General features: G+C 51.9%; 5 protein-coding genes and 1 long non-coding RNA gene across 7 annotated transcripts; 2 read left to right on the top strand and 4 right to left on the bottom strand.

Annotated features, from left to right (window-relative positions):
- Window positions 1–1,288: 1,288 nt before the first annotated feature.
- LOC309447799 (myeloperoxidase-like) lies at window positions 1,289–13,698 on the bottom strand (the record flags this gene model as incomplete). Its single annotated transcript, XM_082068777.1, has 12 exons — window positions 1,289–2,296; window positions 2,824–3,061; window positions 3,907–4,077; window positions 5,459–5,711; window positions 6,123–6,283; window positions 7,107–7,422; window positions 7,513–7,713; window positions 8,442–8,571; window positions 10,346–10,469; window positions 11,078–11,253; window positions 12,038–12,134; window positions 13,692–13,698. 12 exons carry the CDS (start codon window positions 13,696–13,698, stop codon window positions 2,056–2,058), a joined length of 2,115 nt encoding a protein of 704 aa, XP_081924903.1. The 3' UTR covers window positions 1,289–2,055.
- Window positions 13,699–24,488: 10,790 nt separating this feature from the next.
- LOC309447625 (C-C motif chemokine 5-like) lies at window positions 24,489–26,978 on the top strand. The gene is made up of 3 exons (XM_082068446.1): window positions 24,489–24,815; window positions 25,312–25,423; window positions 26,324–26,978. The coding sequence occupies exons 1-3, from the start codon at window positions 24,734–24,736 to the stop codon at window positions 26,409–26,411; spliced, it is 282 nt and encodes a 93-aa protein (XP_081924572.1). The 5' UTR covers window positions 24,489–24,733; the 3' UTR covers window positions 26,412–26,978.
- Window positions 26,979–32,577: 5,599 nt separating this feature from the next.
- Window positions 32,578–34,759, bottom strand: LOC309447615 (C-C motif chemokine 4-like). Its single transcript, XM_082068424.1, has 3 exons — window positions 34,613–34,759; window positions 33,984–34,095; window positions 32,578–33,149 (listed from the first exon to the last, which is right to left on the bottom strand). Exons 1-3 carry the CDS (start codon window positions 34,683–34,685, stop codon window positions 33,062–33,064), a joined length of 273 nt encoding a protein of 90 aa, XP_081924550.1. The 5' UTR covers window positions 34,686–34,759; the 3' UTR covers window positions 32,578–33,061.
- A 9,561-nt stretch (window positions 34,760–44,320) lies between these two features.
- On the top strand, window positions 44,321–45,672 carry LOC309447596 (C-C motif chemokine 4 homolog). The gene is made up of 3 exons (XM_082068382.1): window positions 44,321–44,549; window positions 44,872–44,986; window positions 45,274–45,672. Exons 1-3 carry the CDS (start codon window positions 44,480–44,482, stop codon window positions 45,359–45,361), a joined length of 273 nt encoding a protein of 90 aa, XP_081924508.1. The 5' UTR covers window positions 44,321–44,479; the 3' UTR covers window positions 45,362–45,672.
- A 5,935-nt stretch (window positions 45,673–51,607) lies between these two features.
- Window positions 51,608–56,993, bottom strand: LOC309447571 (E3 ubiquitin-protein ligase TRIM39-like). Of its 2 annotated transcripts, none has more exons than XM_082068329.1 (6): window positions 56,337–56,993; window positions 55,597–55,696; window positions 53,808–54,031; window positions 53,649–53,671; window positions 52,937–53,049; window positions 51,608–52,518 (listed from the first exon to the last, which is right to left on the bottom strand). In XM_082068329.1, the coding sequence occupies exons 1-6, from the start codon at window positions 56,766–56,768 to the stop codon at window positions 51,947–51,949; spliced, it is 1,464 nt and encodes a 487-aa protein (XP_081924455.1). In that variant the 5' UTR covers window positions 56,769–56,993; the 3' UTR covers window positions 51,608–51,946. The 2 variants fall into 2 exon arrangements, with proteins under 2 accessions (XP_081924455.1, XP_081924454.1); XM_082068328.1 differs by having other exon boundaries at window positions 53,808–54,038; window positions 55,601–55,696.
- Window positions 56,994–57,435: 442 nt separating this feature from the next.
- LOC309447576 lies at window positions 57,436–58,887 on the bottom strand. The gene is made up of 3 exons (XR_014185633.1): window positions 58,628–58,887; window positions 58,239–58,353; window positions 57,436–57,790 (listed from the first exon to the last, which is right to left on the bottom strand). It is a non-coding gene; the product is annotated as an uncharacterized lncRNA (long non-coding RNA).
- Between the last annotated feature and the right edge of the window lie 5,267 nt (window positions 58,888–64,154).

The following is a 64,154-nucleotide window of genomic DNA, read 5'->3' as shown; positions in this document are numbered from 1 at the left end:
ATGCTTGTGTTTTACATACCAGCCAGTCTATGGCTTTTTTATGCTGATATGTTTAGCTATGAATGATAGCCAAATAATGTTTTGGACAGATGTTTGACATACCAGAATTGATGCCAAATGCAGATGAGTGCATACAATGTATTTTATTAATGCCCAGCAGACCAAACACGTGTGCATTATAGGATTTAAAGAAAAGATGTCTCTAAGCTTCAAGGTGCAGCTGTCATTCTCTAGTGTCTTCAAAGACTAAAAAACTCAACGCTAACTAGAGACATCCCATACAGTTTATGCACTTGTGCAAAACAAGAAGGAGATAAGGAAAGTTTTGATAAAAAGTACACAAACTTGCTAATTTCTGAGCAAGTACAAAGGGTAAGGAATTTGATTTTGAACTGTAAGCACCTCAGCTTCCAGATTTGACACCACTTTGAGGACTGGAAGTAAAAAAAATTCTCTTGATTTTGCCTTTAGAGAGTCAGAAAGCATCCAGCACCTAACCAGGTCTTGCAAACCTCTGAATGTGACAATAACACGTCATCAACAAAGAGTTACATTAATGGAAACTTTTACAAATTAATGATATAAAAATCACAGTACAGCAAATAAAACAATAGATGGAGTCTTGAGCTCCTCTCTGGAAATCACATGCCGAGGTTCAGTCAGCTGAGCATGATGCGGTTTCCCAGAGCAGCTCAGTGCCACCCTTAGGAGTTTCCAACGCTGGTCTGATGGGCAGGATTGGAAACTGTCAATGAAGCAGAAAAAGCCACTGAGAGGCAGCAAGTTTTTCCTGGGCACAATATTTCTCCCCACATTTTTATTCAACTTCGTAGTTTACAATAGTCACTGGTTAATGAGTAACTGAGTACCAGGTCATCCCTGTATCCTTGTACCTCTGAGACACTGTGGTGCTTTCAGTCTTGCACCTCTGGTGACCTAACATCAGACAGCCCTTCGGATGAGCGCTTTGTGGGCGATTTCTTGGCACTTGAAAAGGTTACACTTTTAGCAGCAGCTTTTTAACACCCTGGGATGTCACTGTCTCCAGGCTTTGCAAACACAGTTCGGCTTCCTCTCAGACTGGTGATAAAAGAGCCACGGGAAGCAACTCAGCAAATTTTAATGACTGTAAGACTAAGTTAGTAAAAGAAATCAGGAAGCCTCTATTGCTTAGGGAGAAGGCAAGCATCAGCTGGACTCTGTTCCTAAAGAATGGGGTGAAATCACCATAATTTAGCCTTTATATCAAGTGTAAGTATATTTCTTAAACCACAGTTAATCAAACTCAAATCCAGCACAGGAACTGCTTGAAGATGCTTTGTCGTCTGTATCTTACAGAAGGACAGAGTGGGTGATTCACAAGTATTACGATCATCTATAAATGGGTTGCCAGAAGGAAAAATTCAATCCAGCCCATATTTCTCAGGGCATACCTGTCTTCTCTCTACATTATTGACAACTGGGAGAGCCCATGCCAAAAATATATCAGTAGAAGGACACAAATAGTTCCTCATGTCATATATGACACCGTTTTACTGTCTTTCAGGATGTGGCACATCGTAATTGCTGACTATGCCTATTAAACTACTGATGTGTCAGGGTACACAGTCTCAGAACTCCAGATATACCATAAAATGCTTCAAAGCTCTAGGGATGGCAAGGGGAGAGCAGGGGCTTGGACCTTCAAAGTAAGAATTTGGAGCAAGTTGGCTAATTCCGATTGTTTTCTTCATGCACACTCTTCCTGTGAAGGAACACTCCAGTTGTCCTGGGACAAGGTGCTTAGAGAAGGACGTGTTCACAAGGACAAGAACAGAATGGATTTTCAGGGATTTCCTGTCTAGTTGAGGAGGAAGCCACAGGCTACTAAGGGATGATGAAGGTGATGGATTGCAAGGAGAAGAGGCTAACAGTGCGTCTGCCTCCAGTGGTGTCTGACTGGGGCTGGGTGGATGGGCAAGGTCTTTATGGGGGCAGAGTCACTGTGACGACCTTAATTCTTTTATTTCTTTAGGTGCACAAAAGTCTGACCTTGTAGGAGATCTATTATTTTTGTCAGACCACAGACAACAACGTACCTTTTGTGCTACTCTCAGTCTCGTCTTTCCAGGGTGAGAGGTTGAGGGCTTCAATCTCCCGGCAGTCAACGAAGTCCTCAGGGTAACTGTTGACCTTGAACACATTTCTGGGTATCTTTTTGATGTGGGTATTGTCACAAACCACCCTCGACAGTGAGATTTTTCTCAGTGCACGCAGCTGCCGTGGAGTGAAAACTCCTGGGTTTTCCCACCAGAACCTGTAAAGACATTTTCAGAAGCTTATAGTCTTATAGTCTACTTGAAGGTGTGTCATGCTGGTTACTTGCCTAGATGGGAATCTGGCCAAGGTAAGTCTCTGCTCAGATTTGCCTTGATACCTCAGGTAGCAGGAACACCTCTTTGGAAAGAGGTTTCTCCAGGTGTGGCCAGGTCTGGATGCTGTGACTCATGTGCAGAGATCCTGCCTCTTCCACGCAGCATCGCCAGGCTGCGGGAGGCAGTGACTGATCCTCCCCTTCTGCACCCTGAGAGCAAACGTCACCTCAGGCAGCGACTACTGCAGATAACCCATGGCCTGGAGCTGGTGAACCCCTACCATATGGGTCTGTTGGAATGAGCTGAAAAAAAGAGCCCTTTGACAACTGGGGCTTAAATCAAGGTGTGAGCCTTGCTGGGAGCATTCACTGTCATGTTGGAGATGGCTGGATTAGTGTGCCACATGAAACATCAGCATATTTTTCCTTAATAAATGCCATGGGGAAGGTTTGCTCCCAGGTCTGCATACCTGTCCCCATCACGCAGGTTCCTGAACTGGGTGCCAATGATGCAGGCCAGGAGAGGTCCAACTCTGCCCTGGGCAACAAAGGGTTCTGAGATTGCCCCAATCCAGATGTCAATATTTTCTGGTGTCCCATACAACTCCATGAACTTCTTGGCCAGCTTGGAGTTGCCTAGCACCTTAGAGAATTCATCTTCATTTTGAGGCTGGGAGAGCCCACAGAAGCGCCTCCAGGCATTGTAACCTGCAAAAGCAGAAGGAGCACCTGATCAGGACCTGTGTCTCACCACCATCTGCCTGGGCTCAGGAGCTAAATAGACACCTTGGCCCATGAGCACCATCTGCTTCTTCTCATGGGATTAGAGGATCTGGGAGACATTATTGTCTAGGTAGAGGCAGTCACAACAAATGCCATGTTTTCCAAGATCTTTGTTGTATGCACCCATTAAACTAACAATTTGGGTTGTCTTCACATGTGACTTGAGGTTCATTGTATCCTGTTGGTTAGAGCTACCTAGTGTTGAAGGTGAATGCAGCGGTCCTTGCAGTTTTGGGAAGAAAAATTTATAGGATTAAAGTCCTAGAAAAGAACAACATTTGACTGTGGTTAACCCAAGAGCACCTGTTCTTCTCCAGCGCCTGAGGGCAGTCATATCTGTGGGTGCAGGACACTTCTGCCAGAGCTCTGGGTTGTCTGAAGGCACAAAATAAGCATTGATGGGCAAAGAGCAAAGCACAGATGGTCTGTCCAGCCCACGTGCAAGCTGAACCTGGTGTCCGTAGCTTCTGTTACAAACATGCCCTCTCTTTGCAATACACCTTCGTTTCTACTCCTCTTTAGTACATTATCCCAGCTATCATTTTTGCTTTCCAAGCCTTTCTCCTCATCTTAAATCCCTCAGAAAAAGCTCTTTATAATACAGAGACATTGTCTTCCCTGAGATCGACTGTCTGCCCATCCTTCCCCCTCCAATAAAGGTACTGTTTCTTCCCACTGGTATGGAAAAAGCTTAGTACCTTCATGGAACTACTATGAAGAGCAGAGAAAAAGAATATTGTTCACAGGGTGTGTGACTTGTGTCTTCTTACCTGGAAGGCCATGGTCTCTTCCCCGTTGCATGTTCAGGGCTGCTAGATCCAGACCCATTATCTCTGTCTGCTCAAAAAGGTGGTTCTGCAGCTCCTCAATGAGCACTTGATTCTGTTTCATCAGTTTTGCGTGATCCACCACCATGCCCCGTATCAGCGGGTCAATGCCACCTGCATTCATTGCAAACCAAGGAAAGACTTTTGGTATCACGTTGTAGCTATGATGGTCCTTTTTGTGCAGCTGAAACAGTGCTGCCTTAGATGTCTTTTCTACTCTGTGAGTGTGGAGTTCACCTATCTCCCTATTTCCATTTCAAGATACACTAGAGCATACGTCCATTTCTGCATATGCCAGTAGATGAGGCCTCCCTTTAAATTCCTCACCCCTCACCATCCCTCGGCCTTCCTGAAATCCACTTGTTGTCCACCAGGACCTCCAAGTCCCTTTCCATAGGACTGCTCCTTAGCCTGTCAGTCCGCAATATATACTGATACCCAGGGTTCTGTCCAAGGTGTTAGGTTTTGCAACAGATTTTGTTTATAATTAGCTATTAATTGACAAATATTTATTAAAACATTAAATGATAGAATCAATTCATGTCTGTTGTCTATATCTTTTTCATAGCCATGAAAAGGACAGTATTCGTAAAACACAGGAAAATTGGCTTCATGTGTGTCTTTCAGTGTGTTTTCCATCATTATTTGGATAACTCATTTTAGAAGAGACATTTCTCTTCGTTGGAAATATTAATGACTTCAGATAAGATAAGAGCAGGATCCCATAACTCCCTTTAGAGTCATTAAGAGAGACGCTGCCACTAGGAAGCAATTATGCTGCCTTAGCTCCGTTAGGCTGGATGCATCACCCTCTGGCAATGTCTCCTAATTACAGTGGGATATAATAACTCAGACTGACGTAAATTTTGGTTGACTGGTGTTTGTGAGTTTTGTGCCTCCTGGGACAGCACAAGCAGTGGCACTATGTGAGTGAACGTGCAATGCTCACACTGTTTGGTCTCACTGGGCTGAGATGTTTGACAACTTAAGTTACATATTCTGGTGATTTACTGGCATGTTCAGGATATGAATGCAATTACAGTGCAATTAATTGAGGAGGACAACACTGAAAATCTGTGTAAAAGAACCTACAGAACTGGATGTTCTGGTGCAAAATCCTGCTCCAAAGCAGCTGCTTCTGCAGGAGCTGGTGCTTGATAACATTCTATGGTCACAGTATAACAGCACATAATTTTCGGCAGGGCTCCTCTGCCTGGGTACAGTGCAGAACCAGTGTCAGGCTCTGTCTGGAGACAGTTCTGCAGCTCTGTCCTGCTGCCCCACGTTTAGCAGAACACCGATTTGTCTGCAGTCCCTTGGGTACACACATCATGAGCATCTCCCAAGCTGAATGGCACACTTTGTGTGAGGCCAGTTAAATAAATGGAACCAAAGCAGTTTTTTGGAGTCCAAGGCTCGTGTGTCTCACCAGCTGACCTCCACCTGTGTCTGCTTCAGGACCAGACCAGGACTGCTGGCTCTCCCACGTTCTTACCTTCCATTACAATCCTCCATGTAGCACAAAAGGTCAAATGAAGAGGGACATGGGAGAATGAACCCAAAGGCTGAAAACTGTCATTCAAACGGGATACAAAAGGCTGTACTGATGTATGACCGAATCGGAAAGCCAAGGTAAAAACATTTGAGATTCTAGGATCCACACTCTCATTGTAGCCCCTGTACAAAGGGATCCACTTGCTGGTCTCCTTCCCAAGCAGAACTGGAAGGTAATCTCGGTATGTTATTATCTGGAAAAACACAAAAACAGATCAAGTTGTCAGCAGCTGTAGCAGAAACACCACCAGAGTGCAGAGCATGAACCTCGACCTCAGCCCAGTGACAGAATTCACAGGATCTTCAGAAAAAAGAGCTGTACCAGTGGCATAAGTTTGGCATAACATATTAAAATTATTTAATATAATAAATAATGGATTAAAATGATAGATTACCAATTTATATAAATAATTGATAAATTGGTAAAATAATGGATAAAAAAGCTCTGGGTACCCATGCTATCTCATATGGATCATCCGTATTCAGAAGTTTTCAGCTCCCAGAAATAACTCCACTAGATCCGCAAAGCATTATTTTCTTCCTTTTCCTGGAGGAAAACGCATTTCTAAGCATGCAGGTAATAAATGGTCAGCAGTGATTAGTACCTGGTTTATGGCAGCTACAATCTTTCGAGTCTCTTGGTAAAGCTTTTCTCCATCCCAGTGAGGATTTAATTTGCTCAGCTCTCTGACCAGGCGGTTGTGTTCTCGCAGAAAGACGGTGTGCAGCGCAGAAAGTCCCAGGTTTTCAGTTACCCGTTTATCACCTACAAATGAAAATAATTTAGGGATTTTGTAAACTGCTTTTTATTTCAGCAGGTTCTCGTGTTAGGACAGATGAGTAACAACTGACAGTGTTCCCAGCAGTAGCGCTCATGGTTAAGCTTCCTACCGGTCATCATTTGTGCCAGAGATTTCTTACCAGCACAGACAAAACATTCTCTCTGTCCAAACCATTTAGCCAAAACCACTGGAGAAGGGGCTATTTGGCCAGTTAAAGTATATTGCACATGGTCGTGAAGCAGCTGTAAATGCCACATTCTGTGAAAATCCCGTGTCTGCCTTCCTTTCATCCCTCAAGGACACAGTCTTCTTCCTATTTTAAATATTTCTGTGTTTGATTTAGTTTGTTTAAATTGCAGACAAGCTTCTAGACTTTTCTTCTGATGTAGGTTGGGATATCTGAAGTATGAAAAATTTAGAATGTGGTGTCAGGGAGAGTTATTCACTGAATTGATTAAGAGCATTTAATTGTTAGTATTGATTTGGCTTAAAACCAAATGGTGAATTCTAGCCAGGAGGGGAAAAAGTCACTGAGAAGTTTTAAACACTGATGGTTATTCTATTGAAAATTTCTCCTACCTTTGTAAATACTTTTTAAAGGGAGGATGATTTGCTGTAACTCTTTTGGAAATTAAAATGAAATAATTTTCACATTTGATTAAACAATTATTATTCTTTTTTTCATTTGGAGGAGGGCCCTTCATGTCTTACAGCACCTCATAAAAATATGCAGGGACATCAGACACCTGACCATAATGATCCTCTTTGAATTCATGCACTGAAAACTGCCCCACAGATGCACCTTACCTGCTTTAAAACAGGGGATGTTCATGCTCTTGTTGGTGAGAACACAAACACTTTTTGTTGTGTTCTCAAAGGGCAATAATTCCAGCCCTTTGTCAGTAAAATTCTGGTTCACAGCCATCAAACCCATCTGGTTTGTCTGATTTCTAAGACTCTTTGCCATGGAGTCTTCGCTGCCGTACACGGTGCTGGCGTCGATGAAGGAGGTGATGGCGTTGATCTGCTCGCGGGTGAACGTCCCGGGGTTGCAGACGGACGCCGACTGGACGAATGGCATGCAGGAGTTTGACCTCAGCATCCGTGGGTCATCGGGGGGAAACTAGAGCAAGCAAACATACGTGAAGCCTCAGAAAATCATGCGGTTCTATTTTCACTGTCTTAGTGTGGGATGGAATGAAAGTCAAGGCACCTTAATGGGGAAGCAAGGGGAGTTGAAGGCACAGTCGGTCTCACAGTGGAGCACTGGGCTCGCTCCTGCGCCGCTGGCGGGGGACAAGTCGATGTCGTGGTCAATCCACTGGCCCCACTGCATGAAGACGAGAGAGAGCTCTTGATCTTGAGTGATGTTCTCGTTGGCTGTGAGAGCAATTTCGTTTGACACTTTTCGAACCTGCAGAAAATCAAAATGAAAACGCGTGTGACCATACCACAGTGGATTTACCTCTCAGTATAATCAGGCCCAAGATGAGGAAGAAATTTTTTACACTGCGGGTGGTGAGAGCCTGGCCCAGGTTGGCCAGAGAGGTGGTGGCTGAACCATCCCTGGAGACATCCCAGGCCAGGCTGGACGGGGCTCTGAGCAACCTGAGCTGGTGAAGATGTCCCTGCTCATGGCAAGGGTTGGACTAGACGAAGGTCCCTTCCAGCCCAAACTATTCTATGATTCTATGATAATATCCACTGTGAGATCATGCATAACATGATCTCATATAAGCTCAACAGCTAATTATGGCATTAAACAGACCCATGCTATTCCCCAGCTCTATCAAAGCAGATATGATAAGTAGCACCCTCTTGACTCCACAGTCATTCAGCCAAGCCCAGCTTCATGGAAATTTTTCTACAGCTGAAACTGCATCAGACCTTGGGATGCAAACTTCTGAAAAAATTATGCCATCTCACACTTTGCTTAGTGAAGTGTTCACAACATTTTTACTCATTTCTGTTTCCAACAAAAAATATCACCCCAAGCCCTAGATCTGTTGGAGAAAACAAACCTCAAATTAGAGGAAAAGATCGGGCAATTTACACTCTGGCTGTTGCCACAGTTTCGTTACTGATGGATGTGGCGAGGGCAGCGTCCACTACTGTTATCTGGACAAGAACAGCAGTTCTCACCAGGGGCAGTGGAAATCCATTGTACAGCTTTCCTTCTGTTGCTCCTCTGGGCACGGACACTCCATCCTCATACTCTGCTGGGAGCCAGCGAGCAAACGCGCGGTTCGAGGAGCCCAGGTGAGAACGCTTTCTGGAGCATCGCATGGAGGAGAGCAAACACAGGATCATTTCAGAAACGAGCAGGCTTGTAGAGGATAAAGTTTTACAGCCCTTCAATCCTTCACTAACAGAGCTGATAGCCAGAAAACACTGAGAAATAAATAATACCAATATTATTACTGTAGATAAATATGAACTTTTTTTTTTACCTTAAGAAAAGATTCCTCATGCCATTATATTAATTTTATTTAGTGTTTAAATCTATGTAGCACCTCTGCCTCCACTGCTGCTCCACACCCAACCACAGTCTCACGGCAGGGCCATCACCAGCTATCGGGGCGGCCTTGCCTTTGTCCAGCTGAGGGCTGGGAGCCTCCAAGAGTGAAGATCCTTCATCTCTGTGGAGACCTGTGCCAAGGCTGCACCTTCAGGAAGCTTTTCCTCGTATCCAACACAGAACCATTCAGCCTGCAGCTCTGGCCACTTATTGTCTTGACTCATACTGCTCAGAAGAATTTGAATCAGTAAACTCAGCAACACTCATTCAGAAGAACAAGAATGCGGGTTGAGCCAATGATATGTGGCCCTGGGGACACAGAGACACAGGTTATTTTGGGGAAACCAGTTTCTGAATATCAACTGGTGAACAGCAACTTTCTGCGCTTTAGCTCTTAAACCCACAAAACCTGGGTAGTAACCTGCCTGTACTGAGAAAGGGGTGGTACACCCGAAATTTACGACAGTGTGCTGTGAAATAAGAGCATGCCCTAGAGCAATTGCCGCATCATAGCTGAAGCAATTCCATCAAATTTTAAGAGCCCAGTTCCACCACAGCTCTTGTTTTAGCTGCTATTACTGTCCTTACAGGACAAGCGCCTCATTGTCTCACTGGCAGCCAAAGGATGACCGTACCCTCTCATCATGGACATTGCTGTCCTTGGGACGCTGAAGGCTCTGGGGTCTGTGGGTGAAGGTGCAGACTGACTGTAACACCAGCACCGTGAGCTCCCTGCATGTGTGCTATGTCTTCACATCTGGCACATCTGTTTCATGGCAGATGTGCATTGGATGTGAGTCCCACTCAGACCTGGGGGCTGGAGTCAGCACATTAGGCAGCAAATCTGCAGCAGGACAGGACAGAGAGCCTTGACTTCCCAGTATTAGGCTAGAAATTTTGCCATCTTCTGGTCAAAAATAAAAGAAAAGCTAACAAGGAAATAAATAAAGGTATGATCCCAAGTTTGACCCAGAGGGAAGCTGCATGCAAAAAGCTGAAGAGCTCATTTTTTTCAGATTATGGATATACAATACATGAAGATAGAAGAGCCAAGAATTGGTGTCTTATTTACTTCCCATCCTTATGCACCACAACAGTGGCCACACAGATATGTTGATAGCTGAATATTTTCATATGAACCAGCCTGGGGAAATCAGTATTACCTGTGCTACAGGAAAGTGGAGGGGTGGTTTCCTGGAGCCTCAAGCTGAGCAAGACACCATCTGTCATAGCCCCAAAATCTGCTTTCCTCAACCCTTCACTGCCCCCTGCCCCAAGATGTTCCTTCCTTCATCCAAAGCAGCACATGGAGCACATGGAGCTGGACCATGGGGTCCAGCCTGAAGTTTTCAAGAAATGACATATTTTTCCTGCCAGGCATGGATAGAAATGGAACATCTATTATAGGCACCACTAAAATGAGCATTTCACTCTTGTTGCCCTGTTGAGAGGTACTTACACAAAAGACCTTAAGCCATTTATCCTGAGTCAAAGTACAAGACTTTCCTCGTCCACATGCAAATCCTACCTGTTGTTGCACTCCCCAGTAATGGTCCGGTAAATGTCATCCTCTGGGCACTTAATGGAGTGAATCTGGTAGTCACAGCCGGTTTCTTTGGCAATTATCTCCTTCTGTTTTCTGTCTAGTAGGTCTGCAAGAGCAACCATACAAAATAATACCTGCTCTTAGTTTTATTCTATCTTCTCTGTATTCTAGGTCAACATTAGAGTCAGAGCTGTGGATATCTAACATCTGGATTTGAATTCCTAATTTGGTGCCCGAACCCTCTTGTGGATCAGCTCTCAGCTCTGGGCTATGGAAACTGGGTTGGCATGGAACGACTTTCCAGGGGAACATGGGGAATGTCATCACCAGCAATGTGGTTCCCTGGGCTGGGAACAAAACTGTGAGCACGCAGAGCAGTAGGACCTGGGCAGGTCCTGTGGGGACCAGGAGTGGAAGATGAGCTCATCTTCTCAGCGGTCTCTCCTGGCATTCAGCACGTTTTGTCCCAGGTTTATCACGCTCATTGTTAGGCTGGTTTTGTCAATGCAGATGAGAGACAGGCACTGCCAAGGAAACACCAGGTGGTCTGGTCTGCCTCTGAGCACGCTTGAAGTCTGTTCACCTGCGACTGCCGTGGGAAGGGTTTTATCACCAGTTGTTCGGATTATGGCACAGCTGCTCCCTGACAACCCCGCTGTGCTACATTTTCTGCTCTTAGCTGTTTGTAAGACATTTTGGTCTAAACCACATTACCTGTAACATTGAATCTGCAGTTCCCAGAGAGATGCAGCTTTTCTTTGAGGAGTTGCAAAGTAGTTTCCAAGTAATCAGCAGCACGGATTGCAGATCTGGTTCTTCCTACTGGATCCTTTAGGTGCTTCAGGAAATCCATTGGGTTGGCAAGCTTTTCCACTAGTTTTTTCTTTAAGCTGAACATAAAAAAGTCCCATGAAGTGCCTTCTCTGCAATCAGACCTCCTCTGTCATGGCTGGGTGTATTAGAACAGCACTGCTGGGTCCCAGGCAGGCTCTGCTCACCTAGGTCCAGCTGGCTGCTCGTCAGCTTTGCACACCATCTCAGACGGATTTTGGCAAAAAAAAATCATTGTGGTCCTCTATTTCAACTTTGCATTACATCCTTGTCACAATAATTTTGTTATATCATGTGAAAAGCCAAATCAGTGGAAAACTGAGTTGTTCAGTGACTGAATTAAATTTTACATTTAGTATGTCATGAGATATGTTCTGTGACCAGAGAGACAACCTTGGTCCTGTCGCTTCTCTTCCTGGCCCCATGGCTCTTGCTTGCACAATGAACCTCCTGTAGGGTGGGTGGAGAGACCCTCCTCCCCAAAGCACCCTGGAACCAGCCTTTTGGAACAACACACAGAGGGACACCTGGGTTCTGAATCCCACTGAAACTCATTTGTGGCAGGTGCTCATCTGCTTCATGCCTGTGGTCCCTCCAGACAGGGGCAGAACTTCAGCAGCCAGGAGAGGACTCAACATGTGTTCAGCGTGACCACTATGGACTTCTGAGAGTTGCCCATGGCAGCGCAGATGAGGAGACAATAGCTGCAGGTTCTCTCTAACTACAACAGGGAGAGTCCTTGAACAAAGACATCTCCATAATGCATTGGAAAACACAAGAAATACACATATATTTTGTCCTATTTCCTTGGAATGTTGGGGCTTTTATGCAAAAAGGTCTCACCTTTCTCGGGCATGTAAATACTCTGAGTCTACCAGCTGCCTGGCTTCACTGATGATGCTCAGAAGATATGAGTCTGGCAGCACCTTTGAGTCCTCTGCTAAACAAAAAAGAAGAAAAAGCAGAAATTGAGGATACTTTGCGATGTACACCAGGAGCTACACATCCCACCCCATTGCTGGGTGCTGAGGTGATTTACACACGGTTCCCACTGTGTTTGGTGCTACCTGGACACCTTTATCTCTGCTCCTCTTGCTCATCTGCTTCATCTGCTGAGGTCCTGAAAGTCACAGGACAAGAAGCGATTGTAAACTGGTAGTAGTTTATTATTATTATCCATTTCACAGGTGGCTGTGGGAGGCTTTTAGGGAGTTATTTTTCACCCTTATTTTTGAAGGTATTCTCCCCTGTAAGAAGGGACATGCACATAGGAGGCAGAATACATGACACAGGCTCCCTGTCATCAAATGATCCAGTGCCTGGACAACCTGTTGGTTCAATAGACAATTCAAGTTTCTTAGGTGTTGACTTCATTGTTTGTGGATAAATCTACAGGATATTTCAATTTTATGTTGGAGACATATCTAATTAGGAACTCAGGTTGAATTTTGACCCACACCCTTACACACAGTCGCAGCAGAATGAGAAACAGAAACTTACTAGTTATTGAGGAGTCCAATGCTCCCACTAAGCAGAGAGTGATGATGGATCCTAAGAGAGTAATTCTTGATTTTATGCCTAGAGAGAAATTCAACATAAATCTGCTGAATGGACAGGGCTTCACTGGGTCATCAGAAGAGATTGACAGGTTTAGTTTGAATATTTATTTTGGGATCTAGGGAAAAACAGAGCACCCCTCTGATCAGGCTGGCAGGTGTGACTCTGGCTGGGGAGGCCGGAGCTGCAGGTGTTGGCAGGACACAGGGACACAGAATCACAGAATCATTTTGGTTGGAAAAGCCCCTCAAGATCATTGAGCCCAACCATAACCCACCCCTGGCACTGCCCCATGTCCTGAGAACCTCATGTCCGTCTGTCCAACCCTCCAGGGATGGTGACTCCAGCACTGCCCTGGGCAGCCTGTTCCAATGCCCCACAGCCCTTTGGGGAAGAAATTGTTCCCCAGATCCAACCTCAGCCTCCCCTGGCGCAACTTGAGGCCGTTTCCTCTGCTCCTGGCGCTTGTTCCTGGGGAGCAGAGCCCGACCCCCCTGGCTCCAAGCTCCTTTCAGGCAGTTCAGAGCTCAGAAGGTCTCCCCTCAGCTCCTGTTCTCCAGCTGAACCCCCCTAGTTCATCCCTGTCTTGTGAGATGTTCAGTAAACTGGGCTGGGTAATTGTCAAGGAGGGAACAGCCAGGTATAGTCCAGGCTTAGGGGATGGAGACCATTTACAACCTGTGGAAATTCTTCAACCATCTTCTCAGGGACTGGGGGCTGCTTATTCTTTGCAATCTTGCAGGATATTGCTGCTTGAGGCAAGAAAGCTGTCTTTTCTCGCTTCGCATACAGGGGAAGAAGGAAGTACGAAGGACAACCAACTCCTAACGCTCTGTCCACTTATCTCCTTGGGCTCATCCATGGAATGCAATAATACCCATGCCAGAAATATCAAAACAGTCAAATACAGATATAAAATTTAAAAAGCCACTGATCTTACCTGCCATCTCCGCAGAGCTGGTAGGGCTGGGACACAAGCCAGTCCTTTATAGCATCCATGCCAGGGCAGAAATTAGCTGGGTCTGACCTGGGTGTGGCCAGAAAGGGAGAAACCAGGACCAGATTGTGCCAAGAGGAAATATCTGCTGGTTTGCTTCCCTGGATTAGGCAGAAAGGTGCACTCCATTCCTTCTGAGTAAATATTGACTTCCTTTTTGACAAGCCAGAATAAAGGCACAAGTTTGTTCTCTGCAAGTGAAAGGTATCAGCTTAATTTTATGATGGTAAAAGATGATAGGGAAATTTGGTTTCTTTTTCCCTGTTGGTTGGCACATCTGACGGTTTGAGAAGACAGAAATGGGTCATTTTGCCATCCTCCATTTGTGGAGTACACTGAGGTCCAAATACAGCACATCTGAATGGTGGCCCTGCCAAAATTTATATCCAGGAAAACCAAAGTTTTGTCCATTTGGTGTTTCTTAGTGAGATGGTTTGTGTAATTAAATACTAGGCAGATCATCAGTGATTTGGAAATGTATATAAAATAACTGCTGAGTATATAAAATAACTGCTGATCACTGTGGATGACAAGGGCTGGATGGAGAATGAGGCAGTTGCACCAAGCAAGTTCGAGCTGTCTCCAGTAAAATCATATTTGTAGTGATATGGACAGTCACAATGTTACATCTGTGCAAATAAGAACAGGCCAGAGGTACAAAATGGGAGACTGCAACCTGAAATATCCAGAAACGAGCAAAGTATTGGGTCAGCTGAGGACTTCAACATGGATTACAACAGTTATACACTCTGAAAAAGGGCTGTACTTTGGTGGACAAACAGGAAGGTAGCTATTTGAACATCTGTCAGTCTCATCACAAAAGACAATGCTGAGTTTTTACTTACAGTCAGTCATGTACATCTCAAAAGATTAGGTATCCAAACCTTCCTACTGTTTAAATATTTTCACAGTTCTTATTCAGACAAAATAAATAGAAAGAAATATGAGAAACTGCTAACAAACATCCATTATTTTAAATCATAAAAAAAAAAAAAGTGAAGATTGGGTTTTCAGAAGCTGAAAATGCAATGTCAGTATTTCTCCCCTAGAAAGAAACTCCAATCCAGGAGTAGAAGCTGTCTCCAGCATCAGAGGGACGCTGATCCCCCTGGCAGGCGCTCTGCCTTGTCCATCCAGCTTTCTGCCTACAAAATGCACATAAGCAGAAATCCAGGTACCCGAAAGGTGTTTTTTATGTTTCTTTTATATTTTTGACATGAACCATTGCAATCGCATTAGTGCCAGCCTGGGCAGTCCCGGTTGCCCTTGGTGCAGGGACACTGTCTGCATTAGGGGGTGAGCACCGTCCCCTGCGGGTGGCCCGATGCTGCTCCCAAGGTTGCAGCACCTGCCATGCAAACGTTGGGTTAACTTTACATGTGCCTACCAGTGACTGGGGCCTGGGTGTGAGTGCAGGACCCAGGGCTTCCATGTGTCCACAGGTAAGGTGTCCCATGTCCCCTCCAACTAGCATTTATGGTGGTTTTGCGCAATCTTTTGAGCTTCAAGAGAAACCAATGTATCCTGCCCTCTAAGGCTGATGTTCATTCAGCAGAGCCTTCAAGACATCTGGGCAGCCAGGGCATTAATTATCCATTAATTAGCCTCCAAGTAGCAGGTTCCTCCATCAGATCTGTTCCCTGTCCTGTTTAGGTGCTGCAGACTTCTCATTCAGGCTCTTGGCATTACTAACCTTACTTCTCGGTAATACTGCTATTACTCCTCGGTATTACTATTCAGGCTGCAGATCTTGACCTGTAAATCCCTGTGTAAATCTAGCAACCTGCAGCTATGTTACCATTGATGGTACTTGCTAAATATGTAATTAAGCATTAGGTGTATCAACAAGATCATTACACTTAAGTAAAGTAAAATTTAAAAAAGAAAAAAAAGAGCTCAGTATTACATTCCTTATTTCCCATCCTAAAGGCAAAAAGCAACATCCTCCCCTTCTCCATTTGACACACCTCTGATTTTCCCAAAAGCACTTTCAGTACTCATTTTCATGACAAAGACACATCTATACAAGTAAAACCCAGAGGTGAACCACAATGTCTCAAAGATAACAGTGACAGAGGACTTAATTTAGGTGCAGCCTCAAATATATGAAGTTCCTTCTTTCACCTGCCAGTGGCATATTTTTCCTATATTTCAAACTGTGGATTTATTTAGACACAACTGAGAGCCTACGGCCCATCCACACCAAGCCAGTCCTTGTCCAAGGCACAGTGGTGTGAAGAACCACTACAGGTTTACAAAACTGTTTCCAGTGCATCTTCTGCTCCAACCGATTAAAGGGAGAGCTTGTAGAGGGATGGAGCGAGCAGGATAAAAGAGAAAAAAGAGAGCAGTGATAGGGAGGAGCAGTTCCCAGCAGTTCAACATTTAATAAAACCACTTTTTCCAGTGTTAGAAATATAAATGCTGAAGGCCTAAAGTGGCTTTAACTGTTTATGGAGAAGACCGTCTGGTTCTATGCTCAAGGCCAGAAGCTGCACTGAAATGCAACCTCTGGACAGCAGAGGAGTTTCAGAAGATGGTACAAGGAGGAAAGCTGGTGATGAGAATAACCTATGTAGCTGATAGTCCAGCTTTCTGGAATAGCTCTTACGGACCCAAGGGTACCTCCAGGGTCTGGACACAGGCTCGTCACTGGATGCTCTCTGGGGAAGAGGTAAGGGGCCAACCCCATGGCAGCGATGTGGGTTGAAAGAAAGTGAATTAAAAACTGAAAAACTGTGGGCAAAGATATTATTTCCTCTTTATTTCATCAGACTATAGAGCTGTAGCTCTTTCACCCAGAGCACTTTCCTTCTGCCCATGGTTCAACCAACCTACCCCCATCACCCAGCAGCTCTGGAGAAGGGGAACTGGCACACCGGGGGGGTCTCTGTCTCCAGCCTGGGACGGTAACTGCCTGCATGGGTTCCGAGCAGTCACAGTCACGTGTAGCAGTCTCCTCTTGATCATCCTATGCCACCGTATTACAACCAGTGAGATGTTTAAGCACTTCTCTATGGTCAGGACAAAGTGTCTTAAACATTGCACCAGGCAATGGGACGCAGCAGTGAGCGCTGACCACTGCGTGCTGGGCCCAGCAAACCAGCGCTTCAGCAAGGCAGCCGCTATTTTCTGAAACCTGGAGGATCAAAGGGCAAAAACTTGCAAGTGGAACATTTCTCTGAAGAAGAATAAGGCCTGTCTCGTGACAGACCTTGTGGTTTTCTCTGTTGTGTAACACCGAGAAGTGTCATTTATTACAAGAGAAAAGCTGTCAGTTCTCTGTTGAACTCAGACTTTTCTATGAAAACATCCTGTTCGTTCCACCAGGCAAGACTGTTTTATCTGTAAATATCACAAGAGTTGTAGATGAAAATAGGTGTTCACTGCCAATGACACAAGATTAAATAAGAGAAAAAGTCAACAAAAGAAACCAGCTCTGAGAAATATTGTGGGAATTCTGGTCAGTGCAACAAAAGTCTGCGTCCAGCCAGGGTGCAAGAACCAAATGGGGACATGGTGTCCTCCAGACCCTTCTGTCTGGGTTTCAGAACTCTCCAGAGCACACCTTTTGCCCTCCTTAACTCCTCCAGACTTCTCTTTCAAGCTCCCGTCCCCTCCAAGCTCCTCTGTTCGGGTACCATACCCCTCCAGGTCCTCCTGCTCCCTTTCTGGTCCTCTCCAGGTCCCTCCATTGGGGTCTGGACCCCCCCATCCTTTCCACATGCACTGTGGACCCCTGCAGGCTCCTCTTTTTGTGTTTCAGAAATGTGCAGCTGTATGGACTCTGGTCTGGTCCCTTGAGGTTCCTCCATTTTCAATGTGAAGGATGCTTGAACCCTTACCCTGAAATGAAACCTCACCTCAACAGAGCTCTTCGGATACACAGTACTTCATCCTTAAAAGGAGTAAGGAGAAATAGCTCATTGCAGACCATAGACCTCATCTTCACCACTGTGCCCATCAAGATGTTAGTGGCTTTCCAGCGCTGAAGGGTCCCCACTCTTGTGGCACACGCTGACCTGAACCCCACAGGCACTTCAGGAGATCCAAGGTCTGTGTCTCCCAGCTCTGGATGTAGACATGGCACCTAGAAGAGGGGGAAGGAAACCTGGATAACTGAAAGGGTTTAATTTAAGCTTAACCTTTCTCCTGAGTCTCTCCATAATTGTCCAAGGACAGTATTCCCCCCTCCCATCATCCCTCTCTTTAGCTCTATTGCATTTGCTGGACTTGCTCTACTCACTATCTCCTGTGTCCAGTGACGGAGCTGGTTTGAGCATCTGGTTTCCAACACATCAATGCATCTGAGCAGGTGGTCACCCATGTCTGGGCATCCATCCGTGCCTGTGGGACTGTACCAAGCCCGACTCAGTGTCAGGTCTATGGTCGTCCCTGCCCGGTGGAGGAGGGAACTCAAACCAGCCAGTGAGGCAGATGCCAGGGAGGGTGGGAATGCAGACAGACCCTCTTTTGGGCCGGGAGCTGAGCATGGGGGAGCAGTTCCTACATGGTGAGGTTTCCATCCAAACAGCTGATAAAGCCCCATGGGAGAGGTGTGGAGTGGCAGTGACATAGCAAAGCACTTGCACAGCTCTTGGGCAGAACTCTGGGAACCCAAAGAGGCTTTTGGATATCTCAGGATGGGTTCCCAGAGCCAGCTTGCACTTAATCAGGGACAGGCAAGTGCTTAGGATCATACAATCATAGAATCATTTTGATTGGAAAAGATCTTCAAGATCATGGAGTCCAACCCCACCTCTGTCCCTGCCCCATGTCCTGAGAACCTCATGTCCGTCTGTCCAGCCCTCCAGGGATGGTGACTCCAGCACTGCCCTGGGCAGCCTGTTCCAATGCCCCACAGCCCTTTGGGGAAGAAATTGTTCTCCAGATCCAACCTCAGCCTCCCCTGGCGCAACTTGAGGCCGTTTCCTCTTGTCCAGCTTGTTCCTTGGGAGCAGAGCCCGACAACCTCTGTGCTCCAACCTCCTTTCAGGCAGCTGTAGAGAGCAAGAAAGCCTCCTCTGAAGACAGTTGCCACCACAACTGGTGGTGTGATTGGTGCCCAGTTCCCTTTCCCAGCATTGCTGGGATGCTGATTCCTGTATCTGTGCAGGGCAGTTGGCAGCAGCACCAGTAGTGCTTGTGCCCCCTGTCCAGGGTGGGATCAGTGGGATCAGGTCCTGTTGTGTCCCTGGGGCAGGTGGGCAGCCAAGGGCTCCTGTGGAGACCCCTCTGTGAAGGTGCTGTGATGGCCGAGCGGTGAAGGCGTTGGACTTGAAATCCAATGGGGTTTCCCCGCGCAGGTTCAAATCCTGCTCACAGCGGGAGCTTTTACTGGCAGCCCCTGTCCCCAGGGACAGGGGACACAGACCTGTCACCCCTCACCGAGGGACCCTGCATTCCCCTCCTGGCCCTGATGTCCCAGGGACACCTCACCTTTAGCAGAGGGTTAAGACATTCAGAGCCTGCACCTCTCCTTATCACAAAAAGAAATTGTGCAATAACATGTCCAGCCACACCACACAGCTGTGTCACCCAACTCCTTATAGCCTGTCACCCTGCTCCCCACAACCTGCCACCCAGCTCCCTATAACCATGTCACCCAGCTCCCTATAGCTGTGTCATCGAGCTCCCTACAGCCCATCACAGGCTCGTGGTTGCCCTGGTACCTCATGGCAGAATACGGACAGGAGGCTGCTGCCACCCCACAAAATTCATCCAACCCTGGCCTAGCCCCACGTGCTGGGTGTGGGAGCTCCTGAACCCCAGGCCAGACCCCAGGAGCTGCTCAAGCGCTGTGCAGCCACCCAGGAAAAGGCTGGGACCTGCGGTGGCTGCAGGGAACCCCTTCCCTGGCTGGGAATCGAACCCAGGCCGCGGCAGTGAGAGTGCCGAATCCTGACCACTAGACCACCAGGGACAAGGTGTTGATGGTGCTGGACCTGTTGGTGGCTGTCAACCAAGCCCTGAAGGGACAGGGACACTTGGGTCCCATAGCCCAAGGAGATGACCAGATGGGATGGACAACACAGCCTTTCTGGGGGACTTTGCATGGGTGTCTGCTCCTTTCTGAGAGATGTGGCATTCAGAAGACCCTCTGTGCAAGAGGACCCCATGTCTGCCAGGTGTGGGAAGTAGGAGCTGGTTATGCCAAGACTGATCACCGCTGAAGGCAGGTTTGGGGAAGGCAAGGATGGCCAATGGTTCAAGAAAAGACTTGGCAGTCCCTGGGGGGTTCACCATGGAGGTTCAGTCCTGCAGACGGTGAAGCAAGGACCCCTTTTGCGGGACACCCACCACACTAGGCCCGGGTGATCCAGCTTCATGGACACACCAACCCCAGCTCCCGGGGCACAGCCGGGGCTTCCCCATGGTCACCTCCGGAGAACAGAGCAGTGCAGGTGCAGAGTGGCTGCTGTCAGCAGAGCCCTCCCCGTGCGGGTCTGCGCACTGGTGCTGGTGGAGGGAGCGTGTCTGGAGTCCCCATTCCCACCGGTTCTACAGTAACACTTGCATCTTGTTTTTTAGGCAAAACCAGCCAGTTGGGGCCATCTTTTGAGACTTCGTCTGGAGCTGTAAAGAGCAGCAGATCCTGGTCTCTAGAGAGTTCTTCTGAGGGAGCAGACTTTTGCCTTCATTTACACGACAGAAGGAATAGAGCTTTCATTATCCAGTGTGCTCGGGCTGCTGGATGGCCCAGGTGGGGGTCACAGTGTCAGCAATGCACTGGCATTGCCGAGGCATCCTGCACCAGTGATGCTTGTGATCCCCCCACCCTTGTCCTGCATTCACATACAGCCTGTTTCCTTGGTCGCATACATTTAACTGAAGAAAATAAGGCTTAAGAATATATTTAAGAATATATTTTGCTTAAGAAAAAGAAAATTAAAATAAATTTTAAAAGTCTTAGGCTGGGACAAAAAGAAAAACAGACTTCTCCCTCATCACCTGCACTCAGCTCCTAGAAAAGAGGTTTTCTGATGAATAGGAAGGTGGAGAGGGGCTTGAAATGGGTCCCCCACTTACCAGGGCTCTGCAGAGCCCAAGGGAGAGCCCAGCTGCACTGTCACCTGTCCCTGCAGCATCCAGCACAGCGGGGTTCAGACTCGAGGGGAATGAGGGTGACACAGAGGGTGACACTGGGTGTGTCAGAGCTCCCCCAGCACTGGGGCAGCAGGAGGCAGCACTGCGGAGCTTCTCAGTAGCTGGATGAGCCCTAGACCTGATGGAGATGAATGAACAGGCTCCAGGAACATTTTCCGCAGCAGACGGCAGAGGGCCCGGTGCTCCTTAGATGTGTGGTTGGGAGGGGAAGTAAGTGGATGGAGAAAAATCTCTCTGACTTGTAGGAGTCAGTGCACGTAGGGAATTCTTGTGGCTTGGCTTGTCCCATGCAGCTCCCAAAAATGCCCAGGGCACCTCCCTTCTCCATCCAAGACAAAACCCCAACATGGTCCCCATGGTCCCCCCTGCAGCCTTCCGTGACATGGTCTGGGTTCGCAGAGGGACATGTGGCATCCATCCTCCCTGTCCCCATGGTACCCTGAGCTCTGCCCATGTTTCTCTGCAATGTCTGGTGGCTCCAAGCTGCTGGCTGCTGCCTCGGCCACCACCTTTCCCTGAGGAGCTGCATTGCAGAGAGCAGGAGAGGGTGAAGGGAGGCAGTGGGTGGCTTTGGAGTGCAGAGTAGCACAAGGAGGAGAGCAGGGAGGAATGCCACCTCCCACAACAGCTGACCTGGAACAAGGATGGAGCCATGATGAATGGTCTGGCATTTTTCCAACACTCTGCCTTCTCTGCCATGTCAGGGCTGCAGAACAGACCTCCAAAAACCCCCCGAGTGATGGGCAAGGCTGGGCTGTGTTGGAGGGTGTTGGTCTGCTCCCAAGGAACAAGCGCCAGGAGCAGAAGAAACGTCCTCAAGTTGCCCCGGGGGAGGTTGAGGTTGGATGTGGGGAACAATTTCTTCCCCAAAGGGCTGTGGGGCAGTGGAACAGGCTGCCCAGGGCAGTGCTGGAGTCACCATCCCTGGAGGGCTGGACAGACAGAGATGAGGTTCTCAGGACATGGAGCAGTGCTGGGGTCTGTTATGGCTGGACTCGGTGATCCTGAGCGTCTCTTCCAACCAAAAGGATTCTGACTCTATGTGCAATGATCATACGGGATTACGCCATCCCTTGGGTAGGGCAGAGGCAGCCGTGCAGGGCTGAGGCGCAGACACCCTGCGCTTTTGGAAAGATATGCAGATGTCATGGTTTCGGTTGTCTCTACGAGCTCCAGCAGAGCGTGAGCTCTGGCAGCTCTGCGGTCGGCGGAGCGTCAGTATCTGTCTGTGGTTTCTTAGATCTTTATTGAGACCTGTCAGATATTTTGCCATCGGCAGTAACAGTTCCTTCCTCTGCAGCAGAACTGGGCATATCAAAACACGCTGACTGGCACGTTCCACACCAAGACTGTCCCCATCTGTGATGGCAGAGGAAGGGGAGATAAGGGATCGTCACCCCACTGAGTGCAAGGAGGGAGCAATGCAACCCAGGATCTGCATGTTGAGTCCAGGAGTGTGCAGGGCTGTATGCTGAGGCAGGTGGTGAAGATGTAAGATTTGCTTCAAAAGTGAAGTCCCAGCCCCAGGATCAGCCTGGGGCAGCAGGGAGAAGTCAGCGCTCAGTACAAAATGCAATTGCTATTGTAGCAGGAGAGGAGGCTGAGACACATTGCCTTGCTCTACACCCCTCCATGGAGCTGGGGCATGAGCAATACATATATAAATTAACCAGAACAAAAGGCTAATTGCAATACTGAAATATATGCAATATGGGAATAGCAATAAATAATCCCTCTCCCCATCTTCAAGAGTGAGATGTCCCTTGGCAAATTCCAGAGGAGATTTTGGCCCTTGCAAATCCTGAGTAGCTGCTCAGGTGTTGCTGTGCTGCCCCAAAAAAGCCCCCATTGTGTGTTTGTGACAACCCTGTGGTGCCAGTCACTTGGTTCAGCTCCGCATCTTTCGCGTGCTTTTGAAGGCAGGAGACCAGAGGATCCACAGGACACCACCACGGCCAACCCTGCAGGGATGGCAGCTGGGGGCATGATCTAGAATCACAGAATTGTAGAATGTCCTGAGCTGGAAGGACCCACAAGGCTCATGGAGTCCAACTCCTGTCCCTGCACAGGACACCCCACAGGTCACCCCGTGTGTCTGAGGACGTTGTCCAGTCTCTTCTTGAACACTGTCAGGTTGGGGCCGTGACACCTCCCTGGGGAGCCTGTTCAGTGTCCAGCACCTCTGGGTGCAGAACCTTTTCCTCATGTCCCACTGACCCTCCCTGGCACATCTTCTGCCATTCCCTGGCGGTCTGTCACAGGTCACCAGAGATTAGGGAAAGCCATGGGCTTTTGCCCACCCCAGCAGGGTCCCTGACACAGCCCTGGGCTGGCAGAGCAAGTGGAGACCTTCTGCAGCACCGCTCCCCAGCTGTGGGGACATCGTGGTGAAGGGGACACTGCGGTGAAGGGGACACATGCACCCAGAGCTGTAGGGAGGGAAGGACAGCAGGAGCAGAGCAGCACTGTGCTGCAGGGGCTGTGGGAGGGCGAGGAAATCCCGGGGACATGAGCTTGTGGTGCCTCATGGACAGCAGTTGTCACCAGGACCAGAGAAAATACCCAGAGAAACCACAGACTCTGAACTGGTGGATTTGGTGCCTGTTGCAGAGAAGACGGAGGTGGAAAAAGGGGAAACACTCCCTGGGGCATCCCGGGGAACCCATCACCACATGGCAAGGGCAGCGCTGGGGGGCCCTGGGTGGACCTGGGACATCATGAGTCCTGTGACCATGAGCGTGCACGGGGGATGGGGATACACTTTCACATGGGAGCTGGTCCCTCCGTGCTCCCTGGACAAGGGAACCTCCTGCTCTGCCTTCTGCATCCCACCTTGTACCAAAACCACACTGGCATTTGTGTTTGCCCCGTGTCTTTGGGAGAAGATGGAGTTTGTAGAGTCAGACCATCCTGTGGGGATTCCCAGGCAAGCGCTGTCTGTCCTGGGTTCAAAGGCAACTTCAGTGGTCGTCCAGTGTCACCCCTGCCATGAGCAGGGACATCTTCACCAGCTCAGGTTGCTCAGAGCCCCGTCCAGCCTGGCCTGGGATGTCTCCAGGGATGGTTCAGCCACCACCTCTCTGGCCAACCTGGGCCAGGCTCTCACCACCCTCAGGGACAACAATTTGTTCTGTATGTCTAGTCCAAATCTCCCCTCTTGGAGTTTAAAATCATCAGCCCTTGCCCTATCACAACAGGCCCTGCTCAGAAGTTTGTCCCCATCTTTCTTATCGGCCCCTTTTAAGTTCAGAAAGACCACAGTAAGGTCTCCCTGGAGCTTCTCTTCTCCAGCTGAACACCCCAGCTCTATCAGCCTTTTCTCACAGCAGAGATGCTCCGGGTCAATGGCTCTATCTGCAGCCCTGGCCAATGCACCTTTTAACATCAATTAAAATACTATGCAGGTACCACTGAAAATACTTTAGTACATTATTTCACATTTTTACTGCAGCAACAGCCAAGGGAAGACAGGTTCCTCTTCTGCAACACACCATACCCACACTGGATGAGTACTGTTGTCGTGTTGGTGAATGTAAGTGTGAACCTGCTGCTGGAGGGTGATTTCATATCCTGTCTTGGTCAGTACAAGCCCTCATGCTGCTGCCGATTTACTCCGCCTTACCTCCCCTCACACAAAGGCTATTCTGGTATTTCCTAGATCTGTTGCTTCCCTTTTTATTTTCAGCATTTCTGAGGCACAGGCGCCATGACATCAGCTCTGTTACGTCTTGGAAACTCCAAGGGTTCACCTTGAAATCTGACCGAGAGATCTGTCCACCATACCTATAAAAACCCAAGACTGAGCAGCACCTCGCACCAGACACAGGAAGAATCTGCCCTGGTCCTGCCTTTGCCCTCGCAACTCATCTCCATCCATAATGAAGGTCTGTGCAGCATTCGTCTCCATCATCATCATCCTCCTCGCTGCTGCCCTCTTTCCTCAGGCTTCTCCTGCTCCAAGTGAGTACAGCATCTGTCTCTGCTCTGTGTGGTGCATTTTTGCTCTGACTGGCAGTAAATTTGAAGCAGAATAGGAAAAAAATTATCTGCAAAGGCTGGAAACCTGTGTTAATATCTTTCCCTACTTTCTTGGGACCAATCTTCCTTTCTAGCATCCTTGTATCCGAGGGATGAATTTTACTGAGAAGTATCCAAGTTTTCAGGTTTCATCACCTCTAATTTTGTTGCTGGGCTCCGAGAGTGGTCCCAGGGTGGCTGAAGGGATTTTTATCATTGGAAGTGAGTTCAAAACATTTAACAAGACATCCTAGCAATGATCTTAATTAAGCTGTGGTGTTCACAGCACTTTCCTGATGACTTGCTGGGGAAATAGGAGGAGAAGAAGGCTCCACAGCCAATTAAGGGGATGGTTGTCCATGGTCTCGGCTGGGTATTGTGCAGTTCATCTCCTTGCTGTGAGTGATAGACTCATGTCGACTTTCCCAATCTCTTCCAGTTGGTGCTGATACAACTGTGTGCTGCTTCAGCTACACCGCACGGAAGCTGCCCCAGAGTCATGTGAAGGACTATTTCTACACCAGCAGCAAGTGCTCGCAGCCAGCAGTTGTGTAAGTACCGGCTCCTGCTCTGGGCTCTGGGGAACGGCTCTGCCAGCCTTTGAGCTCTCTGCTTCACATCCAGTGGCACCAAGAACATAAAATCATAGAATCACAGAATAGTTTGGGTTGGAAGGCAACTTCAGAGCTCCCCCAGTGCCACCCCTGCCATGAGCAGGGACATCTGCACCAGCTCAGGGTGCTCAGAGCCCCGTCCAGCCTGGCCTGGGATGTCTCCAGGGATGGTTCAGCCACCACCTCTCTGGCCAACCTGGGCCAGGCTCTCACCACCCTCAGGGCCAACAATTCCTTCCTCATGTCCAGCCTGAACCTCCCTCCTTTAGTTTAAAACTGTCACCCCTTATCCTGTTGCAACAGTCCCTGCTGAAAAGTCTGTCCCCATGTTTCTTATGGGCACCTTTTAAGTCCAGAAAGGCCGCAATAAGGTCTCTCTGGAGTAATGGAATGGGGCATCCACCACAGGTCCCATGTGCAACACGTGAGCACTCATCCTGCTCAGATGAGAAATAAGCGGTCTCCTTGAACCATCCTGGGGCTGGGAATAAGGTGTGGGAAGGAGGTCCATGTGTAGCCCACAGGACCCTTGATCTCTCCCTGTCCCCTGGGTTTTAACAGGTCCCATAGACCCCTCATCATAGAATAGTTTGGGGTTGGAAAGGACCTTGGAAGGTCATCTAGTCCAACTGCCCTGCCACGAGCAGGGACATCTTCAACTGATGCTTGGGGGTTTGTGGGATGGGAGGCTGGAGGGAAAATGACCGCCTTGGGAGCTACTGCTGATCACAGGGCAGGTCAGCATCTGCCCAGGAGGTGACCCAAAGCCCTGGGTGCCACTTTGGCATGTCCCTTTCTCCCTTCAGGGCTTTAATATGTCCCTGCCTGACTTGACAGGTTCATCACCAGGAAGGACCGGGAGGTCTGTGCAAACCCTGACGCCAGATGGGTGAAGGAATACGTGAACGCCCTGGAGCTGCAGTGAGTGGTGGGAGATTAGAGGTCTCTGCCCCGGACAGTCCTGCAAGACCATCTGGCAGAGTCTTAGCACAGACCTAGAAATCCTGCTGCTGAGCACCAGGACCTGCTGAGCCACCTTGGGACGCCCGATGTTCCTTCTGTCTTGCAAAGGCGTTATTTATCATTATAATTTATCTACCCTCACAGGCAGCTGTGATGCTGGGGACCTCCTGGCCTTGCAGACCCACCTTGGCATAGCCTGCTGTGTGACATGCGGCTAAACTGTCCCCTCCTTGTGCCTCCGCCGCTAGAATGGGAGGGGGATTTTATCCCTGGAGCTATTTGTGGGAAGTGGTCTGTCAAAATCAGGTATCAGTGCTGCCATGTAAGCCCAGGCTGACCTCCAGGTCAGCTGGCTCAATTTTGCCATGCTTTGGTAGATGCTCTGAGCAAGATCTGTCTTCTCAGGGGAGGATGTGGTACACTGTTTATTTACAGGATGCTCATTGTAGAACCGCATTGTTCAGCTTTGTTCTCAAAATGCTGTCTCTTGCTGATGCCAAAGAATAAAGATTTTTGTCTCTCTGTGTCAGTTCTGGAAGTGGTTGTTCCTCTTTTGACTGGAAAAGTAGGGTCAGTGGGATCCCACTACAACTGTTTTGGGAGAGGCAGGGGAAGCCCCCCCACTTCCCAGCTGGAAATGCCACCTTAGCCCTTAAAACTTCAGCCCTCCTGCATCACGTCTCTGCTCCCAGCACCAAGCAGCAGCAGCTCCACTGTGGCTGCAGCACCTCCCAGGGCTGCTCCTTCCCTGTCCTCCAGCCTTTTCCCCCATCACATCAGAAAACAAGGCCAGGAGATGATGGAGCTGGTCCCCTTGGACCTGCTACTGCAGGTTCGGCAAAGGTGTTTGAAAACCACATGTGAGGGCACAGGAGTGTCTCTGCACCCTCAGAAAAGGTGGCTGAGGGGCTGGCCAGGAGCACGTCCCAGCAAAGCCACTGCAGGGCTGCAGCCCGGGCTGCGCTCAGCGCTGGGTGAGCTCTGCCAGTGCACCAGCTGCTGCTCTGCAGCTGCTTTGGGACGGAAACCTGCGTCTGGTTTAAAAAAGGACAAGAGATCTTTTGCACCAAGTAAAACTGACAGAAGCTCTTTATCAGTTTATGGTTTGCATTTAAAAGTAGCTGATAGCTTTGTGGGTAGAGGATGAGAGTGTCAGTCCTGACCTCTGTGCTGAAGCGCTGTGCAGTGGATGGGGACCTTTGGTCTCCACGCTGTCTCTTTTGAGCTGTCTGAAGCAAAAGCTCAGAAGCTTTTTATCACCCCTTGCCAAAGAGTATTCCCACCTGGCAGCTTGTGCATGTCAATTCTTCTTCTCCCAGGACATTTTGCACCAAGAAATAAGCTGCTCATCACCCCTGGGAGTAATTTCTCAGGCCACCCTCATTGCTAGCAACAAATGATCCCCCATAATTAAGGGCAAGCCAACCAGTGTGAGATACAGTGTCTGTAAAACAGCCCCAAGCCCACTGGTGCCACGGTGCTCTGTGGATGTTCAATTTGTCTCCTGTTCTCCCCTTGCTCACCACCACCTCTCCACAAGTCTCCCTGTTTCTTGGCCACTTTTCTATTGCAGTTTCTTATTCACTGCTTCAAAGTCTCTATGTCGGGGGCTGAGGGATGGAGGGACCCCAGGGTTCCCAGAGGCATAGGGGGTCCCAAATCCTTGGTGGTGGGGCACAAGGTGACACAGCGCCAAGCAGAAGTGGGTGGCTGTTCCCGGGGATGGGGAGCACTGGTGTGGGGGAGTGGAGGTGGGTGCAAAGGGACATCAAGGAGATGCAGAGAGAAAAGAAGCAGGGAGCTGGGAGCAGAGGACAGAAGCAGAGGAGGGAGACGGAGGCTGCAAGCCAGGATCCCTGTGCCCAAGTCTGGAATGAGAAGAGTCCTGTGGGGTCAGTGGGATATACTGGGGGCCCCACAGCCCACCCTGGCAGCAGCCCTGCAGATGAACAAAGACCTGGCAGGAAGAGGTGGGGAGCAACCTGCTCCACAGGGAGGAGGGGACGGGGATGCTGAGTGATGTGGAGCTGCCAGAACATGGGCAGTGAAAGACAAAACTCAAAGAGGCTGAGCCATGAGGCCATGTTCAAACCATCAGCTGCCAAAAAGCTGCAGGGAAAGGTCACGGCAGGATGTACAACCCTCAATATAGTGGCTGCTTGAGCAACGGTGGTTAGAAATAACCACAACTCCACTCCTCGTGTTGAGAACAGCCAAGAGTAAGAGGGGGGGCTGACGGAGGGGGTAACTGCAGAATCGAGTTAGGAACAGGAGCCACTGGGGAGACACTGCAGCCACTGGGGATTAAGGTCTTCATGGCTCATCTCCCTTCCCAGGGCTTCTCCCACTTCGCTGGGAGCAAGGGGACAGCCACAGGGTTCATGCTCTCAGAAGGACCAGGATACCAGGTCCAGCCTGAGCATGTCCAGTTGTGATCCAAGCTTGGTGCTTTGGCCGTGGCACCATGAAGGTCTTCTTCGGGGTGCCTTCTGGGCATCACTGAACAGCAGGAATCAAAGGAAAAGCCTGTGGATCCTGGGTCCAGCAGAGTTAACGTGCTAGTCCCCATGGGAGCAGGTGGGCTTGGTTTTTGTCCGCCTCCGTAAGCACATGAAAAGTATGATGGTTGAGTGATGGTCGCCTTCCAGCAGGCAAATGGAGCTGAACTCTTCCCTTGCCTCTCAACTGGGCTTTCATTCTTTTGGCTCAGATCTGGTTTGTGAACAACTTGGCCTTGCTGAGTCCTGAGTTGCATCTTGAGGCCTGGCACCTGGCTGCACGCTTGCTTGTGCCCCATGTGCCACACGCCGTCTCATGGTGGAGCCCATCCCGACTTGCACCCCATTTGACAGCACGGATGTTCCTGAACTGCTTGCAAAGCAAAGCAGCCTCCAGAAAAGGGAGTGTTGGGATGTCAGAGTTGATGTGGAGAAGGGTGTCAGGGCCAGGGAGTGGGGATTTTATTTATGCTCTAAATATCTCCAGGGTGGGTGTCAGAGGATGGACCAGACTCTGTTCAGTGGTGCCCAACGCCAGGGTGAGGGGCAACGGGCACAGACTGAAACACAGGAGGCTCCATGTGAACATGAGCAGCAACTTGTTTGCTGGGAGGTGCCAGAGCCTGGCCCAGGCTGCCCAGAGCGGGTGTGGAGTCTCCTTCTGTGAGACATTCAAACCGCCTGGACCCACCTGTGTGATCTGCTCTGTGACCCTGTGTGAGCAGGGCTGGGCTGGGGATCTACAGAGCTCCTGCAACCCAGCCAGCCTGGGGTTCTGTGATTCTGTGACAGATCTATAGCTGAGCCATCTCTTGTAGACTTCTGTGCAGCAGACAACAAGAGGCTGGTGCTGCCCTGAATCTCAAGACAGGACCATCGAGAGCAGCCAATACCTTCTCTGGATTCAGCAGCATCTCTCCCCACAGCAGCTCTAGTGGCTTGTCCAGGTGTCCAGAGCTGGCAGCAGGTGACAGGCTGTGGTCAGGCTGCTTCCTGCACGTTTGTCCCTAGGGGCTACGAATTCTCCTTTGTTCTTACAGAACCCCCACCGTGGCACTGGTCCCCACCAGACCCGTTCCCATGGACCAGCATGGACAGCCCGGCTGGACAGTCACTGTCCCCAGGCAGAGACACCTGTTCTGGTGGTGCCTGGCCCGTGTAGGGGACACAGGTTTGGGACAGAGGGGAGCAGGGGATCCAGAGCAGGCTGGCTCTGCGGCTGCTCCTGGAGCTTTGAGAAGGAAACCGAAACCAGAAAGGCTGGAGAGGGAAATTCCCACGAACACTGGGCTCTGGGCCAGGGATTGTCCAGACAAGAGCCGGCTGCAGCACCGAGTCCTCCTGCCTCGCCAGCCTGTCCCCTGCTCCCTGGACCTGGGACAAGCCTCAGACCCCCCTCAGCCTTCCCTCTCACCACCACATCCATCCTCATCCCTCGCAGTGCTCAGACCCTGCAGCACCAAACTCTGCTGCTCTGCACACAAGGTGACTGAGCCCCAGGGGTGGGGGGATCGGGATGCCCTCAGGGGTAGAGGAGACCCCCACTGCCCCCTTCCCAGGAGCCTGTCCTGCCCACCTGCGGGCAGCAGCTCCCGTCCACACACCCCACCATGCAGTGGCCACTCTGCGTTCCACAGCACAGCAGGAAGCTCAGGATACACCTCTCTGCAGGTCGTCCCTCCCCCACTATCACAAGCCCTGACCATAGTGTGGGATAAGATTGTTGCAGACATGTTGATCTACTTCATCCACACTGGAACTTGACCCCCTCTACTCGAATCCTGCTGGGGGTGAGTGAGAGCCTGTGCCTTTCCCAAGTCCCAGCAGGGTGGTCAGGATCCACCCCCAGGGACCTGGAGAGGACCCCCTCACCAGCACCATCTCCTGGGACACAACGTGGTGCCTGGGCTGGGTCTGCCCTTTGCTAGGATGCTGCTCCTCGGGTGTCCCCCACCCCGCAGCCAGCTTTCTAGCCAGGAAAACACAAGACCAGCGGGAAATCACGAGACAATGTGGAGGTGCTTTCCCAGCTTCAGGGTTGCCAAGTCTGATCTATAGTTGCAGGAAAGTATGACACAGGAAGAGAAAGGCTATTTTTTTTTCATTAGGAAGAAGAAATACCGACTGGAATAGGACGGCTGCAAGGCCAGGTCAGCTCTGAGTCACCATGTTGTTTGGGATATTTCTCCTCAGTGTGCAGAAGCAGAGAAGTATGAGGATGACTACAGTGGGCAAGCACTGTCCAGCACTGTGCTTTTACCCTTGGGACCTGCTCCTCTCATGGACCTGCTGGAGAGGAGCCACAGGAATGACCCGAGGCTGGAACAGCTCTGCTGGGAGGACAGGCTGAGAGAGCTGGGGGTTCAGCTGGAGAAGAGAAGCTCCGGGGAGACCTTAGTGTGGCCTTTCTGGACCTAAAAGGGGCTGATAAGAAAGATGGGGACAGACTTTTCAGGAGGGCCTATTGCGATAGTACAAAGGGTGATGATTTTAAACTAAAGGAGGGAGATTCAGGCTGGACATGAGGAAGGAATTGTTGGCCCTGAGGGTGGTGAGAGCCTGGCCCAGGTTGGCCAGAGAGGTGGTGGCTGAACCATCCCTGGAGACATCCCAGGCCAGGCTGGACGGGGCTCTGAGCACCCTGAGCTGGTGAAGATGTCCCTGCTCATGGCAGGGGTGGCACTTGGGGAGCTGGGAAGGTCCCTCCAACCCAAACTATTCTATGATTCATGTTCCCATGGAAAGCAGCATCCTGGGATTGACTACAGACAGGACAAAGAAGGTTTGCTGGTGGCTGTTTTACTTCTGCAGCACAGCCAAATCCTTCCCTTCATTTTACTGGTGGGACAGTGAGGAACAGCCTTGGGTGGGGTGGTCAGAAAGAGCGCGGGTGTCCCTGCTCCTCTCCAGCAGTGCTGCTGGGGCTCAGCAGGACCCAGACGCACATGGGGGCTGACGGGTTGAGATGTGGTGATGTCTCGGGGAAGCAGATATGTGGGAGGAGAGATGCCACAGGGCCACTGACTGTGTGGGGGGGGTTCCTGTGGGCTCTGTGCTGGGAAACACTGCTGCTTAGCTGGCAGCAATGGCTCAAAGAGGGGGGCATGGGCAGGGACCGCCCCTGTTGTGCCCCCATCATCCCCAGGTACCCACCAGCTCCCAGGGCAGCCCCGGCACCACGGCAGCTCCATCCACTCTGTTCCTCCCATCAAACCCTGAGCCGCTGTCCCTGCTCTATTCCCAAAGCCTCTGGCAGGATTTTGCCCCTGACAACTTGTCCTGTCACCACCCCACCAGGGTACCAGTTCGGGGTGCAGCGTGTGAGGCTGGGAGCAGCAAGCAAGGATCTGGGATGTGCCTGGGGGGGTGCGGGGAGCACATGCATGTGTGTATAGGCCTATATGTGCACACAAACATCAAATTCTGTAGAGGATGTGGGAGGTGGGGGTGTATGTGGTGTGGAATGAGGTGTCGGGGGATATTCATATGTCTGCAGTATGGAAACTTCATGGGTTTGCCACAAACCATTTCCCATCATCACGTGTCATACAGAGTGTGCAGACAGGCTCAGGGTGAGGTTCTGTCTCTGTGCTGGTGAACATCACATAACAGGACACAGGGAAAAAAGCAGAGGTTTTACCCAAATTCTTTATTCTCTAGAATCATGATTTCACACATGTAAGCCGGGGCCACCCATCATCCAACACTGAGACTCTGAGCCACCCTCCCATAAATACCCTCCCTGCCATCCTCCCATAAATAGCATTATTATCCACAAAAGATATTACTGCCTACTCTATATGATAATTTCTTAAATAATTTAAAATAATATAAGAATAATAATAGAGGTGCAGTCCCATTGGCCCTCCCAGGCCACAGGAGGTGGTGTCAGGGCAGCTGGGTCAGGTTACAGACTGGTTTCTGCAAGCCAAGGGCAAGCAGCAGCACCCCAACATGAGGCATCTCGTGGTCCCCGTCCAGCGGTCCCTTGGAGCTGCCTGCAGATGATGTGGGATCATGCAACTCGTGTCTCCTCAGCACCATGTTCCGTCGCAGGAGCTCAGGATAACAGGACTCGTGCGTGACAGCAGCTACACTTGCCATCTTGCTTCACTCAGTTCTGTTTCAAGTTCTGCAGGTAACTCTGAACCCAGGTGTCGCTGGGGTTGGCGCAGACTTGGCGGCCCTTCTTTGTGATGAACCTGTGGAATGGGGATGAGATGAGACATATTAAGTCTCTGCTCAGACCTGCATCCCAGGAGACCCTGGATCCCAACATTACAAGGCATTACAAGAGGTTGTCCCCTGTGCCCCAAGCTGATGCTAAAAACAGTGGCTGGCTGAGATTTCCCGCATGTCCACCCCTTTTCCCACACTGCATCCTCAGCTCCTGCAGGAACAACCCTGGGGATCCCCACAAAGAGCATCATAGAATCATAGAATCATTTTGGTTGGAAAAGACCCTTAAGATCATCAAGTCCAACCATTCCCCACCCCTGGCACTGCCCCAGGTCCCTGAGAACCTCATGTCCGTCTGTCCAACCCTCCAGGGATGGTGACTCCAGCACTGCCCTGGGCAGCCTGTTCCAATGCCCCACAGACCTTTGGGGAAGAAATTGTTCCCCAGATCCAACCTCAGCCTCCCCTGGCGCAACTTGAGGCCGTTTCCTCTGCTCCTGGCGCTTGTTCCTGGGGAGCAGAGCCTGACCCCCCTGGCTCCAAGCTCCTTTCAGGCAGTTCAGAGATCAGAAGGTCTCCCCTCAGCTCCTGTTCTCCAGCTGAACCCCCCAGGTCCCTCAGCCGCTCCATCACACTTGTGCTCCAGCCCCTCACCAGCTCCGTTCCCTTCTCTCAACTCACTCCAGTATCCCCATCCCCAGCAGTCCCTGTTCAGGCTCTTTCTCCATGGGGTTCCTCTCTCCCTGCTCTGGTCCTACAGCCCCCTGTGCCCACAGCCACCTCGCAGAGCCAGTCACTTGCAGGCACAGACCCCACAGCGACTGTCCCCACATTGTCCCAGCTTGTCTGGTACTTACACGATGGCAGGATGGGTGCAGCTGGTGCTGGTGCTGTAATAACGCTGGATGAGCTTCTGTGGGAGCCTGTGGTGTGTGTAAGTGAAGCAGCAGATCGGGAGGTCGGATCCAGCTAGAAGAGGCAAAGAGAGACAAGGTGAGCACGTGCTGGGCTGTGCGCTGGGAGCAGCCCGCCCATCAGCTCAGGGAGCCATGCTGGGGCGAAGGCAGTGAGGAATTAGAATAATTAATATTGAAATGGACTTGGGGGTCACCTTGTCACTCAGTCATCGCTCAGAGTTTCATTTCCCCACCTCTCCCAGCCCCAGGGAAGAGACTGAAATCCCTGAACTGTAACCAGGAATAACTACTCCAAGCCCAGGATGGATGGATGGATGGACAGATGGATGGACGGATGGATGGACAGATGGATGGACGGATGGATGGATGGATGGATGGATGGCCGGACAGATGGCTGGCTGGATGATTTTCCACTTCTAGGATTTCTACATGCAACTGATCTCAGTGCAAGGTGGAGAGTGATACAAATGCTGAAAAACTCTTAGCTATCTGACAGGGGAGCTCAACGAAGAAATAATATCAAAGGCTCAGATCTGTTCTTCCATCACAAATAAAAAAGTAGGACTCACCTGGGCCAGAGAAAGTCTGGGAGCAAGAGGCTGCAATGAGCAGAAGAGCAAAAACGGCTGCAGAGGTCTTCATCTTCCCGTGGGGTGAGAGCAGCTGGAGCAGGACGAGAAGCTCTGGCAGATGCGGCTCAGACTGCAGCAGCTGGATTTTGCTCCCTTTTAATAGCGAGTCCTGGAGTCTGCCGGGAGAAGCCTGAGTGGAAATTCCAGAATGATAAAAGATGGTGACACGAAAGTGAAATAGCCAAAGGGAATTAGGGAGGAAAAAAAAAAAAAAAAAAAGACAAAAAGAATGGGATATGTTCACACCGGAGCCAAGTATGTTGAGCTCTGACTCAGCGTTCATTTTCGATTTCATCAAATCAAAAGGAAACTAAACTGTGCCAAGTGGCATGACCACAAAGAGGAGAACTACTTAGCTGAGCTACAGGAGGGATTTTCCCTGTGTGTCTGTATAGCAAAAGACACAATGTTTGCCTAAGATTATGCAACTCCGGAAAAAAAAAAGAAGATGCAGGCACCAAAGCACGCTCGTGCCGGGTGTTTATCAAACTCGCTGAACCGCAGCACATGGAGCTGAGAGGCAGCTGGACCGCGGGCTCTGCCCCTACCAGCCCCGCAGTGTTCAACATGGTTCACGGAGGAGCTGGGGCTGGAGGAACCCCTGGAGATCAAAGCAGGGTCGGCTGGGAATGCTGCCCAGGACCATGGCCAGATGGGCTTCGAATGTGTCTGGGGATGGAGACTCCACAACCTCCCTGGGGACCCTGTTTCAGTGTTCAGTAATAAAGTTTTATGTGCTGTTTAAATGGAATTTCCCATTGCCTTTTGTCCTGTCACTGGCCACCACTCAGGCTCCATCTACTTTGCTCCCCACACACGAGCTGGTAAGATGCCCTGAGCCATCTCCTCTCCAGGACCAACAGTCCCAGATCTCTCAGCCTCTCCTCCTGGGACAGATGCTCCTGTCCTCTTTGTGGCCCTTTGCTGTGACTCTCTCCAGTATGTCCATATGTGCCTCATACTGGGGACCCCAGAACTGCACCCAGCACTCCAGGAGTGGCCTCACCAGTGCTGAGCAGAAGTGTCACCCCCCTCGACCTGCTGGCAGCACTCCTGCTAATGCAGCCCGGGAGCCTGGGGGCCTTTGTGGCAAGGAAACATTGCTGCTCACGTGCAATTTGGTGTCCACCAGGAGCCCTGGGTCATTATATGCCAAAATGCTTCCCAGCTGGTGTGCACCAGCACACACTGGTGCCTGGGGTTGTTCCTCCACAGGAGCAGGACTTTGCACTTCTCCTTGTTGAACTCCATGAGGTTTTGTCACAGAATCACAGAATCACAGAATCACAGAATCACAGAATGTTAGGGATTGGAAGGGACCTCAGCCCGTTTCTCCAGCCTGACAAGGTCCTTCTGGATGGCAGCACATCTGTCTGCTTTGTCAGCCACTCCTTCCAGCTTTGTGTCACCTGCAGACTTGCTGAGGGTGCACTTTGTCCCATCATCCAGGTCATTAAGATATTAAACAGCACCTGCCCCAGTATTGATCCCTGTGCCATGGATCACAACCCTCCAAGTGCCTCTCACTGCTGTTTATCTAATCCATCATTTTTCCTATGAAGACATTATGCGAACCTTGCTAAACTCAAAATTAACAACATCCACTGCTCTGCCCTCATCCACAAAACCATCTCATCTTTACAGGCTACTCACAGTCACCTTTACAGCCTCAGGCCTCCACAGACAATGAGATTGCAGGATCTCATCTGCTTTGGAGGGTCTTTGCAGGCAGGAGGGTCTATTGCCATCCCCAACCTCAGCCCTGGGGAGAGGGGAGTTTGCTGGAAGAGGCAGTTTGCCACACTGGAGACATCTTGCCAACCTGAACCGCTCCCTCCAAAAGCGCTCCTGAGTTCAAGACATATTTTCTTGCCAAAAATGTGAGAGACAAGTAGTGGAGAACCTACCCGGCATGGGAGAGGCTTTCCAGCCTCAGCAGGTCCCCGGTGCTGGAGCGGTGGCCACGCGGTCCTGTGGAGATGGGGGGATGTGGGGCTTCCTGATGCCCCACCAGAGCCTGGGGGTGCAGCTGGAGCCAGAGCCCCCCTCCACCACAGAGGGGATGCTCAGGCCTGTGGGGGGGCTCCAGGGCCTGGAATTTTACACCTAGAAGTACAGATCTCCTACTCAGCTCCCCTGGAGCTGCAAGCGAGAGCGGTGGAGACACCGTCCTTCCCGAATCAGCTCGCGTGGGGCAGGGACAGGTGCAGGTTGCTTGGAAAGATGGTTGAAGGTCCCTGAGACAGATGATGATCTGTCTCCACACACTCACCCCCCAGGGAGGATCTTTACACTCCCGCTTCCCTGCATGGTCTTATCCTGCGTCACAGCCCAGGACACCGGTGCTGTAGCTGTGACAGGCTGCAGGCTCACCCTGTAAATGGGCAGAGGCACCACCAGAGTGGCCCAGGGTCTGCTTTTACTGGGGCTAAAGCCTCTGTAAGTCCTGACATCGGTATCAGGGAAGGAGTGGGGTTTAGCGGGATCACAGCAAGCCCTGACAGGACCAGCACTGCTTTCCCTGGGTAAGTCTGAGCAGCTCTGGGCAGAGATGCACAGCAGAACAAGAAGTGGCTCCAGCTTTCGGCTGAATGGCTGCAGAGTGAAACCAAATTATGGCTTTTTTTGCCATGGAAATAAATCACGCAGAAACCAACAGTGGGAGTTTGATGTTCCTCCGTGCTTGCAACTCACATGTGCACGGGGAAATGACAAACACCGGCTGCCGGCGCAGCATCGCTGGGTGAGGAAGGCTGTGGCTGCCGAAAGGCAGCTTTGTGGCTAACACCAGCCCGGGACAGCTTTGCTCATGGGAACTTCACAGCTTCTGCTCATCAACCCACCACCTGCAAGGAACGAGCTGCAGTGGCCCACGCGGTGCTATCTTGTCCCCAGAGGCGGTGTGGAGGTGCGATGGGGGTGTGATGTGATCTGCACCAGGCAGCTCTGCCCTCCATCTGGAAGCCCTGAAATGGTCAGTAGAAGGAAAGGAGACGTCATTTACTGCTAATGAATTTGGCAGAACTGGAGGAGGAGGAGCTGCCAAGAGCTGCTGCAGCTGCAGTCGCTTGATTGTGTCTGTGGTACAAACCCATTAGCGCTCACAAAACTGCCCTTTGTCACCTCTGAGGTTGTTTTCCCGAGAGTTCTGAGAAGCCTCCTGGAAGGGGCAACCTCTCCCTCCCCAGCTCCCGACTCCTGCACAGTGCTCCGATCCCCAGGCACGGGCTGCACCCCCAAGTCCGTCCCCAGCTGCATCCCCGGCCGCCCGCTCCCGCCAGGCTGTCCCCAGAGCACCCCTCCAACCTCCAAGGCCAGTTTCTGGTTTCAGCTTTCTGTTTTCCGTATACTGGTTTTTGCTTCTCTGTCAAATCCCGGAGCCCTCTGCTGTCAGTTCCTACAGTTCAAGCGTTTATAAGCTGACCTCTCTCAAGCTTCCTTTATTATTCCTGGAAACGAGCCCTTTTTTAAATCATTGTAGCCTCACCCAGACTGGGGCACGAGATTTGTTTGGGTGCAGGCAGGATAGAAAAAGAAAGCTAAAATTATTCAAAGGGGAAGACTATAGGGAAGGAGGTTATAGTGGGTGCTGAGCCTTCATCTCCTGAGACAGATGGTGGCAAGGATTAGCCCAGAGGCTTTGGGACTCCTTCAAGCCCCCAAGCCAAAATCCTGCCCCTGCCAAGAGCCACAGGTCACAAAGCACGTAAGCCCAGGGCAGGGGGATGAAGGGACTTTGCTGGCAGGTAACAGTGAGAGCTGTCCCCAGGCTGATGGGGAAGTCTCGTCTGCTTCCCCTGGGGGTGCAGCTCATCTGTGGGTGCTGCCCCATCCCAGCCCTGGCACCTCAGCAGGGTCAGAAGGACCACAGGGTGTGAAAAGGGACATTATCCCATCCCTGTCACTTCTGCTAGCTGTTTGCTCCTCTTGCCCATAAGCCCACAAGCAGATGCAAGCTCTGGGGTGTGGGGCGCTCGGTTTTGGAGATGCTGGTTGTTTCACCTGCAGCGCCCCAGGGGTCACAGCCTTGTCCCTCTGCTCACAGCCTGGGACAAAGGTGATCCCTGACCAAGCCCAAATCCCCCCTGCTCACACCTGCAAACCATCCCCAGCAGGTCCCTCCTGCACCTCTCTGCATGGACCCCAAGGGATGCGGAGGGTGTGCAGGGAGACGGCGGGGCCGTGGCATGCCAGGAGTGGTGCCGGAGCTCCCTGAGCCCCCCCATCTCCCCCAGGAGACACGGGTGCCAGGCAGAGCCCGTGCTGGCTGGGGCAAAGGGACAATGGCCCTTTTGAAGGGCACAAGCCCATCTGGGGTGGCCAAAGCCTCAGCATCACAAGGAGCAGGATGGGACCTGCACTTCAAAGAGACACTGCAGAGCACCCTAACCAACACACTCTCCCATGCATGGGAAGTGATTTGCAGCCAAAATACATCGTGAGGGTCATAGACACCTGAGCTCTGCTGCCAGTCTCTGTGCATGACCACGGCACCCGGTAAGCTTACAGCTCGCTGCTGGAGCAGGGGCTCACAGCTCCAGGGGGTTCCTGCCCCCCATCAGTTCTGGGGGGGACCAACAGCAGACACATCCCTGCCAGCGAGTGGGTGGACACAATATCTTCAGGAGGTCTGAGGGCCACACATGGGGGAAGTCCCCAAGCTGTGGCAATGCCCTGGCACAAGTTTAAAGGTTAACCTTGGCCATAGCTCCCTCCATGACCAGGGGAAGGACACGATGCTCAGCCGTCCCCACAGCATCTGTGCAGTGCAGCCACCCACCCTGTGCTCTGTGGGCCACCCACAGCCCACTAGACTTTCCGGAGAGCTGGCCTTCAGCGGCACTAGTGACAATGAAAACAATCCACTTGTGGCTTGCTGCTTTTCCTTTTTGGTAGTGAGGCCGCATCTGGAGTTCTGGGGCCAGTTCTGGGCTCCCCAGTTTAAGAAGGACAAGGAATTACTGGAGAGAGTCCAGCGGAGGGACACAGAGATGCTGAGGGGTCTGGAGCATCTTTGTGATGAGGAGACACTGAGAGAGCTGGGGCTGTTGAGCTGGAGAAGAGAAGCTGAGAGGGATCTGATCAATGGGATCAATAGCTCAGGGTGGGTGTCAGAGGATGGACCAGACTCTGTTCATGGTGCCCAACGCCAGGGTGAGGGGCAACGGGCACAGACTGAAACACAGGAGGCTCCATGTGAACATGAGCAGAAAGTTGTTTGCTGGGAGGTGCCAGAGCCTGGCCCAGGCTGCCCAGAGCGGGTGTGGAGTCTCCTGCTCTGAGACATTCAAACCGCCTGGACCCACCTGTGTGATCTGCTCTGTGACCCTGCGTGAGCAGGGCTGGGCTGGGGATCTGCAGAGCTCCTGCAACCCAGCCAGCCTGGGGTTCTGGGATTATGGTGAGCACACAAGGCCCAGTGGGTTAGTTTATAAACTGGTTTTGGTTTTCACCCTGGTAGAGCTCCGAATTTTCATCCTGTCCTGCTCTTTCTGGACTCATCAAAGGTCAGAGTGAGGTGATCTGTCCTTCAGGGCGGAGGATGCAGCCCCAGCAGAAACACTTTGCCTGGTCCTCCCAGGCATTTGCGGGGTTTGAGGGATGCCAAGGGGCGGGGGTCAGGGGTGCCCCAGCCGCAGAGCCGGCAGCTGGGCTGACCCAGGAGCACAGCTCCACAGCCACTTCCTAAGACTCAAAAAATCGCTAGAACTCAAGTTTTTCCTGTTTCTTTTCCTTTCATGCCAAGGATGGAGAGGAGTATGAAGCAAGGAGCCATTTTTTGTTTCACTTTAATTTGGTTTGGAATAAACTACACTTAACCCTCTTTGGTTTGTTTTGTTTCAAAGAAAGGTCAGGAAAAATCTGAGGCATCAGCTATTAGAAAGCAGTAGCATTCCTTATGTATTTTTTCAGAAAATGTCCTTGCTGGAGGAAGGTTGAACCTTTAACGTGATATATTTGTCTTATCAGCTACAAACATCTTGCTGGCATGACATGATTTTGGGGAGACGTGAAGGGGTCATGGAGACACATGGTTCCCAGTCACTCCCACAGGCACAGGTTACCATTGGAGACAGTTCCTGGATGTGATGTCATCTTAAAAATTCCAACATTTCTCCAGAAAAGACAAGAATGGTGTGGGTGAAATTTCTGGACACTTATGGAAAGTCATGGCTGCCCCAGCTCGGAGCAGGACGGGATGGACGCTGCCGCAGGTGGAAGCGGAGCTTGTCCTAGAGGCAGTTTCTGAACTCAGGACATTTTTAAGTACTTCCTTTTATGAGCAAATCCTGACTCCTCAACATTAAAACCTGCTATAAATAGCAACTTACATCAGTCAATCTCACCAGGGTTCCCCTTTCATTCAAGACTGAGAATTTCCCCATTTCTGCTATCACCACATTTATTTTGGGCATTTGCTTTTCTTAGCACTTTCTCCTGGGATTTTTTGGGGGCTTTGCAGAAATCTCTACCATATCCCCGTATGTAAGTTGGTGCAACATCAGCAGACTGTTCCGACACCCCGTCCTGCTGACTCCAAGCACTGTTTGCCAGCGGTGGGGACAAAGGGACACCACAGGCTGGCTTGTGGGTCCTGACAACAGCTGGAGCCACGCTGGGAAACCTTCCACCTTCCACCTTCCACCACCATTTTTCTGTGAACCTAATTCCCATTGAGGTGCTGCAGCCTGCTCCTCCATGGCCATCTCCCTATTTCAGAGCACTTCCCGGGTTAGATGGTCCCTCATCCATGACACACAGTTTCCCTCCTTCTAAAAGGGGGAAGAGACAGGAGAAATTACTTTCTCATTTCACCATGACTGCAATGCGGGAGAGTGGGTGAGGACACATTTTTTAGGAGTGTGTTACAGCATCTCAGGTCATCACTGATATGACTGTAGCCTCCCACCTCGATCCAGGCTGCAAAGAGCTGGCAGAGTGGGGGCTTTTGTCAGATTTCTAAGGAAAAAACAGATTCCTGGGAAGTAAATACCCTGACTCTGGGGATCTATTTGATTTTCAGCAGTAGAAAAGTTCCAGCCCTTGCGTGGCCCATGTAGCACATGTTATCTGGGCTAAACTGATCTGAAGTTGACTCAGCTAAACTGAGAAATTTTTTTATTAATTACAAAACAGTTCCTGATAGTCCAAAATGATTTGGCATCTGCTTGCTGAGAAAAGTATAAATGGAGGTTTTCAACCGCTTGAAGTGGAAAAATGTCTCATTGAAAACATCTGAATAATCAATGCAGATTTCCAATTAATTCTTGTGTTTTAATGAAACTTGTTTTTTCTCAAAACATTTCTGCACCATAAATGGTATTTCTCCTGCCTGCCCTACCCACAGTGTGTGCCTTGGGAGCAGGACAGGACCAGATGGCTGTAGGTGGCAGATCTCAAGACATGACCCATGAATGCTTGAAGATACAATCACAGGGAACAGCTCAGAGGCAAACCACGCTCTTACGTACACAGACAAGTCGCACTCCTTGAGAGAGGAGCCAAGTGAGCCGACACGAGCTCAGAGCTGATATCTGGTCCAGCTGGCGTTGGGCTGAACGCTGGGTTCCCACCTCCTGCCTGGCTGGACGCCCTGCCTGCAGGGGCAGGCTCTCCTCATCCTCCCATGATACAGAGAATTATAGAATCACTGAATCATTTTAGTTGGAAAAGACCCTCAAGATCGTTGAGTCCAATCATAACCCACCCCTGGCACCCCTCATGTCTGTCTGTCCAACCCTCCAGGGATGGTGACTCCAGCACTGCCCTGGGCAGCCTGTTCCAATGCCCCACAGCCCTTTGGGGAAGAAATTGTTCCCCACATCCAACCTCACCCTCCCCTGGTGCAACTTGAGGCCGTTTCCTCTGCTCCTGGCGCTTGTTCCTGGGGAGCAGAGCCCGACCCCCCTGGCTCCAAGCTCCTTTCAGGCACTTCAGAGATCAGAAGGTCTCCCCTCAGCTCCTGTTCTCCAGCTGAACCCCCCAGGTCCCTCAGCCGCTCCCATCACACTTGTGCTCCAGGCCCTTCACCATATGGGGACAAGGAAGTTGGCAAGTGGAGGGGGCAGTGGGGTCTGAACTGATGGGTGAGCCTGCGAGGTGCCTCTCTCTGCAGGTGACCAAAGGATGGATGGAGAGGGGACCAGTTTGGTCATGATGGGGCCAGGAAGGAGGTGATGCTCTGCTTGGCAAAGCCACATTTGCTCCATGGGGTAGATCTGTCCTTCTCAGCCAGTGCCTCACCTCTGTGACTTCTTCTGTGGAAGTCCCTGCCTGTCTTGTCCCCCAGACCTCTCTCTGCCTGCGTGGGCAGAGCAGTTAACCTGTGTGGAGCTGACCTGCCACGGCTGGTAGAAGGATGGGCAGGGCAGCCCGCAGGTGGTGGAGGCTGTGTACACCATGTTGGAGTGAGATTTGGAAAACACTGCGTTATTTATAGAAGGTGCCTGGGTTTACAGCAAGATCCTTTAATAGAAACAGGATGAGTCAGCACCCAGGGCTGTGGTGGGTGCAGAGGTGCTGGTGGTGCGGTTGGGTTTCTCCACTTCATGTTATAATCCTTCCACTGACTTTCAGGCAGCATCTGCCAAGACATCACCACTCAGTGATCCCTTGAACATAATGAAGTGAAGATATTTCCCAGAAATGCATGTGCTTCCCGGTTCTTCTAGAATGTCCTTCTAGAAACATCTCATTATGGATGGACAACACTCAGCATTTCCCAGAGCATCCATCACCTCCCTGTCAGGCCTTCCCTCTCCTCCTTGGGGATGAGTTTGATAGACCTCCATGGCAGTCTGTACTTAGGCTGCTGACTTCTTCCCAGTGAGCCATCCCTGGTCGCAGACCTTGCCCAGCTCTCAGAGAGCTGTGAGCTTTTACTCTCTGTCATACAATATTGTCACTACAATTTTACCTTTTCTGCTTTTGCCAGAAATCCCAGTTTCTGCCCTTGTCTCACAGGTAATCTGCTCCTGATCTTCAAAAGCAGTGTCTTCTTCCTTACCCTGCTCCTGCAGCCCCTCCTGCCTCATCTTCAGGGTCACAGCCAACATCTCCATGCTTCTTTTGGCCCTCTGCATCTCCATGCCCAGCAATTATAGACCTCACCTCATCTATCAGTAGCCATTGAAATTCAAGTGTCTGACCTAAATTGGTCATGCCCACCAGAACCTGTGCTGTGCCTGCAGTGCTGTCACAGCTGCAGGACATGCCCTGAGTCCCCTCAGAAGCATGTGCAGGACATGGAGCCCACTGGTGATGGCTCCCAACCCCTGCTACTGGGGCAGCATGGGCTGTCCAGGTGTGGGAGGGAGACAGTCCGGGGTAGAGGAGACCTCAACCCCTCTCTCCCTCACCGGCTTTGTCCCACCTGTGCTCTTCAGCCCCTTGGCACAGCTCTTGGAAGGATGCACTCTCACCTCTAAATTGCTTGGGCAGGTTGGGTAACAGAGGCCTGTTGACCAATGCAGGAACCTCCACAAGGAACTTCTTACTAAGGGACATGCAAGAAAGAGGCAGAAGTAGTGATGGTGAGTGTTTCATATCCTGTTTCACTAAGGAGGCTCTGAATCGAAGGGGAGCTTCACCCTTCCAGCTGAGGCTGCTGCTCTGTTCCACCACGAGACTCCACCACCAGCAGCTTCTTCTCTGAGGGAAATTCCATCATGCCTACGCAAGCCGCTGCACGGACCTCCTCACCCCATAAATAGGGGAGTTGCTGCCTGTCTCAGCATCACACAGAACAGAGACTTTCAAGCTTCACTTGCCTGCTCCAGCTCCGGCCACCACTTCTCAGCTGACATGAAGGTCTCTGTGGCTGCCCTCGCCCTTCTCATCGCCGCCTTCTGCTATCAGACCTCCTCTGCACCACGTAAGTCTGGGATATCCCTGTCCTCTCTTAAAGGGGACAGGAGAGATGTCGCTGCTGGAATGGGGTCCCTTCTGCCAGCCCGTCCACCCCTGGGTCAGACTTTGCTCTGGCAGGTGCTCCAGGGCCGTTGGGCCCAGAAGAAAAAGAATTGAAGGGAGAATCAAAAAAAACCTCTTCTGTTCTCTTCCTCCTCTACGTCCTCCCTCATCCCCAGACCGGGGGTCTGCGGTTCCACCTCCCTGTCCCGGGGGTCTGTGGTCACATCTCCCTGCCCTGCTCCCCATCCCTCACCACTGCTGATGATCATCTTTGCTCTTCACAGTTGGCTCTGACCCACCGACCTCCTGCTGCTTCTCCTACACCTCCCGGCAGCTGCCCCGCAGCTTCGTGGTGGAATACTACGAGACCAGCAGCCAGTGCTCCAAGCCAGGCGTCGTGTAAGTCCTCTCCTCCAGGGTGGTGGGGGGCTCTGCCTTTGGGCTGGGGATCCAGGAAGACCCTTTTCAAAACACAGGGATGGAGGCTGGTCCCAGGGGATGGGAGGTGTGTGGGACACGAGGTGCATGGTGATGCTCCACGGTCCTGCTCCACCACTGCTGACACAATGGGCATGATGTGCTGCATGTCCAAATTCTGCTGGTCCTCGGGAGAGGCTGGGCTTGGGGCAGGGTTCCCCTCCACCCATTGCTCTCCCACCAAAATCTTACCTCTCTGCATCCCACAGGTTTGTCACAAAGAAGGGTCGCGAAGTCTGTGCCAACCCCGAGGAGGACTGGGTGAAGGAGTACATGAGCGACCTGGAGCTGAACTGAGGTCCCGGGACAGACCCTGACACCCACGTCTGCTGGCGAGGCCCGGCCGGCTGCGTCAGGAATGCTCCCGTGTCATTGAAAGCTAGTTAGGAAACTGAAAATGTACCAAAATCTGACTTTAACGTTTTGCTATTTAATTTTTTATAGGGGTGGGATCAGGTGCAATAACCCTGCTCTAGACAAATAAGTATATTATTTAATAAATCTATTTTTTTAAATGAAGGTTCATGCTTAGGTTATATTTTCTGTATTTAATTAACTATAATTTTGATGTAATATATTATTCATATTTCAAGAAATAAATATTTTTGTAAGAACTTTCTGGTTTTGCCTCTATTACAATTCTTTGCAACGACAGTAGCTCAAATTATAATAGTGTTCTTTATTCCCTTTTCTATGCTGTCAAAACCCCCACAAGCTTCCCCTATCTGAACGTCCTGCTTTGCAAAATAAGAAAGGAAAAATCACGAAGCAGGAGGTGTGAAAAGGGCACAGATTACATTCAGGTAGCTTGGCTCACTCTTTGTATAAAGTATTTTATCTGTACTCATGACTACTGGCAGCTAGTTAAATTACATCACTGGCCTCATTACAGTCAATTAAAACCTTTAGGGGTTGAAATCTTACATGCTGGCTGTTTCAGGGAAAGTTTTCTGAGAACTGCAGCTAAAATGGATCAGCTCTTCCCAGAGCTGAGGATGGATAAAAATATGTTTCACTACGAGATTTTTAGAACTATTTCATCAAGCTTTCATTTAGCTGGGACATGAGGCTTAGCAGGTGTGTCCCTCTTCTGAGCACAGGTGTTTTTATTCTGTGCCTCCAAGACCAGCCCATCTCTGGAGATGCCTGTCCAGAGACGAAATGTCCCTGCCAGGGCCCAGCCCCAGGGCAGGGTCTGTCCCTGCAAGGAGACATCTGGTGTCCCACCAGAGATGCAGGAGATGGAGCAGACACAACTGATGGCCTTTAAGTTACTCTGATGGGCTCTAGACTGGTGCTGTTGGATGAACAATGAGGGTTTGGGTTCGTCCTGCCTGGACCCTTGGTGCCCATAGGGCAGCCCAACGAAAAGGCTCAGGGCAGAGACCTGCTGCACCTTGGCCGTGGGTGCCACCCAGCCCCGTATCTGAGTGTCAGAGCCCAGGAGCTTCACCCTGAGGACAGACTGGCACAAAGTTGAGTGCCCAGAGCTGACCTTGTTCCAGGGAACAGCAGGAGCTGGGACAGGAGTGGGGAGACCTGCAATGGGGTCACCACAAAATGGTTTGAACCTCCCCAGTCCCTCTTGGATATGAGCCCCACCTGTCCCTGTGGCACTGGCAGCAATCCTGCAGCCTTGGGGTGTCCTGCGGAAGGACACACAGCGCAGGGCCATCGGGGAGCACCAACCAGCCCATGCACTGTTTGAGCCTGTCGCAGACAACCCCACATGCCAACATCCCCAGCAACCTGGTTCACGTTCAAGCCACCCCCAGCAGACACCTACTCCGGGTACCTCAGCTGACTCCTCACCGCTATTCCAAGAGCTTGCAGGGAGCCCTGAATTGCTCACGTCTTTCTTGATCTTACACCCACCTACGCGTGACAGCGCAGAGGAGCCCTCAAAGTGCATCTGAGGAACACAGCGTGCTCGTCAATCCACATCCCCGGGCACGGAGCTGTGAACACAGCTCGCACGAGCAAGGCAAAGGCAGCCAGCAGCTTTCTGAAAGCTGACAGCTGCCTGCAAGTCCTGCAAACAGCAGTGTGATCATGGAGAAGGCAGCCGTGGTCATCTTCACACCACGTTTTACAAAGAAGGAGAAGGAAGAGTCGTGCAGGAAGGTGGCCCAGAGCACAGACAGAAAGGCAGGGGCTTGTAGTGCCCATGTCACCATGAGCCCATATCTGTACCCAGGAATTACCCTGCCCAGAGCTGGGGATATATTTGCCATATCATAGAATCATAGCGTTATAGAATAATTTTGGTTGGGAAAGACCCTCAAGATCATCCAGTCCAACCATAACCCACCCTGGTACTGCCCCATGTCCTGAGAACCTCATCTCCGTCTGCCAGCCCTCCAGGGATGGTGACTCCAGCACTGCCCTGGGCAGCCTGTTCCAATGCCCCACAGCCCTTTGGGGAAGAAATTGTTCCCCACATCCAACCTCAACCTCCCCTGGTGCAACTTGAGGCCGTTTCCTCTGCTCCTGGCGCTTGTTCCTGGGGAGCAGAGCCCGACCCCCCTGGCTCCAAGCTCCTTTCAGGCAGTTCAGAGATCAGCTCCTGTTCTCCAGCTGAACCCCCCAGGTCCCTCAGCCGCTCCCATCACACTTGTGCTCCAGCCCCTCACCAGCTCCGTTCCCTTCTCTCAACTCGCTCCAGCACCTCAAGGCCTTTCTTGGCATGAGGGGCCCAAAACTGACCCCAGGATCTGAGGTGTCCATGTACATTGGTGCAGCTATTTGGGACTGATGTTGTTGCCAGAGTTGAGGCAAGAAAACTCCCACACCATACAGCCCTTGGATAACCTGGTGCTGGTGTGTGGGTGTCAGGGGCTGATCATGATGCTCTTCCCTCCCAGAAACAGCCTCACAGGATGCTCAGGGAGCACCCGCTGGAGACGGGGCAGGTGAACACAAGAAGGGCGCTGAGCCCGAGGCAGCAGATGGGACCCAAGAGGAGGGTGCCTTGCAGGGGGTTTCCTCTGGGTTTAGACCATGACAAGAGCAATGGTGTCAAGGGTTTCAGAATTTGTAAACTACTAAAAGAGAGATTCATCCTGAAAACAGACTGTGGTATTTACTGAATATTTTGTGCATGTGTATAGAAGTAAATATTTTTAATGAAAGCCCTGGGAAATCCTAACTGTGAAAAAAAATAAAATCATTACTGTGATAAGAATAACATCATTATTATAATACACATGCACGTCTCTATATATGTGTTGTTTATATCACCCTGGTGTGTCTGTAGGCATTTTGAGGTATAATGACAGCCACGGGAGCTGGGGATCAGAGTCTGGCATCACACAGAACAAGGAGTTGAGCTGTGCTGATTACGAATTGAAGGCAATCGAGGTTCATGGTCTGATGGCTTTTACATCTCCGCTTTTTCAGAGAGGAATTAGACACTCTGAAGGGAAAACGCCCATGTGCTCAGCAGTGCCAGCTCTGTGCCTCCCCTGCATCCCAGGGGCCAGAGAGAGGAGGCTCCATCCTCCAGCTGAAATGGCTCTTCCCAGAGACACCAAGATGGGAGATGGTGTCTCTTCTGGGGGTCTGGAACCCAAAAAGGCATGTAAAAGTGGATTTGCATGCTGCATACAAAAGATTTTTTTTCCCTAAAGTAGCAATAAACCCAGACTTCCAGGGCTGAGGAAGACACAGTATTATGCCAGAAATCATTCCTGGCTGTCACCTTCCCTGTAACAGACAACAGAAGGCAGAAGTGCCAATGAAGACCCAAAAGAACATTTCTGCTCAGTTCTTAGAAAGATGCAGACAACGACTCACATCCCTCTAAGACGACAAAGCATTTTCCACTACACTAGAAGAGAAAGAAAAACTATAATGTATGTTGAGAAAGCACATTTCTAAAACCGCAAAACTGTAAGTTTTGCTGTGCAAAGTCTTATCAGGGATCTTATCAGTTCCTCTAGGTGACCAAACTGGCTCAGGATCCAAAGCCTAAAAATGGGACTTTAATCTACTGATTTCTCAGAACAACAACTGGCTGATCACCCAACCCCAGCCCATGGCCATTCTGCCAGAGCTGGTATCCCCAGGGATCACTGACATCAGTAAAACCTTGAGAAGATCAGTCCTGGGACCCACCACAGCAAGAGACTGTCTCAACCCAAAATGTCCCTGCAAAATGTATAGAATCATAGATTTGGTTTGGTTGGAAAAGACCCTCAAGATCATGGAGTCCAACCATAACCCACCCCTGGCACTGCCCCGTGTCCTGAGAACCTCATGTCCATCTGTCCAGCCCTCCAGGGATGGTGACTCCAGCACTGCCCTGGGCAGCCTGTTCCAATGCCCCACAGCCCTTTGGGGAAGAAATTGTTCCCCACATCCAACCTCAGCCTCCCCTGGCGCAACTTGAGGCCGTTTCCTCTGCTCCTGGCGCTTGTTCCTGGGGAGCAGAGCCCGACCCCCCTGGCTCCAAGCTCCTTTCAGGCAGTTCAGAGATCAGAAGGTCTCCCCTCAGCTCCTGTTCTCCAGCTGAACCCCCAGCTCCCTCAGCCATGTATATGCTCATCTTCCTTTAACATAAAGAAATCAAGTGGAAATGGAGTGACTGTGATGAGCTTGGTACATATAGGTCAGTCTCTTTGGCAATAAATAACCTTATGATGCCATGTGAGGGTCACCAGCTTGCTTGGGGCAGGAGAGTTTGCGGGAAGACCCAGGTTTTTGGGTCAGACTGCGCTGTGCCGGCAGACATCCCTCACGGCTGAGGTGGATGGTCCCAGCAGGACCTGGTCCTTGCTGGGAAGGGTCTGTGTGGAGGATAGAGCCAGGCAATAAATGCATTTCCACTGGGGAGAGGGGCGAGCTTGGTTTGTCATGACTTAAACAGAAATCTTCTTTGCAAACAGCTTTAGGAACAGCTTTAGCTCTAAGTCAGCAGGTCCCAGTGCTCCTGGCTTTTCTCTCGTTGTCCGTTGCCAACCAGTCTGGGCATCTCAGGGCAGACTGGGATCTGCCTCAAGCAGTTTCATAGTTGCAGGTGATGTGGACAGTCCACCAGATGGACAATTTTATAGCATATTCAGGGCTATCTCATGCCTTCAACCTTTAGTCTCCTTCCTGAGAGAGGCAGATTCATGATTTCTAGGAACGCTTTGGCTGGTGCATCGGGGTGAGTTCACATCCTTTCTGTCTTCCCCCGGTTTGCAAGATCTCTGAACTGTTGCACTTCCTCCCGCCTCTTCTGGAAACGCTCTTTGTGCCTCGGGCGCTGCAGCAAGTGCCACTCGTCTGTCACCTCGCTGCGGTCAGATCGCTCTTGCCTCCTGGACAGTTTCCATCCCACCACCGCCTCCCGCCCCGTTCAGTGACATTTATCCTGGTCCCTCCCCAGCTGTCACCCTGCACAACAGGTTTTCAAGGCTGTCCTCACCAGTCCCCCCCACAACTGCCTCTGCTCCCAGCCCTCTGTCAAGACCTCAAAGTTCACGTCCTTTCTTCATCTCCTTTCCTATCTTCTCAGGCTCCATAAACTGCCTCTGCATGATCTCCATGGAGGTCAATGATCTGCAGCACCCACCAAGACCTGTTGACCTTCTCCTTCCTGGGCCATGCAAAGCTGGGACCCGGCTCTTCTGGCTGGTCTGTCCTCTCTGCCATGCAGCCTCCAAAATAAAGACCCTGCAGCTGGCGGGAGGAGAGTGGGACTCCACAACACACAACAAAACTCAGGTGAGAGGAACCGCTGTCTCAGGTCCAGCATAATTTTTCACTAGGAGATTCCTAAAGCACCATTTGGGGCATCTCCAGAGAAGTTGTGCTGAGTAGGACTGGCTGATGCCAGTGCTGAGCCTAAAGACCTGAGAGCTTTTCCTCCAGCGACACGGTGGCCAGCTGCTAAGGCAAGAGGCTGGGGCAGCAGTACGGCCTGAGGAGCGGGGATGTCCCAGAGGATGGAGAGATCGAAGGTGACCTCTCGAGACATCAGCAAATGCCGGGGAATTTTTCTTTCCCTGTTTTTTGCAGGCCCTGAAGTGCCCCTGTCCTGGGTGTGCAATGCTTGGAGATCTCCCACCCATGGGGCTTGTGAGGAGAGGTGGAGAGGCTGGACCTGCCAAGCCTGGAGGTGACCACGGATTCATAGAATCACTTTAGCTGGAAAAGGCCTTCAAGATCATCAAGTCCAGCTATTAACCCAACAATGTCACTAACCCATGTCCCAAAGAACCTTGTCTACACACAGATCCCCCCGCGGACAAGAAAGAACAGCCCAGGAGTCACCAGCTCAGCAGCATCCACACCCCTACAGATGTCCCCTTGCCCTCACCCAGCACCACCTGGCGGAAGCATGGTCAACCACACAGGCAGCTGCCACCACCGAGTCCCTGCCTGGCGGTGCCCGGCTTGCTGCGGTGTCCCGCTGATGGCACAGCAGGATCCCTCGAGGACCCTCTCTGTGCTGGAGAGGACCAGGTGCAGCAGCACCCTTTGAGATGCTATGGATCAGCTGAGGCTAACGGGCAGGGATGGCCGCACCACAAAACCACACTGCTAATCACACAAGGCTGCCCAAATCAACCCTTTATTGCTTTGTTCCAGTACAATTCACACCAAAATCAGCTCTACGCAGCAGGCTGGGTGCCCACCCTTCTCCAGCAACCCGTGAGATGAGTGGCAGGACAGTGGTGGCCAGCGGGGTCCCCACTGGTGGTACAGTGGGTTATGGCATGTCCCCACTGCACAGGCAGGGCATGGCGTGGTGTCACACTTGGCGGGTCACCCCAGGAGCACAGGGGGACCCTGCCATGACGCTCACCAAAGCACACAGCTGTTTCCCTGATGCTGTCCCCTTCACGGGAGGAGTTGGTTGTGCTCCCAGGTCTTTGCCCACCAGGGCAGCCGCCATCACAGGACAACGCACCCAGTTCCCTGCGTGTCCCTGACCCAGGAGATCACCAACGGCTCTGCATTTCTGCCCCCCAAAAAGGCACCCAGGAAGAAGAGAGGCCGGAGGTTCCCTGAAAACTTGTCAGTGAAGGTGTAAATGTGGGAGCGGTCGCTCACATTGTAAAAGGAGATTTCTCCTGCCTCATAGTCCAGGAAGATCCCGATGCGCCGGGGTCTCACGCTCAGGGTCAGAGGGGAGACAGGTGACGTGAGGGCCTCGTAGTTGCCGTTGTTTTGCAGCCGCAGCACCCAGTAGCCGTTGTTTGGGGAGAAGAGGACGTTGCCTTTCCGGCTGGCGGACTCCCGGCACAGCCCCAAGCCCCACTCGGGCTTGTCTCCCACCTGCACCTCCCAGTAGCTGCGGCCCGAGAAGAAGACCTGACTCCCCAGCACCGCTGGAGCGGTGCTGAACCTCCTGGGGTTCTCAAAGAGGGACAGAAGCAGCTTCTTGCTCCCGCGCCGCACGCTCTTGCGGTCCTCGGACAGGGTGAGCTCGGGGTGCGCCGTCTCGGGGTCCAGCGTCACGTCCACTGGAGCGAGAGAAGGGTGGAAGGACAGATCAGCGGTCTGCAGGTGTGGACACAAGCAGGTGCCTGCGACCTGGGTGCCAGACTCTTCCAGATCTTCCTACCTGTCATATTTATTTGTGTGTGCCCCTGGTTTTTCACAATACAGAAAATCATGGTAACCACAAACCACAGCAAAATATTTGGCATTTGACTGCAGAGCAGGATCAGAATGAAGGCGGCTCTGCAGCCGCCAGCACAGCTTTGCGAGCAGTCAACACCGAAAGCAAGAGTTCAAGGGTAACACAGAGCCTGGAACTCCTGAGTGACCTCCTGGGCTTCAGGGTCAGCTCACAATCCATCCAAGACCAGAAGAAGGAAGGTTTCTCGACCATGAAACCAGACCAGAGGCCAGGAGCTGGCACAAAAGCAGCCCCCTTACCTTTGAAGTTCTTCAGCATGTCCCTCATGCCCAGGCAGCGCTCGGGGATGCTGTAGTCTTCCTTCAGGGTCACGGACACAGCCTTGGGGGCCTGGAACTTCACCCCCTCACACCTGTAAGGAGAGCGATGCCCATGGGCTGTACCCAGAGCCCACAGCACAGCCGGTCTCCTGCTGCGGGGAGTTAAAGCCTTTCTGTTGCTGCACAGGTGCGCTTCCTCCCTTGAGCTCTGTGAAGAGCAGCAGAGATAAGCGCTGGCCTATCAGCAACCCCAATGGGACCAGAGGTAAACAATGTGGGAGCGGTGGTGCTAGTCCCTGGGAAGGAGGGAGCAAGGCCAGGTCAGCATGGAGAAGGGCCAGAGGAGCCACCGAAATGACCCGAGGCTGGAACAGCTCTGCTGGGAGGACAGGCTGAGAGAGCTGGGGTGTTCAGCTGGAGAAGAGAAGCTCTGGGGAGACCTTAGTGTGGTCTTTCTGGACTTAAAAGGTGCCATAAGAAAGATGGGGACAGACTTTGGCTCTGGGGTCCTGGAAGAGGAGGATGGAATCTCTTCTCCAGCCACTACTGGTCTCGGTCCCTTTGTCAGTCCCAGGAAGGACCAAAACAGGCTCTGGGCAGGGAGGATGGGGCGGCTGGTGTGGAGCAGACACGAACATCTTGGAGCCTGGAGGCAGCCAGGACAGTAGGAGGAACAGGCACAGGTACCCACCTGCTCAGGATGCTTTTCATGTCCTAGAGGGAGAAGCGAAAAACCATTTTGGGTGTGGGGCTCCAATGCCTCGTGCCCACCAGCCAGCCCGGCTCCGGCCACCTGCCCAGACTGAAAGGGTTGGGGGCTGAGTTAGGAGAGCTGGTGGCTTAGCCTGACCTTAAGCAGCCCGTCAGCCGGCTGCTGCGTCTTCTCCTTTATCTCCAGGATCAGCTCCTCCAGCGAGAACTTCTGCTCCGCCAGCCTGGCCAGGTTTTCATTGATCATCAGCAGAATCCGCTTCTCCTCCTCCTCCAGCTTCTGAAGCAGCAGCTTCTCCTCATCAGCCAGCAGCCGATGCAGCTTCCCGAACTCACTCACAATCCTCTCCCGCTTTTTCTTCACTGTCTCCTTAGGATGAGAAGATAGATGGGGTGAAAAGGGGCAACGTTAGCCAGGCAGCTGAGATGGAGCCGGATGCTCCAGCATCCATGCCCGGCATCAGGCTTTGGGAAACCACCGCATTTTTTTGATAAGCACATCTATTTAAAAAACACAGCCAGAGGCTCACTGCTGCGTGGTCACCCCGCCCGGGTCCCACTCCACATCCTCTGTTTACCAGCTGTAGGACCTTGCCCACGGCACTTCTGCTCAGCTGTACCTCAGATGGCTAATGATGGGCTGCAAGGAGACGCCATCAGGCGCTGGGGTGGGTTTTTATTAGATGTGGTGCGACTTGTCCCTCCAGGCAGATCCAGGCTAACCCGCTGCTCTGAGAGCCCGGAGGAAACCCTGGGAGAACCCGCAGCAAAGGGAGCAGGTGGAAGAAGCTCTGGGGTGGCGAGAGATGGAAACGGGGAGCAGCGGGGCCCCGCGGGTGTCCGAGAGCTCTCACCACAGCCAGCAACAGGCAGGGCCTGCCATGCTTGAGGGTTTTTCACCTGAGCCCTAAATATTGGCACTTTGATTGAAATGTGAAGCTCCAGGAAAACAAGCTGCGGTTAGATAGGGCCATAAAACCTCACAACGCAGAAGATAAACAAAAGGAAACTGAACTGCATCTGCTTTTCTGTCCAAGCACGTGATTTCTTGGACCTGAGTGATTAAGGTTTGATAAGGCTGGACGATCACAGCCATTTCCCCCACCGCTCGCTAAGGGACTTCATTTTGTTTTTACTCAAAAAGCGCCAGGCTGGGGGAACCCGGAGGCAGCGGAGCCGCAGCCCCCGCGCCCTGACTCAGGCGTGCGGGGGAGAATGACACGATCTGTCACCACCCCCAGCCCCATCCCAGCCCTGCAGGGATCGTGAGCACACAGGAGCACCCCAAAAACCTGCCACCCACTTGTCCAGCCTGCAGCAAATACCTAGGGGAGCGCAGAGAAACCTGTTCTCATGCCAAGGCTGCTTAATCATCAGCTCTAGCTGGGGCCTGGATAACTCAGCCCTGTAGTTTCGTTTCCTTCCCTGTAGTTACTTTTACTTTCCAGCTTCCAGCCTGGAGGGACATGAAATGCAGCTGTTTCTACTCTCCCTGGGATTGCCTGGAGTCAGGCAGAGGTGCAGTAATTCAGCTTTTCTTCTTTTTTAATGAAAACATTCCTGGTCCCTATTGCTGTGGGGCAGAACTCACCATATGGCTCATGTCTGGCTTGTAACTAAACACAGGTTGTGAAACACAAGGCAAATAAAAAATATCCAATATCTATTTGTTTAACCGGCACACAAACGCCGTGATTTCGGGGAAGCTGGCATGCTGATCTTTGCAAAGCTCTCTCATTCTTTTATAGAGCTGCACCAGTCACTGAGCCTGATTTCCAGCACGGGTTCTCCATACAGCACAGGACATGAACATCCTGAGGGCTATGCCAAATTCATGACCCCAGACAAGATGATTCGGGGTTGTTTTTTGTTTTTTTTTTAATTGTCGATATCTCTGAAGCTCATTCTTTAAGAATTAAGCCAGGCACCTGCCTTGCACTCCTGGGTTTTCACCCTTTCCGCTGACTCACGCTTCTTCACGTCCTCCGCTTCCTTCGAAAGGTGCTCCAGGGATTTCTGGAGTTTGACCTGAAAATCGAAGGAACAGGCTCAGCTCGCCCCAGCAGCACCCGCCGAGCGCCGCGGTTGGGCCGGGTCCCCTGCGCCGGGCCGGACGGTGCCAGCGGGCAGCCAGGGGACGGTCACCCGTGCCAGGCGGTGCCAGCCCTGGCACCCGAGCCCAGCAGCTGCGCTCCTCACTCCCCTCGCAGCGTTAACCCCCTCCGCACTCCTCCGGTTTTCTCTGTAGTTTTCACAGTTTTTAGGTTTTGGAGAGCAAAGCGATGCGTCCCCACAACACCAGGGCACGGGGCGGCTGGCGATGTGCTGCCGGGAGCATCGCCGGGACACGGGGTTTGGGTGAACCCCTCCACTGGGCAAAACATCCCCAGGGCAGCACCCACCGTCCCCCTTCTCCAGGGGGGCCACAGGGGGCGGGGAGCCAGGCTGCCGCTGTGCACCCAGCGGAATGGGGGTGCACCTGGGTAACTCCACAATTAGGGAGCCAGAGGGTCGCTGCAATGGCTGCCACTCTCTGCCACCCCCTCCTCTGCTTTCCGGGCCTGTTGGGAGGGGGGCAGTGGCGTCCCGGCACCTGATCCCCTGGCACCGCCGTGCCCGGGGTGCACCAGGGCAGGACAGGGACCCCGGCACCCCCAGCCTCCCCTACCTTGTACACCTGCGCAGCCTCCTCGATGGGGTAGACGGTGTGCGGGCGGTGGTGCAGGGACTCCCGGCACACCACGCAGATGGCCTCCTCGTCCTCCTCGCAGAAGAGCTTGAGGCGCTCGTCGTGCTGGGCGCAGAGCGGGGTCCCCGGCTCCGTCCCCGCGCCGCCCCGCAGCCCCAGCTGCCGGATGCTCTCCACGATGTTGGCCAGCTGGCGGTTGGGTCGGAAGCCGCTGCGGTGGCAGGAGGCCCGGCACTGCGGGCAGGAGAACGGCCCGTCGGCCCACAGACCCTTATCCTGGCAGTGCTTGGCGATGCAGCCCCGGCAGAAGTTGTGGCCGCAGTCGACGCTGACGGGCTCGTTCATGTACTCCAGGCAGATGGGGCAGATGGCCTCCTCCTGCAGCCGCTCCAGGGCACCCGCCAGCGACATGGTGGCCACCGCGGCCTGGCCAGGCGATTGCTTCCCCGGGGTCAGCCAGTAGAGGCCGGCTCGCAGGCCGGCTCAAGGGCAGGCTCACGGGCAGGTTTTGCGGGCAGGCTTGCGGGCCGGCTCCCGGCGAGGCAGCGCCATGAGAGCCCGCAGGAGAAGCCGCCCGGGGGAGGAGCGTGGCCGGGACAGCTGCACCAGCCCTAAGGGCTGCGGCTTCCTCCGGGCCCGCGGGTCAAAGTGAAAGAAAAACCTGTCTGGGAGAGCGGGACAAATTAGGAAGTGCCAGAAATAATCTGTGGCAGTAGATAAGCCCGGGCACTGGGCTGGCAGAGGAGAGGGGGCTGTCTCTGGTGTTGCTGAGCCGAGCAGCCCCCGGTTGCAGCGGGAGCCCCGGCACTGCCTGCCCAGTGCCTGAGCTCGGTGACCCCACCACGCCGAAATGTCCCGGTGACACCCGCCCAGAGCAGAGCCGTGAGGTCGGGCAGGGCTGGCAGAGGCGCGGGCAGCTGCCCACGGCCCCGGGAGCGGGCAGGGGAGCACCGGGGGGTGCGGCGCGGAGGGGCTGGGGACAGCCAGGGCCACCCACACACCCACCCAGTGCCAGCCCGGACCCCTCCCCAGCCACCGCTGCCCACCACGGCCTCTGAAGCATCTCAAGAGCCAGTGGGAGAAGCTGCAGGTTTTGCTCCTTTTTATTATACAAAAATAACTTCAAGACAATCAGTACGAATTAGAATTAAAAGTTTCACTGAAAATGCCAAATAAATTAAAAACACCTTTGCATAAGCTCAAATAAAAGAGCTAAATAGTGTACTAAATAGCGTGCCAAAATCAGGGGTAGTAGGAAAAGAAGGTTGTGTCTTGGAGGTGCCCACGAGAGAAGGTCCTTGCAGAGCTCACGTTGGAGGGAGCAGGGCATTGCTCATCCACTGCCTGCCTTGTCCTTCTGGTGATTCACGATGTCCTGGACCCACTTATCACTGGGTTTGCCACAGACCTTCTTGCCTGTGACTGTGGAAAATCTGCAGAAAGAAATCCAGTTGAGGAGAGGAGACCACCTGCTCCTTGCCGTGGTGAACCCACCAAACCAGACCCTCCTATAGATAGCTGCAGGGAAACACGGGGTGAGAGGCTGGCTCAGTGTCATTGCAGGTGTCCTGTTCTCTGCCACTTAGGCCACTTCATCCCCGGCATGCCCACTGCAGCCAGGACACCGTCCTGCCTGGGTCCCGCTCTCTGCCCATGAGGTGGTGACCAGCAGAAGCTCTTTCAGCTCAGCTCTAGTACAGGGGTCCAGAAACCGGCTGCCTGAGATGTGGGATTGGCCTCTGAGATGTTTCCAGGCTGTTCTAACCCTGGAGAGCCCAGCCTGGTGCCTTCCCTTGCCAGGATGGGGGGTGACATGGGGTTTCCTGGCGCTGCCACCCTTCGGTCGAGCAGCACCCCCAGGATTTGGGCAGATCTACTCACATCACGGCGGGCTGGGAGCAGTGGCTGCCCGTGTGCTCATACGTCAGCACACGGCTCAAGGGAAACACTTTGGTGCTGTATTGAACACAGCAGGGACCAGAAACGTTGACAGAACCTGGAAGAGAAGTTTTCTGATTAAACCAGGCCAGAAAAAGCACCAGTAGGGAGAAGGAAGGTCAGAAGAGCAGAATATCCCTGCTGGGGAAGGTGCTGCTCCCACCATGGGCGCCCACCGCTGCCACCCTTCCCTCAGGAAGCCAGCGAGCAGCAAGACGTGCCTCTCCTTCCCAGAGCCGATGCTCAGAGGGAAGAGCTGCCAGGCATTACTAGACCTTATACAGCAGAAAGAAAGAGAAGAGAGCTCCTCGGAGAGGAGAGCTTGGACTCACTTGGAGAAGAGGAGACCTGGTAGCAGAGGACAGCCACAAAAAGTACAGCAAGGGCAGCTCTGGAGGTCTCCATGCTTCCGTTGGGTGGAGATGAACCACAGGAGTCAGGCTGGACTGCAGCAGAGCTCCTTGCTGTGCCTGCTGTGGGGTCCCCAGCTTCATCCCATTTTATAGAGGGAGACAGTGAGCGAGGATGGAACACGCCGGAAGCGTTGCTGAAAGACATGACACAATGGAAGAAGTGCTGTGTCAAGGGTGCCACGAAGAGCAGTGCCCGGAACCTCGATGAGAGCAGCACCCTGACATGGCGTATTATATAACGATAAGATACCAGAAATGATAGAGAACAGGATATGAGCTCTCTTTTCCTTCCCCCTGACCAAAGGACTCTGTAGAGAACCTCAAAGCAGCGACTCAGAAGATTAGCAGAAGGACCTTTTGCCTGGAAGGCACATGATGGCAACGGATGGAGAATGACCAGAATGTCACACACGCATGTTTCCTAGAATATCTGCATCAAAAAGCGGGGACAATTCACACACAGAAACTGGTGCATCACCTCCAGGCATGGTGACTCCACCACTGCCCTGGGCAGCCTGTTCCAATGCCCCACAGCCCTTTGGGGAAGAAATTGTTCCCCAGATTCAACCTCAACCTCCCCTGGCACAATTTGAGGCTGTTTCCTCTCATCCTGTCCTTGGGAGAAGAGACCAACACCCTCCAACACAGCCCAGCCTTGCCCATCACTTGGGGGGTTTTTGAAGGTCTGTTCTGCAGTCTTGACCACCATGGCAGAGATGCCAGAGTGTTGGAAAGATGCCAGACCATTCATCATGGCTCCATCCTTGTTCCAGGTCAGCTGTTGTGGGGGACGACATTCCTCCCTGCTCTCCTCCTTGTGCTGCTCTGCACTCCAAAGCCACCCACTGCCTCCCTCTGCGAGCCCAGACCATGTCACGGAAGGCTGCAGGGAGGACCATGGGCACCATGTTGGGGTTTGGTCTCGGATGGAGAAGGGAGGTGCCCTGGGCATTTTTGGGAGCTGCATGGGACAAGCCAAGCCACAAGAATTCCCTGCATGCACTGACTCCTGCAAGTCAGAGAGATTTTTCTCCATCCATTTACTTCCCCTCCCAACCACACATCCATGCGCTTGTTCCTGGGGAGCAGAGCCCAACCCCCCTGGCTCCAAGCTCCTTTCAGGCAGTTCAGAGATCAGAAGGTCTCCCCTCAGCTCCTGTTCTCCAGCTGAACCCCCCAGGTCCCTCAGCTGCTCCCATCACACTTGTGCTCCAGCCCCTCACCAGCTCCGTTGCCCTAAGAAGGTGTAGGCGAAGCTGGGTGCATGGGCAGGAGCTGCCTGGACCACGCAGGTCCCTTGCACATCCCTGTCCCCACGGGACTGGCCATGCACGAGTGATGGATGTTCAGCCTGAGACAAGAGACACGACAGCTTGAGGTGCCCAAGATATCAGCCCAAGACTGACACCCCCGCCTGAGGCAGCAGACGGCAGATTGAGGCTGGGGGAGACGGGTCTGCCCGAGAGACAGGCTGGGGAACCACATGGAGAGATGAGATTGACATCAGACTGAGACAACTTGATCATGATGGGCTGAAGACCTGCTAACCCAGGTGCCACCAAGGTCTGTCACTCTGGTAGCCCTGTTCCTGCATTTCTGCTGGTGCTTTCACACCCAACATTCGCACACATTCCCCATTCAGACCCATCTTAACGTTCCTGTTACACATCACCACACAGGAACAAGAATAAACCTGAGAGGAGGAGAACAGGCTGAGGGATGAGCTGGAGACATCCTCGCTGATGCAGCTCACACCAACACAGCCCAGCTTGGTGCTGCTTTTAGCTGAGTGTTCTGGATGTTCTTGCAATATTCAAATATGGGTTTGATGGAAATGTCAAGATTCATTCTTAAAAATCAATATTTTCTATCAGGAATATAAATGTGCCTAGACATTTTCAATGAATTCTCTCTCCTTTCAGATACACCAGGCTGTGTCTCCTGCTCCCATTCATCGCAAAAGGAATTCTCAGAGGTTTTGACACCTCTGTTATTCCCCCTATTCACTGTTTTCCTCCCCTCTGTTCCTTCCTTGAAGGAAGATTTTGTATTTCAGTCTCAGCTGCTCCTTCCTGCCAAGACAAATAATGCAAATCTCTAAATATTTTGATTTCTAAAGCCTCCTCCATATCATACATCCTAAATAGTAGCTATTTACGGAGCCTGTAAAACCTCTGCCTTATGGTGTGTTTCAGCTTTCGATAGAAACCACACATGGTATCTTTGGATTCACCGCCGAACAGATTTGGGATGCAGGAGGAGTCTTTTCTTAGCTCTGGAGGCAGCGGCTCCACCACACCGGCTCTTCGCTTGGAGCCGTGTCTGGGGATCACGTTCTCACAGCCCCTGGGAGCTGCCAGATCACCCGTATGGGAAACGCTGGTTTTAACTGGGAGCAAATCAGCTGGAAATAGAAATAGAGTGACGGGAGTAGCCAGTGAGCACAGGGTTGTGCAGCTCCCAGGACAAGCAAGATCTCAGATGAGAAGGGATATTTCCCAGAGGGATCGAGACTTTCCAGCATGGGAAGAGGAACCTTGCCAGGCAGGATCTGATTGAAAAATGCAAAATGAGTGGCCTAGAAGGAGAGACAAATAGTGATTATTTGCTGTGTCTCCCAGAGCAAGAACCACGAACCGTCAAATGAAGCTGGCAACAGCCAGGTTCAAAAGGAACAGAAGGAAGAGGCTCTTTATACGGGGAGCTCCTTGCCAGGGGACATGGTGACCACAAGGAAATTTCCATGTGTCTGAGCCAGGGCTTGGATTTCAAAGCGACAAACTCATGGAGATTTGTAAATGAGAATGGTTGGAGGCTGGGAGTGCATTCAAGGGAGGCAGCACAAGTATTTGCCTTTTCTTCAAGGGATCTGCTGTGGCCACACCTGGAGACACAGACACTGAGCTCGAGGGACCCTTCGTCTACACCCCCGAGACTGTTCATATCTGATTCCCCAGGACAGCGGGTCCCACAGGACTGTCAGGTCCACAGTGCAGCTTGTGAAACTGCATTGGAATCTCTGGACTGAAATTTATATATCAGGATATGCCTCCAGATGAATATTTTTGGTAAATGTCAGCAGAAAGACGCCAACCGTTTCCAAGCACACAGCAGAAATATATTGCTGCAGTTTGTACCATCTTCCCAGACAAATCTGGGGTGCTCAAAAAAGCCCCACTTTTGGACCAAGAGCCTGAGGAGCGGGAAGTGGTCAGGGGCTGCATCAGGATGTGGCCCTCAGAAACAGATGCCAAATTCCAGCCACACGTGTGTACCTGTTTCCCTGCAGTTGTCCTCAGCACCGAGCACCAGCAGCCTGCACTGGGCAGGGCTGGTTTAGCTACAGCAGCAGAGGTTCAGAGAAACCAAAAGCAAAACCATCTGGGTTCCAGCTTTGAGACACCCAGGACCTGACATTTCTGAGCACTTGGCATGACGTGGTACTTTGTCCTTGTGAAGTCTGCCTCCTGTTGTCTTTAGATGGAGGTACCTGGGACGTCTGCAAGTCAGAGACCGAGATTACAGAAATCTAGAAAATAAGGACAATCTTAGAGCAGTTTGTGTTGAAGGGCCCTTCCCAGCTCCCCCAGTTCCCCACTGCCATGACAGGGACATCTTCACCAGCTCAGGTTGCTCAGAGCCCGTCCAGCCTGGCCTGGGATGTCTCCAGGGATGGTTCTGCCACCACCTCTCTGGCCAACCTGGGCCAGGCTCTCACCACCCTCAGGGGCAACAATTCCTTCCTCATGTCTGACCTGAATCTCCCTCCTTTAGTTTAAAACCATCACCGCTTGTCCTATCACAACAGGCCCTGCTCAAAAGTCTGTCCCCAGCTTTCCTATCAGCCTCCTTTAAGTACCAAAGGGCTGCAATAAGATGCTCCACAAGAGCACTGGTGAACGCTGGGTTATGCCCATCCCGTAATGAGTTGACAGGGACAGACTGGCTCTCCAGACCTACAGCCCACACCTTCCCGCAGCCCCCGGTCCCACACACAACCCTGCACACCCCACACCACACAGGGACAACCTCTCCTCACTGGTCACGTCCTGGCAGCCCAAGACTGTCTCATAACACAGAAGCAAAGCAAGTTCACCATTTCCTACCATGCAAGAGACCAGCCTTTCCTGGGCAAGGCTGTCACCCCCAGGGCTCGTGCTGGGCTCCGGGCAATGCTCCAGCTGGACCTACTGCCCATGCAATGGGGAAGCTCTCCAGCAGATGGCAAACACCCTCCAGGGTGCTGCAAACACCTCCCACCTCCAGGCCCTGCTCCAGGGCGAGGTTCTGGGCCAGGCAGCCACCCTGGGAGCCGCAGCCCCAGCTCGGGTGTGAGTCCTCTCCCATAGACCCAGCTGGAAGCCACGCTCAGCTTTGCTGCTGAATTCCTGGCAAGGCGGAGGCAGCTGCCAAGGCTTTAGTGCAGAGAACACACCTGGTTATGTTTTGGGGTTACATCCCTCCTTATAAAACCTGAGAAAGCAGGAGACCTCAACCAGGTAGAGGCGAGGGCCCCATGGACCCTCACGCTCCACAGCTGAGCAATACTCCCCAAAACCATCTTCCTGACCCCTTCCAAGCTCTGCCTTAGCTGGTCTCCTGCCCCACAAAGCAGCCCAGAAGCTCTTTGACAGAATGAGCTGACAAGGACTCAGCAGCAGCACATGCTTTGCCCAAAGCTTTCGAAAAACGGGATCAAAAGATGAAACCTCACACACACAGAGGCTCCTCCTGGTGCACCGAGCTGCCCCAAGTGCTCTTTGCTCTACCAGGGACAGAATCACAGAACCCCAGGCTGGCTGGGTTGCAGGAGCTCTGCAGATCCCCAGCCCAGCCCTGCTCACGCAGGGTCACACAGCAGATCACACAGGTGGGTCCAGGCGGTTTGAATGTCTCAGAGCAGGAGACTCCACACCCGCTCTGGGCAGCCTGGGCCAGGCTCTGGCACCTCCCAGCAAACAAGCAAATCCTCTGCTCATGTTCACATGGAGCCTCCTGTGTTTCAGTCTGTGCCCGTTGCCCCTCACCCTGGCGCTGGGCACCACTGAACAGAGTCTGGTCCATCCTCTGACACCCACCCTGAGCTATTGATCCCATTGATCAGATCCCTCTCAGCTTCTCTTCTCCAGCTCAACAGCCCCAGCCCTCTCAGCCTTTCCTCACAAGAAAGATGCTCCAGACCTCTCAGTACCTCTGCAGCCCTTTACTGATCTCCCTCCAGTAATTCCTTGTCCTTCTTAAACTAGGAAGCCCAGAACTGGACGCAGAACTCCAGATACCGGCCTCCTGTGGGGTCTGGACCACCCCCCTGCACCAGGTGGGCACTTTGGCTCACAAGATGTTTTTGTCCCAGAGTCTGGGCAAACAGCCCTGTCACCAGGGCAGGGTTGTGTCTGTGGTTACAGGATTGAACTTGTGGGAGGCTCGACACAGCCACTGCCCTCCC

The sequence above is a fragment of the Streptopelia decaocto genome, assembly GCF_964273445.1.
Source record: "Streptopelia decaocto genome assembly, chromosome: 18".
NCBI classification, from domain to species: domain Eukaryota; kingdom Metazoa; phylum Chordata; class Aves; order Columbiformes; family Columbidae; genus Streptopelia; species Streptopelia decaocto.
This window is presented reverse-complemented; position numbering and strand designations above follow the sequence as displayed.

Bases quoted from the DNA above. Each gene is read 5' to 3' on its own strand.
- LOC309447625 (XM_082068446.1), top strand. From the start codon at position 24,734: ATGAAGGTCTGTGCAGCATTCGTCTCCATCATCATCATCCTCCTCGCT. The intron at 24,816-25,311 runs GTGAGTACAGCA...AATCTCTTCCAG, and splicing joins TCAGGCTTCTCCTGCTCCAA to TTGGTGCTGATACAACTGTG. The intron at 25,424-26,323 runs GTAAGTACCGGC...CTGACTTGACAG, and splicing joins TGCTCGCAGCCAGCAGTTGT to GTTCATCACCAGGAAGGACC.
- LOC309447615 (XM_082068424.1), bottom strand. From the start codon at position 34,685: ATGAAGACCTCTGCAGCCGTTTTTGCTCTTCTGCTCATTGCAGCCTCT. The intron at 34,096-34,612 runs GTGAGTCCTACT...TGCCTCTTCTAG, and splicing joins CCAGACTTTCTCTGGCCCAG to CTGGATCCGACCTCCCGATC. The intron at 33,150-33,983 runs GTAAGTACCAGA...CCCATTCCACAG, and splicing joins TGCACCCATCCTGCCATCGT to GTTCATCACAAAGAAGGGCC.
- LOC309447596 (XM_082068382.1), top strand. From the start codon at position 44,480: ATGAAGGTCTCTGTGGCTGCCCTCGCCCTTCTCATCGCCGCCTTCTGC. The intron at 44,550-44,871 runs GTAAGTCTGGGA...TGCTCTTCACAG, and splicing joins TCAGACCTCCTCTGCACCAC to TTGGCTCTGACCCACCGACC. The intron at 44,987-45,273 runs GTAAGTCCTCTC...TGCATCCCACAG, and splicing joins TGCTCCAAGCCAGGCGTCGT to GTTTGTCACAAAGAAGGGTC.
- LOC309447571 (XM_082068328.1), bottom strand. From the start codon at position 56,768: ATGTCGCTGGCGGGTGCCCTGGAGCGGCTGCAGGAGGAGGCCATCTGC. The intron at 53,050-53,648 runs GTGGGTACCTGT...CTCTCCTTACAG, and splicing joins ATGAAAAGCATCCTGAGCAG to GTGTGAGGGGGTGAAGTTCC. The intron at 52,519-52,936 runs GTAAGGGGGCTG...CTCTCGCTCCAG, and splicing joins CATGCTGAAGAACTTCAAAG to TGGACGTGACGCTGGACCCC.